Raw genomic sequence first — 72,089 nt, 5'->3', positions numbered from 1 at the left:
TCCATTCTCCTTTTATTCGAAATCTCTCTGCTTAATCCCACACAGCAGTTTCAGTGAAACCCAATAGGTCACTGGTGGGCTGCTTCCCACAGCTCCTGTTTTTTTCCTCTGCAGACAGTCTTGAACAGAGAAGCTAAAACAGGTTTAAGTGTCTGACACACAAATACCAGAAAAGAGCAGAGGTTTGTGTGGATATATTTATGGGCACATTGATTTCCATGACTGAATAGTGTTTTTTAGGGGGTAAACATGGAAATGGCTACAGCTATTGTTGCAGTTTGGTATTTTTGAAGGACATTCTGTTTTTAGAACTAGAGATTTTTATTTCTGAAAAAAATACATCTGTGGCTCTATTCTATATGATATTGCAGTTTTACACCCTCATATATGGTGCCTGGGGGGTGTCTTTATACTCTTGCACAATTTTAATGTACAAATCAAGAATATTTCACTTTATAAACACACACCCTAATGAGGCAAATTGAACTATTTCTGCTTCCAACCAGCTGCTCTGTCTCAGAGTCCTTACAAAGCAGTTACACAGCTGAATATAATGTATTTGATGCCTTTTCATTACAAAATCTTGGCTAAAATATTCTGAGATTGTATTTATCTTCATTATTGTTACAGACTTTGGCAGCAATACATGAGGAAATCAAATAAGGTCATTTTCATTATTTCATCCAAGTGATAAACATTTTCATCATGTGGCTTGGATAAAATACTGTAAGTACAAAGCTGTGGGGAGTTGATGAAATACTTATTAATCACCATATTGAAATAAAATGGTAGGTGAATACTAAAAAACCATTCAGGATTATGAAGCTGTGTAACTTCACAGTTGTTGAAAAAAAAACTAATAATATTTCCATTAAACTCAAACACTTTTTTTCTCAATTATATTTCAATTAATTTTAATTTCTCAATTATATTTCTCAATTATACTCAAATGCATAGTTAAAGAAAGTCAAGAAACACTACAAGTTCGTGTTTGTTTTTCTGTAAGTGAGAAAAAAAGCCAGTGTGTGTTCACCCCAATCTTTTGAGTTATGTTTTCAGACACCCTGTAAATGTGATGGATTTGTCTTCACTTCAAAAAAAATCTGAAGTATTGTTACTGCTGCAGAGCACCTTCTTAGAAGGTTGTTTTAGGAGAACTATCTCAGCTGTTCTGTAGCCTTTGTTAACTCAACTCCATCATATTTCTTGCTTTTCATATTAACTTAGGTGGACATGAACACAAGCTACAGGGTGCCTATTTTTTCTGCTGTGCTCCTGCATCATTGATATTACCAAAGGATCAGTTAGAGAAAAAACAGGCTTTAGAGGTCTGGAGCCTTGGATGGCAGGCTGAATTTGACCATTTAAGTGACCCCTAGCAAGTAATTTAATTTTGCACATCACTTTTCCCTTCTAACTGCCATTTGTAATATCCAAGACACTGAGATTTCTGGGTAAATGACACTTTTATTAATTGCTTGCATGACTCACATCTAAGAACACAGTAAACTCATCTGCATTGACCACAGTACAAAACTGATAAACACACATATACAGACTGTAAAACTGTGTGTAAGGGGCAGAGTAACAATAATCCATAATGGCAAGTAACATTAGCTGTCTTTTATGACTCTTGCCCATGATTCATAGAAAATCCTGAAGGAAGCAGAGCTTTGAAAATTACATAAATTTATGAAACATCCACTAAAAATTACTTAGTCACAACAAGTTCCCTACTCACCAGCAGATTGTTTTGACAAGCTGCTATCTGGAATATCTGAGGCAAGACAGCTGTTTCTAGTCCTCCCCCTCCACAGTGAACTGTGCATGGAAAGTGTACAGTGAGTATATGTGGAGGCAGTGATATCACCCTGAAGTGATCAAAACTCTGAGTTTTGTGCTATTTCATAAGCCTTTTTTCATTAACAAAGCCAAATGTCATATTCTGTTATCCTAGTCCTTCCCATAAAAGGATTAGAGCTGTCTAGTTTGTCAGGGTTCATTTTTTGCTAACAATGGGCAGATTTCCTTCTCTTTACAGTATAAGACATTAATCTTAATTTTTCTACTAATCAGTCCAAGGATTTTAACACTTAATACTTTATGCATGGAAAGCAAAAGAACTGTCAGCATAATATAATTAAATTTTCTCTCATTGACCCTTAACATATTTAACAGCACCTCTTCCAGTGACATAATTACAGCAAATTGGAAGGAAAGCTTCCAAATTCAGTTGGATCTTCTGAATAGTAATCACATTCTTTATTCTTGAATCCACAGCTGTCAACACTCCTGTTAAAATGTATTTAAAGAACCTTCAAAGAGTAACAACTACATAACCATAACAATATTAGGTAGAAAAATCCTACTTACATCATTGGTGATTTGTTAGATATCTAAGACCTTTCTGCAAAATGTCTGATTTTCCATTTAGATCACAGTATCCAGGATTTAATCAAAATAATTTAGTAGATGTCTCTCTGCTCTACATTCTCAATAACCAAAAGTACACAAACAGATAGTAATTACAAACGTTTCTGATTAGAGACACTTAGGGGAGTATCCATGTCCCAGGCCATGGGCTTCAGAAAAATTAATACCATCTCAGGTCATTTAGAGGTAAGATTGAGGAACAGATATAGAAAAAAAAATTGATGCAAGTTTTAAGCCTTTCTGCCATTCTCTTACACAGAAAAAGCCAGAGTACAGATTGCCTTGGTCCTGGGAGAGTCCACCCTTCAAATCTGAGAGAGAACCACCTGGACCCTAAATGATGACTTTTCTTGTTGCCATTTTCCTAATGTAACTCTCAGTTTTAATCCCTACATGTACAGGATTGCACAATTTCAAACTGAAGAAACCCAAGCTTTTTTATTTAGTCAAATGTTCTCTTTCACAATGCAAAACTTCTATGCAGTGACAGCTGGAATCATTGTATACACAAAAAAAAAAAAAAACACAAAAAAACCCCCAAAAACAAAACAAAACAAAACAAAAAAAAAAACAAAAAAACAAAACAAACAAAAAAAACCCAACCAACAAACCCTGCCAATATTGTCACTGAAAATAACTCTGAGAAGACATTGGATTGCCATCTGCATCCTCTGCAATCCATTTCCTGACTATTGATTTATCAGAATTTCCTTCCCTCCATGAGCAGCACTGACCACACACATCTTATTCACTGAGCAAGTGAAACAGAGGGCCTGCATTTCAAGGGACCTCACAGTTGAGCAAGAGCAGCCACTCTTCTGATCCACACCAGCAAACCTCTGTTCTCCACAGAGATCTTCCCTAGACTTTTTCTGCTGATCAAAGTATTGCCCAGTGATAATGTGGAGCAGAAATGGAGGTTTCTTGGCTGCTGGAGGCAAACATGATAGTAGTCAAGGTTAACATATGTTTTTGCTCTATCAGAAAATTATCTCAGCTTCCACCCCCTAAATTTCTTACGCTAGAGGAAAATCAGACAAAATCAATGTAGCAGATATTTGAGGAGTGGGAGGAGAGTTATGTTTCCTTTAGCTTAGGCACCATCAAGAGCTCCATGCAGCTCTGGCACATCCATCTCCATTTACTGCTGTGAGCTTTTTGGATGGGCAGAAGGCATTTTCCTCTCTATCTTACTCCACAGTGTGTTCAGGGCAGATTTCAAGGCTGTTATATGCTTCCCCAGGCAGACCTAGGAGCTGGGCCTGGGGCCAGGAGTCCGGCTCATTGTCCAGAAATGTGATTCTGATTTGGACTTTGTGATGGGTGAGGGAGTTGTGCTGAGTGTCCTTGGGGAAGAAAGGAGTTTGGCCAAAGCCTTTGTAACACAATACAAGTGTAAACCCCTGAGCTGGAGAATGCCTTGTGATAGAAGGGGCTTTGGCCATCTGTATCACTTGCAGCACTCCAGGAGCTGCAGATGTACCAGAACTGTGCTGCATGTAAGTGCTAATCATCACTGTGCTCACAGCCATCAAAGGGCACAGCAACTCTTGCAACATACAACCGAGCACAAATGATCCACACTTGCCTCACAGCGGTTTGCTCCTGCTTGGGGAGAGGATCAAAAATACATGGAGAGCAAGGAAATGGGATTTGTGCTGGTATCCTGCTTTTCCTTCCCTCTTGGAAACTGTTGAGTGTGGAAGAGCAGAGAGGCAAGCAAGCCCCCTTTCCATGAGCACTGTCTCCTTGCAAACTCAGCTGGATGGAGACAGTCAAACTCACTAAGACAGACTGCAAGGCTTGGCAACACAGTTGTAATTATTTGAGCTGTTTGCATTTTGTTTATTTACTTGATTGTTATATAATTTCAAAAATAGTCTGGTTCTCATTATTTATTCCTTGTCCTTTCAATTTCCTCAGGAAAGAAAGGAACAAAAGAAATTTAATAAGTAAAGACAGGGACCCACAGTATTTCCAAGGTCTTCTATCCTGCAGGCTTAGGAATAGAAATAGAGCAAATTCCTAAGTGTTCAGCTACAAATTATGACTACTACAAAAGTAGGTAGGATTTTGAGAAAGATGGGATGTATGCTTCCCAGATAAACTGGTTTACCTTGAACAGCAATAATCTCTGGTTCAGGGATGAAATGCAAGACTCCTCACCAGGCTGCAAAACCCCATCCATACTTGATCCTTACCCCTATAGCATCACCTAGCTTCAAGAAAAAGCATGGTCATGTATGAGAAAGTAAACAGTGGTCTTTGAACTTCTGTTTTCTTTTTATATTCTGGTTAAATAACCACTATTTTACAAAAAAAAAAAAAAAATTAATTGGCAGACTGTGTTTTCATAGTTGCCTTATCAATCTGTAAGAGAGGATTTAAGGCTTTCACTCAATCAGACTGAGGCATCTTGTGAGCACATCTGTCTGCCTACCCAAGCTCAAGAAAGGAAAGTTCCTCCACACTATTCCAGTTTAAAATCCATGCTATTTCATACAAAACTACACTAACAGATAAGTTTATTTAAATAACTCACTACATAATAGAAGAGTATTCACTAAAAGCAAAAAAAAAAATCAAACAAAGAAAGGACTGTGAGGAATGGACAAACAACTGTATATTTATATTTACAGCCTCCAAAGCAAAAGCCAGGGTTTCCCAGCAGGGCCATAAACTTTGCTGAAATGATGGCAGCAGCCCTCACGAGCAAGAGCCCTGCCTGTGCAGTGAACACAACTACAGCTCTGCAAAGCTGCTTGAGGTGAGCCAGGTCTGTTTTCTCTCCACAGTCCTCTCAGGAGAAGGGGATTTTTCTGCTGACTTACACAGGCTGTAAGAACAAGCTTAATCCTAGGGAGCAACATGCTAAAACCCTTAAATATTTTTACTTTTTAAAGAGGCTGCTTTTTCATCTGAGTGAAGGTGAATGCAAGGCAAATGAAATCTCTCCATTCAAGTTCTTTCAGCCTCATTCCTTTTTAAATTAATTTTGGCTGTGTGACAGCTTCCCTTTCCTGTCCCGTTGCTCTTTCAGATCTCACCTCTTCCCCCCACGAGCTGTCAGAGCTCTGTTTTCACTCTCTGGCTGTCACTTCTTAGTGCAAACCCCAGATCATAGTTTCTACCCCACAAGCTCTTTTTCCTTCCTTTCTTCCCCTTGGACTGTGCTCACAGACTCTCATGTTACTAAAACACAGTGGAAAAAGAGCCCTCCTCATTTTGACTCCTGTGTTTATGCTGCTGTTACAGAAAGTCTGTGGGGAGGCACAAGAGACGTGTGGCTGTTGGGATCTGCACGTTGCACTCCAGGATGCTTTGACGCTTCCACGACGCTCACAGAGACACAAGTATCAAAGAATTCGAAGTACTCATTGTACTAATTTAAGGACTAATTTGACCCCAGAAGGTCATTTACAATGACTGTAGTGGATAATCACCTGGAAGGTACAGAGCCTTGACCAGGCTGAAATAGGTGACTCAATGTGCCAGGCTCCCTGCACTTGTGTCTGACAACAATCAAAAATCCAGTGTACTGCAGGCCTTCAGAATTTCTCCCACTATTTGGATGTGTCTGTAGCATACTATGGAAAGATCATATTGGGACAAATCTGCAGAAGTTCTTTACTGGATCATGGCACACTTGTTATACGTGAAGATGACACATTTCCAGCCTCTTGAATCACACCTTTTAATGACTCCATATGGGACCTGGATCTGAAAATATTTTGGTGTATTACTAAAAGATTTTCTTGTCTGTGAAATCATGTGTTGAGGCATTCTCATTAATCAAATCACTTGAATTACTTTGTCCTTAACTTCTCTCCCAGCAAATTCTCTGTGAGACTATTTAAAACAAAAAAATAGAAATTTTGATCCAACTTTGTTATGGTTTTATTTTTTTCCTTCACATTCTCTGGTGCTAGCCCACATTCCATGCTTTTTTCCCCTCAAAATACCTGACTTATATATTCAATTTAATAATGACAGTTGCATTCAATTAAAACAGAAATATTATGATGTTAGCCCCCTATGACTGGCTTAAGGGAGACAGACTTGCAGACATACAAAAAAACCTGATTTTTTTAAAGTGTTTGGAAACTCCTAAACTATTACAGGAGAAATAATCTTTCCAATCTCATGACCATGTTCAGGCATTAGCCAAAATTCTAGACATTAATGTGATGACAAAACTATTTTTCAGTGAGTAAAGACAACCTAAAAGGATAGCAGAGCATAGCAACATCACAGCCTTCTTAAATCACAACAGAGCTACTTTTATGATCTTGGCCAACCTGAACAGGGAGTCTTTAATGGTTACTCAGTTCAACAGTTGCACAGCTTTCATCTGGATAAACCTACAAGTGTAGGTCTAGGCTAGAACTTCTTGGAAAATCCCAGAAAGATAAAAGAAAAAAAAAGGAAATAAAACCCCCAAAGAAAAAAATTACCCTTGTTTTATAAAATAGTCCTATGAGATGCCTCCCAGTTTAATTCACTGTGTTTTGTATTATTACCCTCACTGACCCAGTGATGCTGTATTTGCAGACATAAATATCATAAACTATATATTTCAATTCTGTGAAGTTTTCCAGACTCACAAGAACACAATGAAAAATCTTGGGATTGAAGTCTCAAAACTCTTGAGATCCTCTATACTCCAAGTCCACATTTAATGTCTTAAGTCTCCGATACCCCAAGCAAGCAGACACAGCCCCTCCAGAGATCTGTGGAATTTCCTTTTGTCTAAGGACATTTTGAAGCCCCCTGGCCTTTTACTTAAATTCTTGGGACAGAGTTTCTACCTCCTGATCCGGTTATATCCCTTCTTTTCAAATCAGGACCATTGGGAGGAACCAGAGCACTTGGTGTGTGTCAGCTGTTGCTCCTGTTATCTTGCTGTGATTTTGCTGCTGTGTATTACACTTCCAGCATGGTGATCAGCAGCATTAGAGGGCAATGTGCAACATGTTCAACACACTGAAGCTGGAAGTGCAATCACCTCAGTACCCTACAGTACAAAACCATGGAAATGTTTGTATAGTTCTGTTTTGAATAGGCTCATTTTTAAAGACAAAATAATTTACACACTGGATTACAAATTCACGCTTTGCTTGTGAGAAGAGGACATTCTGTGATCTGTGACTAGAGGGGTTCATGGGAGAGCAATGCATGCTAAATTAATTAAAGAGCCCAAATTCCCATCAATTCAAACAGGAAATGAGAGAGGAAGAGAGTTTTGTTTTCCTGCACATCTTTTTAAGATCAATTCTTTTAACTCCAAATTTAGAACTGCTTGGAACTAAGCCTAGTTGAAACAATTAAATGATTTACTATTGTTTAAAAATAAATATGACTCCAGAGTATCCTCTAAAAGTACTTCTGTGGTTATTTTATTCCTTTTTAATTTTTTTTTTATTTAGAGGGAGAACAATTCTTTCTCTATACTTCTGTCTCCAAAAGGACAAAGAACAACTCAGGCTCTGCAATTTAACAGTGGAAAAGTATTTATTGACTTTGAAATGATTTATTAAACTATTACATGGTATTTCAAAAGAGGAGGATTAAAAAATATATGGTGTTACTAATGTATGTACATAAACTGATGCTTAAGTAAATGAAGAGTATATCACAAGAAAGGCATGACTTGGAAAAGGCATCAGTTTCTCTCTGTTTTCAATTACATGTATTCCAGGCCAATTCCCATGGCACAGTTTTCAGGGGAGGAGAAAAGAAGATGTACTCTGTGCATTAGCAAAAGCCAAAATATTAAAGGGAATTCTTTTGTTGACATGAGGCCCCCTGCATGAGCAATATGGAAGTTATATATTTGGGGTGCTTGAATAAAACCAGGTGGGAGCAGGCAAGTCTGTGTCTTCAGGCGTATGGCACAGCTCTGTCACCGAGCCCCAGGAACAGACGTGAGGCTGCTCCAGCCTCCATCCTGAACAACTTCCCTGACCCAGCAAACGTCTTTTCCAAGAGGTCTTGCTGTGCTTCGTTCCCATCTGCCTGGATAAATGTTGGCTGGCAAGCCAAACAGGATCATGCTTGGGCTCGTGGTTCCTGCATGGGCTTTTTTGTGGAGACACATTCCCTTCCCACACTCCAGCCAGCCATGTAGGATCAGCATTTATTAATCAGACAGTGTCTGGTGAAAATGCAAGCACAATGCCACATGATGTGATTATTTGTCAGCTTGTCACACCACAATAAAAAAGGACTGGCTGCAAGCTAGTTTCTTGTGAAATTTCTCTGTGTGATAGAGGCGTGTTTTGCACAACAACCAGCTCTCTTTGGATTCAGTGCACACCTAGCACCTTGTGAGCACACCAGGTTTGTCCCTCAGTTTGCAAAGAACCGAGTCCTTCATTAAGTTCAACCTGCCTTTGCAATCCACAGAAAGGCCACACCAGCTTTCAGACTTGAGAGAATAGAGGTTGAATGGCATGGCCATTTAGAACACCTCTGAGGTAAAAAGATTTATTGACTACTGGAAGTTGTGGTTCTACACATGGAAGCCACAGAGGTATCAATTTTTTACCATTAACTTGCTGACCAATAAAATAATTTTTCTTCCAAATGAAAATTCAAAGCTGCCTATAGACAGCAAATCCAGCACCACCTTTAATCAGGACTTGCTTGTCATCAGTAACCAGCGTGCAGCAGCTGGCCCCAACACATGGTCCCTTTCACAACTTCAGACCTGAATTAAGTCCAGACACATTAAATAGTCCTGTAGCATTTGAGAACACAAAGAACTGAACAAAATTCATACTTTGTGATTTTAATTCCACTGAAGTTTAAGTTGTGAGAACAATGAATTATATTACTAATAAATAATAACTTGTTATTAGTGGCTGCTTAGAAAACTTTAAAATGGAAAAAATATTAATCTTAAAATAAATGCTTTATTTTTTAGTGAAATACAGAAAAAAGAAAAGCAACGTATATTTTATTTTCTCAGCTTTTGAAGACTGTTCTAAGAATGTCACTTAAGATGAGTACAAAATATTGTTTTGTTGCTTTGGCTCCAGATGGTTCTGCCTGAGCAGGGGCATTGGGCCAGCTGACCTCTGGAGAGCTTTTCCAACCTCAACCACCCTGTGCTTCTGTGAGACAGTCAAGTGAAAGTCAAAACTTTTCATAAGTATTTCCTTCCCCTGCTTCAAATTAATCCACCTAATTTGATCCTTGAAATTCTGAGCTCCTCTGGTGTAACATAAGGTACTTGCATGAGATTCTGACAGAAAACTTTAAAACCCAAGGATCTAACACTTCCTCTCCCATCCCCAAGACATTGCTGTTCTTTAGTTTCAAGTACTCTCTCCACCCCTAGAAACTGCATCTGCCTTAAATCAACTACTGCATGGGTGGTGGTTTTTTTTAGTTGGTTTTGGTTTTATTCTCATAGAAAGGGATACTGTATCAAAGGAAATAAGCACTGAAGATTTTTATTTCATGTAGTCTTTTTTCCAATTTGAAAACATTTAACCCCCAAGCAAAGAAAGGCACACTGCCTAAATGTGCTGCAGTGATACCAGGCAATAAATGCAATGCAGATATATTTTTCCCCCTTCTTGCCACAGGTAAACATTTGTTCTGCACTGTTACATTTCTATTAGAGCATTTTGTAGAAGGTAAGGTTTTCACATTACCCAGACACTCTGCTTTCCCAGACACTTACATATAGCCCTACTAATTTCCCACTATTCAAAACATGCAAACTGAGATAAATTTGGTACATGAAACTATTGACATTAAGAAGAGAAATCTTATTTATTATTTTATTTATTATTCCTTAAACTTTGCATCTGTAAGACCTTATTTGAAGGAATTTTAATTTAATCATACTACTGGAAATCCTTTTAAATACTCTACCATGATAGGATGTGTTTTCTCTCTTTTGTTTGTCTCCTTATTCATTGTCTTTCACAATAATTCATTGTTTCAATCTGTAATGTATTGCTGCTATCACTCATAACACCTTGAGAAAAAAAAAAAAACCAGGATGAGGGAATTTTTCAATAGAATAAACAGAAGTGAATTCCACTGAATGTCACCCTCGGGGCAACAGGGAAACAAGCTCGAACATGAAGCAAGCACTTGCAAAACACTGCAGAAAAATACAGCTATTGCTCCCTTTAAAAGGAACTACCTAAGAAAAGTAAATGCAAGAACTTGGCAATATATGAAACTAACTGTAACTCAAAGCTGTGTCTCAAGGTGGCTTTTGTTTTAGCTTCCAGTATATCATATGCATATGGCCCTATGCAGAGAGAAGAAACCAAAACCCAACAAAACCCTCACACTTTTGGACAACATATGTTCTAAATGTCATTGACTGTTTCTATATTCCTCTTGCAGATTTTCTTCTTTTAGTTGCTTGAAGTTATGCCAATCTCAGATCAACTAAAGAGATTTAGAGAGAGAGAAAGCTTATGGAATGAATTAATTCAAGTGGGATGACATCTCCACTCAATGTACAGAATACATTAGAAGCTTAAAGATGATACAAGGTAAATGACCCCTCATTTGCATTTTTTATTGTATTAATTACTATTCTTTTTGACAATTTGAAAACAGAAAATCCAGCACGCAGACCACAAAAAAATGAAGTAATTTTCAGTACTGCTCATGGTTTTAGCACTGGCATGATAAGAAAGTCGATTTAGTTTAAATTTTTAATTACATTGAGAAAAAGAAACACATCACTGTTTGATGATTCAATCTTCTTATTTTATACTTGGAAATATAAAAAATATTCACCAAATCTCGTCTGTCACCACAAGCCCAATGGAAGTTTGTTTCCTAGACTGATCCTTATCTTAGTGAAGGCTATTTCACTTCATGTATCAAAAGATTTTTTACTCCACAGCAAACTCAGACGCTGAGAACTGTCTTGTATTGGCAACTACCATGTGTCACATAAATAGAACAATATCAATAAAAAGAACAATATCGATTTTAAAGCTGCAAAGCCTCCTTTGCTTAAGAAATACGACATCATATGTGAAAATTCAAACCATTTAGTATTTCATGAAGATAGTGTAACAAAAAAAAACCAAACCAAACCAAAACAAAGAAAGATAGGGTTAATACTATTAACTCAGCTGCTTCCATTGAGGTGAAACTTGGATTTGGGGGTAATAAGCGAGATTTTATACTTCTATCAAAGTTACTTCAAGGTGATACAAAAGGCACTTAGAGTGACAACAAGAAAAAATCTGCTCTCAGGAGGTGACTCCCAATATGAAAGCACTCCAGTAAAACCTGATACAGAAGACAAACTGCTCAGCATCACCACAAGCCAGAGAGCAGTTTTGAGAAATACCCCGTACGTATCCCAGCTTCACTCCTGAATATTCTCCTGTAGTGCCATAGCTACACTTTTTCTACTACATAATTACTGACAGGTTGGAAGACAGGAACTGAAGAAAATTTCCTCTTTTTACTTCTCACGCAGTAGCTCCCAGTGTTAATCCCCAGCTGAAGAACTGAAATCAGTCCACCTTCATGATACTTGTTTATTCAAACAATACTACTCCATTTGCAAATTAAAATAGCTTGCACCCAAAGCTTTGGTATGGCTAAATATCTTATTCCTAAACTGAACACATAATCTTATTTGGTTGCCAGTTCAGTGTATTAATTAAAATTTTAAACAAATTAACATCATAATTTCAATTTTGCCATATTTCACATGTAAATAATCACCAGCTGCATAGGAAAAAATTAGAAAATTACTGGGAGAATCTAGTCCCTAAAACAGACTTCAGATGTTTTCAAAATCCAAAACCAAGGATCAGTAAAAAGCCTGACTCATACATAATGGTCACTCATGTTCTGATGGAATGCCTAGAAAATCTATTTTAAAATAATTATTAATTATTATAATTATTATGAATCTCCCTTTCTTCAATAGACAGATGGTGATATTAAATAAGAGATTCAGTCCCAAACAACACTTTCCTTTTTGCATCATCAAGATTCTGTTGGGGATTACATGAGTCATGAAAGCTTTATGTAAATATTTGAAGATAGGTTCAAAATGCACTGTTAGAATTTTGTTTTATTTTACACAACATTGCAATAGTCACATTCCCTGGTGCAAGTACCTGCAGAGAATAGAAAGACTTCAGTCACACTCAGCTTTTGAAAACTCCTTTTCAGATAAACTAGGTGGAAGCAGTGCTTTTGATCCAAAATTCAGGTGCCAGCAGGAAAACATTTCTGACAGATCAGCTGGGTTAGCAGGCTCACTTACAGCTGCTACATGGATAATGGCAGAGTGGCAGGAGGAGCACGTGCCACAGCACAGGACTGCAGGGCTGCTTTAATGCACAGCCCAGTAAGAATTCACAAAAAAATAAAATAAAAATAAAATAAAAAAAAAATGAAAACTCTAAATCTGAACACATTCAAAGCAGGAATTTATTAATCTGAAGAGGTTGCTGTTTCTTGGTAACACATTTTCATGAGATTGCATTTACATTATCAACTGGCAGCTCAAGCTTTATAAACTGGGGGAAAAAATTACCTACTTCTGTTTACTTACCTGCTTATTTTTTTGCAATACCTGCTAGTAGAATAGGTAAAAGCTTGACCAAAAACTAAGAACAGAATGTTAGGCCATCTCGTTAACATGCATCAAAGGAAACGGGTTATCATTACAAATGGAAGATATGCCACTTGTGAATGTTTTATTTACTACATTAACACAGCCTAGCAGCACTGCTTCACTTAAATGGTGCTTCACGAGCATTTTGATTTAGAAGAGAGCCTTAAATTCAACTACAATTTCTTTGTAACTGATAAAATAAAAGCAGGCTGAAGAAGCTACTAGATATTATATACAAAATTTGAAACACTCCATATTTTTGGCATTTGTTCACCAAACTTCAGAAGCACATAATAGCACAGAATCTTTTACTTTTTTATTCCAAATCAAAACCTGAGCTCTCTAATACTTAACTTCTGAAGAGTTGCCATTGTAAAGTGCAGAGTTTCTCTGTACCTCAGTCTTAGGTAAGTTGCTCAGTTATACTCTCACAAAGCTGCTCAAAGAAGAGACTTGGTCATTCGAGGTGAAAAGACTTAAGTTTAGGCTCTGCAGGCTCAAGCAAGCTGCTGTTTTCTTCATGTGAATTGCAACAGTATTGGCAATGAAAGCATGGCCACCTCCTCTGCACAGCTTAGAATTGGGCAGAAAATTAAGAGCATGATGATTGTAAAGACTGTCCTTCTCCAGCTAAGGGATTTTAGGATTCTCTAAACTGGACTGATTACTGACTTAAATTGAAATAAACTCTGACTCCCAAAACTACATTTTTGGATACAATATTAAGTAATACAGGAATTTTAGCTTAAAAGCAAGCATAGACCTAACCAGGCACCATTTTTTCTACAACATTTAGTGATGGAAAAAGTGCATTTGCAAGTATATATTGGTCAGGCATATCAAGTTTTTTCTTGGATTGAAGTCCAAATAAAGCTTTTTTTTTCCCCCAGAAATATTTTTTTCCCATTCATTTGCCCACTTTATTACAATAGTCCAGAATAGGGACAATATGTTGGAGAGAAATTTAAAAAACAAAACAAAAAACAACTAAAAAAAAATTGAAGTTGGTTAGTTGTTTAATCTGACACCAACTACACTTTTCAAGGTAACTATCTGTAATGTGGTTATGTACAAACCAGTACTGTAGAGACACACCTGCATGGCACTTTAGAATTCTGCATTCTAGAAGTAGGACAGACCTGCATTTTTGATGTTTAAGGTCGCATATCAATTTTGGGATGTGCCTCAGAGACTTCAGTGGACTGAACTACAGATGCAGTAAGAGCTGTTAGACTCTTAGCTGCCCCATCAACTCATTGAAACAAGCGCAGTGAATCAGATAAACCTACCTTAAATCAAAGCTGATACAACAGCTCCACTGACTTTTCACAGACTATTGTTCTAATAGTTTGAAATATGATTGCACAAAACTGGAAAAGTATTTGGATACATAGAAAATTGTACAATTCAGTTTACTAAAATTTTACAGTATTTCTGGTTTCAAGGATAAATACAAAGCTTGACACACATTCATATGTGGTGATTTTCAAAGGGTAGATGGAAAGGGGATATGGAAGACAAAATAGAGTTTTTTTACTACTGAGAACAGCAGAAGAGCCTTTTATTTCCCCTGTGAAAAGCTGCCTGAATTCTGAAGCTGAAATTGAAGCAGCTAGCAGGAGTTTGCATGTGGAAGGGCTCAATTTGTGAATTGTGTAAGAATTCACAAAGTACTGGGCAGGATCCAGATGTAACAATGTCAGCTGCTTTCTACCATTCCTTATAGTATCATACCTTTACTGGTTAACAGTGGGTCACGGAACAGTGGGCTACTATCACATGCTGTTTTAAGAGTGTTTTGCCCTGAAAAGGCCTAATGAAGCATGAAGTGAGAGATCTGGGGGTAGTGAACAAAACCTACCTGCCCTGAATGAGTGAAAAAGCACATTTTAAATGGCTTCTACTGGAAAAGATAAAGAGTTACATGTGCATTCAAAAGAGATGGAGCACCCTGGACAAATGAACAAAAACTCCACCACATGGCTGGGGTATGAACAAGATGCCAAACAAAATTCTTTCTTGTTACCATTCAAAAACTTCCTGTGTTTTAACTAAAAAGTCCTTTTGATTCACGTCAAAGACATGACTGAAAACTCACCACGGCTCATTGCAGTGCTCGTCCACTTTCCATTAGCAGTCTCTTGAAGCACACGACATAGTGGTTTATAAGAGAAAAACGTCAATGCACAAAATTTAGAATAAAGCCAGGTAGAAAAAAAATATTATGTCTAAAAAAAAATGAACCCTTAACTAGTCCAAACTGTATCCAGTAGGTTCCATGACTATGTCATTATCACCAGATTTCTGATCTAGGAGATCAGAAATAAAACACATTTGACCCAAGAGAAGGAATTTAAGACAAACAGCTCAACCAATTTTATTAAAAATGAACTTTTGAAGTTTTGATGGAAGATGAAATAAAGGGTAAGTTAGGTGTGCCTGACATTTTAAGAATATTTTTCATAACATCGTAAGAGTATTTCTCAATGTTTAAAGAACGATTGAACTGAGTGTTCTGAAAGTGTCAGGTCACCAAGTTGTGAAAATGACACAGCAATTAGGGTCATATAATCAAAGTTTAATGAGAAGTTCAAATTAACACTTATTATTGGTGCACTACCTGAAATGGTTTTGAAAATGTAATTTTTGGTGCTTCTCTGACACCATCTGAAATCTGTTTCAACACCTGTGTCTTGTTCTGAAAAGGCTTAAAACACGAAAAGAAGGAACAATTGTTTTTCTCCTTCTCTTATCTCCCCTTCACCATTTTCTTGGATGAAAAACCCTAATCTTCTTCCAGCATAAATGGAAGCAAACAAGGTTTAAACATTTGAAAAGATATAAAGGTTTATTAAATGAATCCAGATTTGACAGATATTACATTAAATTAAACAGCAATAAAGTTTTACTAGGGTTTATGTACAGATCACAGTGATTTTTCATTGTGCAATGAGGGCTGACTTTGTAACTTTGAACAGTACTGACACGTGAGCTACAACAAGCAACCAGCAACACACAACATTAGCCCAAGTGAACCTCGCAAATGGAGCAGTCCAAACTGATTATGCAGCACACAAATGCCTGCTACCACTATCACTACTTACTACACAACAGAATATTTATAAAGCAGTCAAGGTTTGCCATAGAAAAGTGCAAAACATGGGAAGTCTGTACACAGTACAGTACAAAAAGGAATCATGCTACAGTCATTGAAAGCTGAAAAATAATTCTATAGCATAGGAAGCACTGCATTACAACTCTTCTGAATGGCAAGCAGATGGGCTGAGGAACAGCCATATCTTCATTGCTTTCAAAACTGTAAAATCCCTGTTTATCCATTTAAACATAGTTTAGTACCTATATTTGATCCATAACAATGACTTTCTACAGTGGAAGATCACATTAGTTAAAGCTCAGTAGCACACATATTCATTGATCAAGCTCATTTACAGGAAAATCTACAGCATGTTCTTCATTGAAATCATGAAGCATTTATATCATTTGGTTACAAGGCAATTGAGTTTACAATTCATATTTATCACTTAAAACCTCAGATTGGGCAATTAAAAATATATATATATAAACTCAAAAATAAAGGTTGTTTTATTAACATTTAACATTCTTGTTCACTGATGTAGAATATCAAAGGCCTATGGGCTCTCTTGCAAGACAACAGTCCTTATGCAACAGTCTATATGCAAAAGTACACATTAACAGAAAGAACTAAAATAAAATGAACTTCAGGTAACACCCTACTTTAATAGGAACTAAAATAAGTCTTCTAGTCTTCTTAAAAAAAAATCCATAAATCCAGAATTCCTAGTGCAGTGTTTACCTGCATGACCACTCCGACAGAACTACATTAGTGGGCCATGAAGTCCCAGCAGAAGCACTTGTGCAAATAAATAAAACAGCCAGGTAATAACACCTCATTAAGTCCAGGACTGTAGAGAAAATAACTGATCACTTAAAATAATGCTTCAAAATGTTTTGGTTTTATTTTTTACTTCAGAATTTTAATTAAAAAAATTGAAAGCAGTTTTGTACTAGAAAGCATGCTGACGAGGTCAGTAGTTAGGTGTATGTACACATGGCTCGGAAACAATGTAAAGTCAAAGGACTATCATTATTAACAACATTGTATTCACTTCCTCAGTCTCCATCATGATGAGTGTCAGTGCATCCACTGCCAGCAATGGATAAGAGTCATAAAAAGAAATTTCACAATCTCCTGTTGTTCAAGCATTTAAAACTTCTAACTGCCACTGTGGCAAATTACTCAATTTCAACTTCACTTCCTCAGATCTGAAGAGGACGTTTGAAATTTGAAAAAAAAAATCCTATATTTAGCACACTTTCTTGCAGTACGTAAATTTGCAAATAAGAAATTGATGTATGTAGTATTCAGAATCCATAAAATACCATACACTTGCACATTAAGAAAACTCCCCAACTGTTTGCTCCCCCTTACACAAAATAAGCTGTGTTTTATGTGTTTCAGTTTTTCCAACTGATTTAGAATAACTAATTCAACACATACAAAGACAGTGGGCCAGGTTCATTTTTCCAAGAGAATAAGGTACTTACACTAGGTTAAAACTGTAATTTCCTATGGATTGTCTTGTATTTCATTACACATTCCTACACAATATTTACTGATTGGCAGCTGGGGCCACCAACTTGCACAACATCAAGACAGCGTTGTGATATTCCAGAATTATCATTTTGAAATGTCCTGATTTTGTTACACATTGTGCATTTTTGACACGAGTTATACAATCTCGTTTAGTAAGATTTGCTTTATGAAGAAATAATCTAATACCCTAGAAGTTACAGGTTCTCAATAGCACTTCTGTACGGTTTAAACAAAAAAAAATTGAGATCACTTTTCCACAAGGAGACTCTAGTAACAGATCTGCCATAAAATCATAAATATGATAATTTTAGTAGCAATTACTAGAATGCCTCCTCTTTCAGATCAAAAAGGTAGAGAGTAGTTTTTGGGAAAAACTGTCTGTATGATCTAATTAAACAGTATTACGTAGAGCCATAAGGCATAGTAGTAGAACTCCAGAGAGCTGATGTGTTTTGAGGAAAAAAAAAAAATGTCTAAATATGGTAATTTCACTAGAAGTTATCTAAACCAACATCTTAAAAAATGTCATTTTGTTTTTTGTAATTGAAGGACTTCAAAATCAACTCCCTTATATTAAGACAAGTATCGCAACATGTAACATGAAAAAAAAAATTAAAAAAGAGATTCTGCCTAGTATTCAATCTACCTTCATCCTTCTGTGCATCCATATATAGAGATACATACATATGCACATACTGGTATCTAGTGCTACTTAAAATGAATCAATATTGCAAGTACTTCCAAAAAAGTGTGCTCAAGCTGCTAGAAAGATGTTAACACAGGATGAAAAAAGAGACTCTGTGCATCTAAGGTTTGAACTCTGTACATATGAAATTGCTGGCAGCAGGGACTAGGACATTTTCAAAAAAGGAGCAGCAGAAAGATAAGGCTGTACTACATATTCAGTCTTCCCTCTGATATTATGAAGTGTTCAGCATTCTACAATAACTATTTCACTAACAAAAAAGTTCTGTTATGGCTCATGCTTTACATTTGGAGAAGACAACAAGCTTGTGAGGGAAGAATTCCTGTCAGAGCCAGTAAAAGCCCTTTTAGCAGGATGGACTGACTTGCATGTTTACAGTGAGTTTTCATGTGAGGAATTTCATTTCAGACAGTGTATAATCACTCAAAATTCTGGTTTTCAAAGAGACGTAATTGTAACAGAACTTCATAAATTAGCCAATAAGATACATCTTCAACAACAATAAAACATGCCCTGGTCTTTCTGCTTTCAAGTACTATGGTTGTAAGTGTGAGGCATTGGAAATTTTAGGTACAAATCTCTTTTAAAACGTAATTATTTCTGTTTTTTACAAAGAATTATAAAATGTATATAAGATGATGAAAAACTCATTTATCCTTTTTTAAGACTTTTATTCCTAAAGAACTTCTTGAAAAACATTATTTGAAAAATAAAAATCATAGACTCTGCAAAGTACAAAAATTTACATCTTTGCACAATTCCTGTGCTTTAGTTGTACTGTATCCATTATATACATATATACTAATTTGTGCTTTTAATTACACAACTTTAGTATAAACTTATAAAATTAAGTCTATGAGTTAACTATGCAAAAAGGATCTGGGAATAGCAGGAAACTTAATTCAACCATAAGTTAAAAAAAATAATCCTAAAAATATCATTTTACTTAGTCTACTTCAGAGTAGACTATCATTATTACAATTTAATAAACTAAAGTCAAATGTTTACAGCAAAAAATTATTCCTGCCTGCCTCCATTTTTTATGACATTGACTAATACACATATCTGAATGCAGTATCATTCTTAGCCACAAAGAAAATCTTCTTTTATATCTGAACTCCATCGTTCTTCAGACTTGCTCTTCACACTCCAGTTTCCTTCCAGACAAAAAAAGAGAACACAACTGAAGGTGGACTATTTGAACTTAGTAACAAGTATCAACCTATCACATTTATAAGAGAGAATATTCAGAGTACAGAATTAATCTGACAATCTTACCACTCTAGAACCTGCATTCTTAGTAGTAAAACCTTACAGTTAAGAACTATCACATTTCCTTATCTGTCAAATCAATCTTGGTATTTCTTTTTACACACTATTTTAAAAAATTCAAGGACAGAAGGACTTAAGTATTTGTATGCAAATAAACCTTCAAGAATGCAGACAACCAAATCCTGTGAGATGATTTTTGTCACTTCAACCCATTATGAATCAGAAAACGTAATTTCTGCATGTGCTTCTCACTCACAGGTCTGCAGTGTTTTCAAGGGAACTCTTGACATTTGGACATACCTTGTCCAGTGTAGATGTAACACTCAGAAGTTCTTGAAAATTTCTAGATCTTTAGGAGGTACCGGAGGTGTCTTGTTCCAGTCATCTTCAGGATAAGCTTCAAAATTGGAAGTATCCCCATCATTGGATACTTTGGGCACTATGGGAGGCTAGTAGAAGAAGCACAACAAAAATGTTATTCGTTTCCTCAATGAGCTCCTCTCCATCATACTATTCTGTAAAAGATCTATTAAACAAATGGAGTACAGATTTACAGTTCACCCTTTTCCCTAATAATGAATGGCATGAGAGAGAAGCTTGCAGCAACACATACACATTCCTACTTTTTGCAATTTTACACTAATGTGGTTAAAAACCACTTAATTAATACACTTAATATAGATACCTATTTTATTAAGCACTAGCTTCTTTTCAACTAAGAATCTTCATAGCAGCATGGGAAACTGCTACCATATTGAGGGAAAAAAGCCTCCTCTTCACTACTTTCAAATAGACTGCTTTTGAAGAAGTTGAAATTACCAATTTCTGTCTATCAACTGTGCTTTTTCCTAACCTAGCAATAAATTCAAGCAGATAAAGAAATTGCTTCGTTTGTTTTTACAGAGGATCCTTTCAGTTTCTAGTACAGCTCGTCAGCTTCACAGTACCTGTAGTTTTAACTTGTCTGAAGTCTAACATTGAGAATGCTCTGTGCTTCTGGCCACAGACTACGAGTTAAAGATCCCTTCAGGAACATTTCATTAATTGTAGGTATTAATGAAGGGACATTCATCTCTCTATCCTCTTCTCAGCAACTGAGAGCTTCACTATCATGCTTGACTCCAACAGAATGCTTTAGAATGAGAAAACCTTATGGATGATCAGTGAACTGGCTCAAAGTTATACCACAGACAAAACTATAAAGTATAGCAAGATGCTATTCTACATATCCCCAAAATGATAAAAAGTCTGGCTTTCACTAGCTCATGAGATCTGATCTTTTGGGCTTTTCAAAATCAGTAGGTTTGCAATGGGAAAGATGGGTCCCTGTATGATAGTACTTCTAACCTTCAGCCAAAACCAGAGTCCTAATTTTGTGTCTGGCAGTCACAGTAATACTGCCCAGATGCTGAGGAAAATGTGCAGAATCTGCTCTGCCCCTGAGAAATGTCTGCTTCACTGTGGGCAGCCCCTGGTACCCCTCCTCCCTGTAAGCAATTTGGCAGAAAAACCAGTTTTGTGAAGTGACACACAGAAAGAAAAGAACAAGAGAAAGGATGACTAATGAATGATGATCACAATAGTGATTGCTATTGTTTATATGGTATTGATATTCAAGACCTTATTTGGACCATGAATCAAAGCGTAATTTATACAATAGACAAATCAATGTTTTTTACAGGGAAAATGGAACATTGTTCCATGCATTATTTAATTTTTCCATCTCTTCATCAGTATGAAATTGTGGGAAAAAATTCTGAAGAATATAGCTGCCTCTATACATAACCAAGTAAAATTCTGATCTACGTCACATCCCTACTCAAGTTTAATTAAGCGCCATCTCATCTTCTAAGAGGTTAATGTAACCATCACAAAGATTAAGAAATAAGTTTTGTATTCATAATCTGAATGCCACAGTGACTCTTTTTTGATTAATTTTTTAAAATAAAAATGCCACATAAAGGATGTTTGGACCTGAGACATTTGATTGTACATCTAACAATCATTTTTAATACTATTTGTTTTTTATTGCTTTGATTGTCATAAACTTCAGAGTTCATATATTATTAAACAGGTTATCATCCAGTTTGTGTTCTTTGCAAGGTTTCAGTGAACAGAATTTAAAGTAAATACCTAAGTAATGATTAAAAATAAAACAAATCCACACATTTCAAACACTGTAAACTTATTTTTCTTAAAGAGAAAAGTCATCTACAGCTTTGTATTAGATATTGTTTACAAGAATACACCAAGAACATTTTAATATTGTCCTTTTTTTTCTTTTTTGCAAGAACTCAAGGTATCTACCTGGAATTTAAGTGCAAGAAACTTATGCAAAGAGAAAAACCCAAATGTTTAATTGGTACTTGATTGACTGCACGTGGTAACTCAACCTCTGCTACAGAAAACCACTGCTGTAAGGAACTGTACAAGTTAGAACTCTGAGGAAGGAAAGAAAGAAGGCAGTTTTACTTCCAAAGGCCTTTAAAAAGCATTTCGTAGTGCTGATAGCTTTTGCAAACATCTGCCATCATACAATACTAGAATTCAGTGCTATAAAAAAGTATGTTGGAATTACATTCATAAATACCTCTCTTTCACCTTCCCTATTCCTCCTACTCCCATGTGCTTCCCATTTTATTAAAACATCTACCTGAACTGAACTTGGCACAAAAATTTAAAGCCCAGAGTAAAATACTTCCATGTATGTAAGGACAATGAAAAAAAAAACAAACCCAAACAAAAAAAACCACCCCCCAAAAAAAAATCAAACCAACAAATTAGCAATCCCAAATAAAAAGCCACTTACAACAAGTAATCACTTACAAAACCCTAAACCTGCAAACTAAATTTTGTATTAACTAATTATCTTCAGCAAAATAAAGCAGGATTATTTTTTTAGACAGTTCGCATACAGACAAAAATGCAAACAGACACTCATATAATTAACTCCACATTGCAAAAAGGCAAATATGCATTTAATTACTAAGTGTGCATATAGACATGTGGTTATACACACACAAACACACAGATGCAACAGCCAACAAACCTTCAACAGATCAGCTTAAATGAACAATGATTTCTCCTTGTGATGTCCTATACAGTATTTGCAGAATGTACCTTTAGTCTCCTTTGAGGTACAGCATCCCAGTCTATAGACCTGAACCATCGATGTCTCTTCACATCATCTGCTCCATTCTTTAAGGAAAGAAATCAAAATAACTGTTTTTTAAGCTACATGTATGCCAAATCATGTATTTCATTACAAGAAGTGTGATACCTTTTTTCTTTTTTTCAGGTGATAATCATTAAAAGATTCTAAAGGATAAATGCACAGTGTTAATTCACTAGTAGGTCCTGAGTTCCAGCAATAAAACCCAAAAAATTTTGGTTTGGAGTTTCTTTGGGCTTTTTAGCATTCTTCTGACACAATGGAGATCAAGGACAGGCTTTAAAGTACCCACAAAACCATTCATTACAGTCCTATTTACTTTTGTTTTCACCAACATTTTAGAGAATGCCTTTTATTCAGATATACTTTCTAATTCTTGCACGATTAAAAAATAACTGAGGGTTGGTGGTGTTTTAAATAAAAATAATGTCTGAGAAGCACATAGTTTTTTTTAAATACTACAGACATTTAATGCTGACAGGAAGATGTTCTCAGTACTGTTACGAAAGTAAATACATTAAAACATTAGTTTTCACTTTAGATATACAGCTAAAGGTGTATTTGCCTTGTAATGATTATTTTCTCTGGGATGCCTTTTTTATTTATGTACATAAGAAACAAAAATGTCTCTTTTTTCATGATTAATCTTGTTTCAAGCACAGAGTTGCTCTCTAGGCATTAAGCACTGGGGAAAACCAGCTGGTTCTCTGTCTCAGGCCTGATCAAAGCACAGCACTCAAGACTATAACACATACAGCTCCACAAAACCAAGCACTATGACACATTTGGGCTTTTTCAGATTTATGTGGAGTGGAACTATCCATGCTCATATCCAATGAGGCTTCAAGAACAGGAGAACAGTATCACGCAGTTCCCTCAAAAGCAGATCTGAGTGACTGCTTCACCAGAAAATGCTTTGTGGGATTTATATCTTTTTAAAACAATTATGACAATGGAAAAGGATCAGACACAAGTCTGACCTAGTGCTCCCACCCTAAAATCTGCTCCTAATTATAACTGCTTCTGATTAAAGAATTTTAGTCAATTGTAGGGAAAACCCCAAAACAAACCTAAGCAACCAAGGTCTAAAAACATCCCCCAAAGCAACACAAAACCCAGCCAAACACATTTACCAAAGCCCATGTTTGAACAAGTCAAGATTTGCTTTTGTTCTTGTTTTCCTTCAAAATTGTCCAAAGATATAAAAGTTTTCACTGGTAAATGATTTTAAAAATTTTCAGCTTAAGAAATCCTCCTGAAAAAGACTACAAAGGATTCTGAAGGATAAGAAAAAAATTATTTCCTGTTTTCTCTTACCAGTTGAACTTTGTGTCATAAAAAGGCTCCAAATGGAAACATTGGACAGCTGGTTAAAGCATTTATATTTATATTAATATGTTAAGAAAACCCTGGATGATTGTGCACCTTTTACCATCTTCACCTGTTTTCACCATTCAATGTGCTTTTGGGCCAAAAAGCAAACCTCTAACATCCCTTGCCCAGAGAAATAAAAATTTTAGATGTCTCTAAAGAGAAAGATTATACAAGCTAACTTCAGTATATATTGTCTTCATAAATCTGTTTGGATTAGGGTAAATAATTCTTCCTGGTGGAAGAGTAATTGACTGTGTTTAATCAGACCCACCAAGACAATGACCAGGTATCACAGTACTACAACAATCCTTTTAATTTTAAAATAATTTTTAAACTTCAAGTTTGATTAGCGGTCCTTCTGGGATTAACACTGCCACAAAAAGAGAACCAATTGAGCTGGCACCCTGCTCTACAGGACTTAATACCACGTTTCTGGTCTCATCTAGGTTTTCACATTAATGAAAATGAAATGAAAAAACGAAAATGAAAAAAGGGTGGTGGTAGGGGTGGTGGTGAGGAGAGGAAAACCATGATGAAGAGTAGCATCAATCCAAATAGCGGAATGATTTTCAGAAATACAGAAATAAACAGGTTAAACTTTGCACTTAGGATTGCATAACCTAAGTAATGTACAGGGAAATGTATGTGTTTCATGCTTATAACTCCAAAAACTCTATGGAGAGCTGGTCTGTATCTTTGCTACAGAATTCTTTTAACCTTGTGCTGTGTTACACTAAAGATCTTACACTGACCTTCATATTTCCCAGTCGTCTTGTTCTGTCAACCACAAGCAGCTTCTTAATAAGGTCTCTGAAGTAGAGAAAACATGTTCTCTGTTAAACAGAAGTAATTTATATTTGACTACCGAGTGCAACAGAATATAGACATGGTTCCCCTTGACAATTAATTTCCTCATACTTTAGGACATTTAAGAGTAAGCAGTAAAAAATAACCTAACGGCATTCTTGCAGATTTCTTTAAGACCCTTCCAAGAAACAAAGGGAAAAAACCCTCCCTCTCTCCTCCCCCGCCCCTTGCCATTTTGTTCTTTGTATTTTTGCATTTTGCTCAGCATTCTGTATCTCAAATGCATCTCTAAGCTGTTGATCAGAACTCAACACTAATACATATTAAAAAAAGCAGACAGCTGCACCCTCATCTTTATGCTAAATATCCAGGGAAACCATGGAAGAGCTAGTCATCTGCTTAAAACTAGTAACATCTATAATTTAATTGAAAACAAAAAGCCTCACTGAGATACTGGCTCATTGAACAGTTCTACATAAAACTAAATCAACGTTTTAAGAGATTAAAAGAAGTTTAGAGACATAAAACTCTTCCATATTAATAGCAAAGTACTTCAAATACTAAGCTCTAAACAACCATGAACCAAAAGTATGAACTATGAACAACTAAAAACCAAAAGTATCATAATTTATGGAATTAGCTTGATTACCTGAGTTGAAAGAAAAATATGGCTTCATATTTCTATAAGCAGTTACATTTTATCTCAAAGATTATTGTACTATTTGATTTTAGAAAACTGGCATTCTGGACTAATTGCATCAAGTAACAATGACAAGAAAGAACAAAAGTTTAACCATCCTTATTTCTATAATCTCAAGTACTCCTGAGAGATGACGTACAGCATGAAATTATGGAGATTAAAGAGTATGGCTAGTTCAAATTTTTAACAATACCAAAGGTTAAAAAAGTTAACTTTTATTTACAGAAAAGAACACAAACATAACAATGACACACCTGCCTCTGTCCAACCCTACCAGTAAGTCTACTATGCCTCCCAAAAATAGCGTTGTGTCATCTGTCCTTGAAATCACAAGTGTGTGTCCAGAAAGAACATATGAACTGATTATGCTAGACTGTTTAAAAAACTGTTGCATTTGGCAGAAATACAACCCTAAAAGTCAACTGGAAAGAAATTTAAATTACCAGATAGACAAATAAAAAAGTCCACATAGAAAGCAGTTTTTAAAACTCTGGTGATTATTCCAGACAATCAATATTTCAATTAGATTAAATCATATGACCAACTCCTTTCAGTCACCTTTGCAGAAATATCCCTTTCTACTTCACAAAGAAGACCATTCATTACGGAAGAGGCCACAAGGAAGACTATAAACACACTTAAAACAGAAGTAGGACTGAAAAGAAATCCACAAACCCAGAAAGAGATTCACAGAGTTTATGACCAAAGATACTTTTCAGTTCCTATAAAACCAGAAAACATTTCATGGATCATTCTTGGCTTGCTTCAAAAATTCATCGTAAAACAGTTAAGGGATGAGCTTACTTGCTGATACAAGTGTTGTTACTAAATATGACATTTGCTGCATTGAACTGGGGAAATATCCATTGAACTGAAACAAATAGGTACCTCAGCAGTTCTTTATTACATTGGTTCTAAAAAATAATTTTTAAATTATGTTAGAATTATTTCAATAGATATGCTGGTGTATTTTTTTGAGAATCAAATTCTACATGAAGGTCTCTGCAGACCAATAATTAGTAAAATGCTGTAGCAGTGACATTTTGTTTGGAGGTTTCCAAAACTGGGTTTTGCAAAGAAAAGTTTAAAAAAGCAGTAAGAAAGAGCGACATTCATGCATCAGGAGGGAAAGCAGAAGTGGTATAAATTCAAACACTAAAGCATACAGGAGGGTGATAGGGATAGGTGAGTAAAAAATGTAAACACCCATAAGCTCGGGTAGTACATACCCCTAGGCAGAGAAGTGGTCTCAGAGTTCAGAAAGAGAAAGAAGTTTTGCTGCCTCAGAACAGAGAGTTAAAACATTGTATAGCACTAATACTTCAGACACAGTCCGGGTCTGACAGGACCCAAGACAGCTTCCTTTCTGGGTGAAATACTGACTTATTGGAAGAAGAGAGAGAAAGCAGATGGTTAGAAGGTCAGAAGCAGACTGCCTTCGTTGGACAAAATAACCTTGGCACTTGCTTTAAGCAGAGATGTTCAAGGACTATCCAGTTCTGCATATTGTGGTTTAAAAGCAAGAAGAGGGGCTGAGATCCAAGACACTGTGTTCACAACTCAGTGCAGAAAGCAAGAGAAGCCACAGAAGTAGCATGACAGAACAGTGATTGGCCCCCTCTACTTGTCAGTGGTGAGACCACATCTCATGTTCCTGTGTTCAGTTCTGGACCACTCACTTCAAGAAAGACATTGAGATGCTGGAGTGTGTCCAGAGAAGGGCAATGGAGCTGATGAAGGATCTGGAGGGTAAGTCCTACAAGGAGGGGCTGAGAGAGCTGGGATTGTTTAGCCTGGATAAAAGGAGGCTCAGGGGTGACATCATTAGTCTCTGTAACTGCTTTCACTATATTGGATGGGTTGTTAGTGATGATAACCTAATTCGAGGTGTTCCACCTTCTGATCATAATATTATAATTCAGTGCACAGAACACTGAGAGATAATCAGTTTTCTTTCCAAGACCAATTGGATTAGGAAGACCAGACAATGAGACTACACTAAACTGGTAACTGTGTGGAGCTACTAAGAGTAAACTGCTATAAAGACACAAAAATATGAGACACTAGTCAGCCTAAGGGGAAACAGACATGCTTCATTCAGTGCATCCAATGATTCAGTGGAGGTTAAAAAAAAAAACCAACCAAAAAAACCTCTCAAATGATTAGTTTTGCTTGTATCTGTTTAGCCAGTAGTAACAGTAAGCAAGTGTCCACCAAAACATCATGAGTGATTAACCTAGGAGTAACTTCCTGTAATCACTCCCTCACTCAATTCTCACTTAGGAGAAACTTCATGTTTATAATTGCATTTCCTCAGTTTCAATGTTTACTAAAAATTATTTCAGTTATGGAATTTTCAAATAGGAAAAAAACCCCCCTTATTTCATCTGGAATAAACTCTTAACAATTGCTAAATACTGAGAATTAAACCCACATTATAGGTGTATGTAATACTCCATATTGAACTGGGCCCCTGCTATCATAAATTTAAGTTCACTTTACACTAGAACTTCTGAATACCAGAGTTTGCTCAAGTAATTATGCTGACAGTGATTCAAGTGATGTCTCTTTAGATAGAAACAGTTTAATGTTCTCTTCCTGCTCTCCTAATTTTTGCTCAGATTATTTCCTCATATTTCTCCTCTTGACCTTCTTACAAGACATGCCAATGGGGTTTCCACAAGGTGGAAAAGCATTTAATAACCATAATACACAGAAAAGACAGTCAGATATTATACTACAACTGTATCACCACCTTGAAGTCTACCAAATATACAAGCTTATTTGGACTGAAAGTGTAAATGTAATATAAAATATTTTCCAACATGATGTTTCAGAAAATCAGAATCTGAAATCAGGTCTTCTAAAAAGATTTTAAAGAAACAGTGCTCAAGAGTTATTTAGAATAGAAAAGACAGTGTTGGAGTCATAGACTTACTTTACATATAAATCCAAATGCCTTGGGAAATCTATTTTGCCAGCAAGAATCTTCTGATATATACCAAATGGATTGTCATCAAAAAATGGAGGAAACCTATTTTAATGCAGAAAATTTTCAGATGTTAGAAAAAAATTCTAAAATTTTATAAGCAGTATTACATTATAGCAATTTCCCTCATAAATAACTGATTATGTTGTTCTTTTTGGCAGGACACTACCAATCAAGCACTATCTTGAAGAATAATTTAAGGCTACCATTGTAAAACAGAAAACATTTCTGTACACAACACACTGAATGCAGAATTAAAATTTAAATATAACAACAGAATAAAAAAAATATAAAATTGCTACATAATTGCAGTAAAAACATAATTTATGAAAAAAAAATTTCTGTGTTAAAAGTAAAAAATGCTTTACTTTTATGTCTAAAACCCAGGGATATACTCTCCAAAAGAGCATTACCATTTTTGATCTTGTCCTGTAACTGCTGGCACACCCTTTACCAGTTTTTTTCTAAAATGTTAAAGGACCTTCACATGAATACATTATCCAGTTCAGTTATTTGTTGTGCATCTTGAATTCAACTATGTTCTGCTAGATAAGGTTTTTGAAACAGTCAGACTGCTCACAACTCTCCAAGTGCAGCAGCCTGTGTGGGACAGATAAAGTTTTCATTGCACAATCTTCTCTATGATGAATAGTAAACTAACATGCAATTAAAATTCTACATTTATGTTTTCTATGAAGTTTTTCATGAAGTTATGAGCTAACAGAGAAACTACTTCTTGTTGTATAGCTACAGTAAGAATTGGAAGTTTTCTGCTGTGCTTCCTTTACTAGCACAGTACATCTCTGACTGCTGCAAGAGGTGCATCAGCACAGCCAGTACAGGCAGCTGAGCCCAAGCACTGGCAGCTTTCTGAGCATCATCCTCTTAAAAGTCACCACAGGAAATCCTGTAAGGGAATGGAGCAACTCATTCAGTAATCTCAGTCCTGCTTTGTCCTAAATAACATGACCAAAACAACCCTCTTATTATGCTTCTGCCTCAAAATCCCCACAGAATTAAAAAAACCTACAGTTTGAGTGTTGACCATATTAGAAACATCCAACCACTATTACAGGTTAATTAAAATATTTTCACATCTCCCTAACATAATTACTTTTTCAGCTTAACTGTGTACATACACAAATATGGTGCTTGTGGCTCTGGAAATCACTGATAACACAAAAACAAGGATGAAAACAATGTTTCTTCACTTCAGGCTCTTTTTTTATTTTATGGTAGTCAAAATAGCTTATTCTTTAACAAGTAATATACATTATTTCCATTATGTTTTCAGAAGTATTAATTTCCTCATTATTCAGCTGATGATCAAGTGGATTAGCATTCCCTTTGAAATACTGTAAATATCAGCCATGCTAATAATCAAATTCCATTAGAATAATTAGGTAAAGGTGTCTTAGGCTTATGGTAAAAAAAAACCAAAAACACTAATTCAAAGCACTGAAAAGCATGACTAAACTATCTGGTTAGGGAAAGACTAAAGGACATTTTTTGTTGGTGTTCAGAAAGTCAGAGTACTTTCTTTATGAAAAATTACTTCCCAGCTAACTGAAAAGTGGAAGAACCTCAGGAATAATTATTGTGCTATTAAAAATTCCTGCCCTGACACTAAAGAACAAGGAAAACATGATTGCTATTTAACATGCACAAGTTTTTTCCCATGCAAGGAAGACTATCATACAAAGTTTCTTTTTTTAGTCGAGCAACATAAATACCATTCACATTCTACACAGCAAGTTGAGAAACCAAATTTTCTATTTATTACCTATTATAAATACATAAAGCAATTAGAATGATATTTTTAAACTGTGTATTACAAAGCTACCAGCTGCAGGAAGCCAATTACTATACAGTATTGAGGTGTGAAATCAAGAAGACTAGAAGAACATATAATTTTCTTCATATTTACATTGCATTGTTTTAATTTGTTTTCCTACTTTGAAAATCCAAAATTACTATGTCTACAGTTCTTGTGAAAAATTTAAATCACAGTTGGCTATATAGTAATTTTATAGCAATTAAAGTACATTTGAACTCTATGCAAAATGACAACAGCTTTGAAAGATTGTAGTTTTCTCATGAACAAACCAAGTAACTTGATTTTGACGCTTTTTGTAAAAGTCAATCTTCAACACAGCACAGATTTTAGATAAAACAACACAAGTATTGTGCTGTAAGCTACCTAATAAATCAACAAAAATCCCCTTGAGTTTCAGACTTTCTTCACACCACAACACAAATACAAACAGCTGCCTTTTCACCAACTGAAAAGAAGCTACAAAAAATATCATCTCTGTAAACGGGAGAACAGCTGCAAACCATTCCTTTTGCTAACTGAAGCATAACAATGGCAGGGACTTTTTTTTTTCCCCAAAAGATTTTTTTTTCCCAAAACAATCTAAAGAACAGAAGTTGTAAAACCTCAAGGGTAAACACCCAGGTCTGAGAATATGAAATTGCAGACAGGAACAATTAACCTACCTAAAATGCCAGACCGGCACATCACATATGACAACCGAAGCAAAAAAAAAACCCACAAATCCCATATCAATACATAAAATTCATGTTAGCTGCATATCTGATAACAGTACAATTACAACCTAACTTATATAATGTTAAGTAACAAGTATATTTTCCTTTGAGTTACATTGTAACAGAACTCATTTACTCAAAATAAATAGATGCTTTTGTATTGACAGTTTGTTTAGCTTGTTTAGATTAACTCAATGAACTTGGTGTTATTCATCCGTTTTCTTCTTACCCTTGCTTCTCCCTGGTTCCTTGCCCTTTCTGTATCTCGGTATGTCAAGCCTAAACAGGACCTTGCCTTAAACCTAGCTTGTGCAGAATTAGAATTCAATAGGCCTCCAGAGATTGAGTTAGGGTAATAAGACACTGTGGAACAGGAAGGCGTGGGTTTGTTTGTTTGTTTTTAGAGAGGCCATTTCCTTACACACACACCTACCAATTCTTTTCAATTGCTTTTGGGCTTCAGAGAGACTAACATCAGGAAGTAACTATCAAATGTCTTACATTAATTTACTTGCAGACAATAACTTAGTCTTGAAGTCAGGTTTTATTCATCTTCAAAATATTTTCAGATTTCTTAAATCTTCTTTGAATTTCAATTGATAAAGTAAACTAGGACTGCTTCTCTGATAAAAGTCTTGATAGTAAATATCTAGCTAGACCTTGAGTTGGTGAGGAAAAGTGCTTCAAAAACTATTGCCAAGAACAGCAAAAAGCTTATAAAATGCTAAAAGCATACATTCATTGTGACAACCTTACCATCTAAAGGAAACACATACAAGCCATAATCCCACGCCCTTCTTTAATCCCCTTAAAACAAAATCCTAAGAAAGTAGTATCCCCCCATCTTAAAAAAGCTCAAATCAAACAAAAAAAAAAAAACCCCAGAAAACAAGCCTCAAAATGCAAACACCCCAAAAACCAAGCTTGTATGGAGTCCCTATTCCAGCTTTGAAAAATTACTGAATGCTGCTGTGTTTAACTTTTTATTGATGGATGCAGTCCCTATCCAAAGTAGCATTCAATCATTATGAAGAGCATGTCTATACAAGTACTGTAGTAAAAAAACCTTAGAAAATCACACACAGCAGACAGCTGCTCTGTCAATCAGCCTATATAAAACCTCTCTTGATTTTCAGGACAGCCTAAGCTATCTCTATTGGTTAAAAGTCTCTAAAAGCCAAAGTGTTCATATTAAGCCACCACCTTCCCATCCCCCCACTCTGAAATCCAGATCTCATCCCTTGAGCCAGACAGCGTCATGATGCAGAAGACCCTACACAGAAACAGCAGCTGCTCCCTTTGTTTATGAACAACATATACCAGTCATATTTCAGTAGAATATACAGAAGTCATACTTCAGCCTTGAGGTCTCAATGAGTCCAAATATCTTGCTCGATTGCCACCTGTAGTCAGTATGTTAACCTTGTAAACAATGTTTCTATTAGTGGTCTAGTGGAGAGAATCCTACCAACACCTCTGTAAGGCATGCAAATAAAAAAAGGTCCAGTATCCACTTACACTGGGATCACACAGACCTAACAGAGAGTGGTCCCACTAAAACCCATGGTAGAAAGGTAAATCACAGCACCTGCGTTGATATTACAGCCCAGACGCTTTTATCTACAGTCTTCCTGCTGTCTAGGACTAAGATTAGTGGCAACAAGCTTGCTGGGAATACCTTTTTTCTCTCTGAGAAGGACTCTTTTGAACAACTTGAGCTGCTCATCTTACAGGAAGCAATGGAAAAAAGGGTGAAGCCTGGTCTCTGTACAAATCAGCCTACATAAATAACAACTTCATATTAGACCGTATCAGCCAAGCCTGCTTGGGTCAGCCAGCAAATATTTTTATTGCTTTTCTATCTACAAACTGCCATGAGATTCAAAGTCAATGTATAAGCAAGCCCTCAGGACATTATGAAAGCAAGCAGTGGGTAGCTGTGTTACTATTGAGTGAACTTCACAGCAGTACAGCAATGGATTAGAGCTCTGAAGTGACCACCCATCCATCAGGGGAGCTGCTTGCTCAGGCAAACTTACATGCTTGTCCAAACAGAGGAAGAGTGTCACTTTGAAATGACAGAAATGCACAGAGAAAAGGATGACTAAATCCAAGCTAGGACACTTTGTTCTGATGATTCTACAAGGCTGCAGATTTATTAGGAAAGGCCACAGAGGACACCTGATGCACCTGGGGACCAAGAAGGTGCAGAGCACACTGAACCAGGTTCCAGGCATAAGGTATGAAACTATGCAGAAGGCAGAACTATGAAATCAAACTGATGAAATATACTATGTCTCTTCAGAAGCTATGAAAACCTAGCTTTCATCTGCATTTGTCCTATAGCACCCACTACAGGAAAGCCAATTGCTTTGAAAAATCCAAACCTTTTTTCAAGTACCCTCAAACACAGCCAAGACAAAAAAAAGTAAAAGGAAAACCATGCAGATGCCTTGTGTAGCATACAAGCACAGTTTCACATTCTACCTAAAATCAGTTATTGATTTTACTGAAAAAATACTTATTTTTTGAAATCAGAGCAAATTGAGACAATTACTTTTATTTAACTAATACTAATAAGTAACGAACAGTTAATTATATTAATGCCAGAAACAATTTCTTCAGTTTGAATGGGTATCTTCTGAAAATACTGCTTTATAAAAAAACTTCCAAAACAGCAAAAGCAGCATTTCAGGAAACTGATTTCAAAGAGACCTATAAAGCTTTTCACTGTTCTTCCTCTGGTTTAAAGAAAACCAGTGCTCAGTTGTAATACAAATTGTATTAATAAAAGTCTTCCTACTTGCCACTGCACATTTTTACAGACTAAAGCTCCCACCGTATTTAGGATTTCCTATGCTGGAAATTACAGAAGTAGTCCTGTTCTTTACCTTCCAAATATAAAGGACATTGTGAATAAAAATCTAAATTTCAGCAAAACTCGAATTTCCAAAACACATAGTGAAAAGAGAAGCTGTTAAAAAAAACCTTAAAAAAAAAAAAAAAGAAACCCAAACAAAAAAACCAAACCCAAAAGAAGAAACAAAACCAACAAACTCAAAACCTAAAACATTCTCATAACAACTGTAATATGTTGTTTTGTAAAGCTTCCCAAATCCTTTCTTCAAAGGCAGAAATTAAACAAGTAAATCAGAAATAAATTTAGCAATCCAAATATTGTAAACACAACTAGCAAATAATTCTGTATTACATAATATTGCTGTGATACAGTAATTATCACTTACCCTGACAACATCTCAAATATAAGAATTCCCAGGGCCCACCAATCCACAGCTCTTCCATGGCCTTTACTTTGTATAACTTCTGGTGCAAGGTACTCAGGAGTGCCACAGAGAGTCCACGTTCTGGTTGTAAAAGAAGGAAACAAACCCACAAAACAAACAACAAATGCAGATCAAAGTGGAACTGAAATAACAATAATAGGAAAAAACAAACATACACATAAGAACTAACCAACATATATCTATGTATTTACTGTACAAAGAAACAGAAATAAGAAAGCTCTCTACAAGATCTAAACAGACTACTTTGATGATGTTCTCCAATTCTCCTGGAACAGAGATACATGCAAAATAAGAAACCACCTATCTCAGAAAACATCTGTGCACAGTTTCCCAGCTGGAGCTGTGGTACTCTACCCATTAGACTATACATTGTTTTGAATTATTAACAGTGATTTTCACTCTCTAAGCTGCAGACCCTGGGAGTTCATGGACTACTTCTGACAGGCCCAGCAGAAGACAAGCGAAATGGCCTTTTCCAGGAAAACAAAGTTTCATTTAGGGAAAAAAGGGAAGGAGGGAATTTATAAAGCAGTAGTAGTTTAACTCAGTAAATAATATCACATACATGAACACTGGTTTTGCAATTTAAGTAAAGTTTTTCAAATAGTATTGAAATCTAACTTGCCATCACATCCACAATATTCATTAAAAGGGAAACATTTTGCATTCTTAGTTATTTAAAATATTTACAAGGTGTAGTTAAGCAAGTGTGAGATAAGCAGGCAATACTTTTTGTGATATATTTTAAAGTAATTTTTAGTCATAGCTTTCTATGGTAACGTCAGAATAAAACTGTAAACATTGCTAAATAAATGACGCTCAAGTTCTACAAAGACATGAAACAAACCCAAGCTAAGCAGTTATGTTTACAAAGACCAAATTACATTTTAAAAGAAGAATATTCTGAAATAAGTTTACATTTCTGGAAGAAATTTTCTTTGTAAAAATGCCCATGTAGAATTTGCCTGGCTTCACTCCCTTGACTTAGGTTTAAATGTACACTTGAGAAAATAAGGTGCTCTCATTTTGAATAAATTAGCCTTTCCCAGCAGCAAGTCAGAAGATGAAACTTTGAAAATGTGCTCACCAATTCAAGAGAAATTGAAACCCGAGCACAGAATAAGAAAGAAAACTGTATCACATTGCAAAAGGAGCTCTATTAAAATATGACAAGGAATATAATCACTGCACATGATTTCTAACTTGCACCAAAAAAACCTGAGTGTTTGTGAGAGGAAGAACTTTCTCCAATCAAAACGGTAACACACTCCTGAACAAATACATTAAGATGAACAGCAATCACCTTTAGAACTAATACTAATTCAACTTCTTTTTTTTTAGAGAATGCAGGGAAAATGATTGTTTCACCCTACTCTGCGCTGACATGGCCTCACTTTGAGCCCTGCAATGTAAAAAAGACATTAAGCTACAAGGAAGATGGTGAAAGGTCTGGAGAAGAAGCCTCATGAGGAGGGGCTGAGGGCACTTGGTCTATTCAGACTGGAGGAGACTGAGGGGAGACCTCTCTGTGATCTTCAACATCCCCACAAAGGGAAGCAGAGGGAGAGGCACTGATCTCTTCACTCTTGTGATCAGTGAGAGGATGCAAAGAAACATCATGAAGCTGAGTCAGGGGAGGTTTAGGTTGGATACCAGGAAAAGGTTCTTCATCCAGAGGGTGGCTGAGCTCTAGAACAGGCTCCCCAGGAAGTGATCACAGCACTAAACCTGAGAAAGTTCAAAAAGTGCTTGGAAAATGCTCTCAGGCACATGGTGTGACTCCTGGGGATGTCCTGGGCCCGGCCAGGAGTTGGATTTGAGGATTCTAATGGGTCCCTTCCAACTCAGCACATTCTATGACTCCTTGCAATATTTAGTAAGAGCTTTTGGGATTTTTTTTTCCGGTTGGTTGGCTTTTTATAAGTTTTAGCCTTGACTCATAAATAAGATAAATGAAGGGAAGCTGTACAGTCAGTTAAGGCTTTAGATGAAGAATTATAACTTGAATTTCTTTAAGCTTCAGTTTGCTATGGCAAAGGCCAAATTACTCCAGCTAAACTGTCAGATGTGTTAGACACACTTTGCATCCAGTGTGCTTCAAGGCTCTTGAAACTACATTTCTAAGTGTAAAGAATACATTTTTAATTTTTATAATTTAATTTATCTAAAAAATATAAACTCTTGTTTTCCAAATCAAGCATACTGAATTTTTACATACAGTGCTGCTGTACACTACTGCCATCTAGCAGTTACCTAGATCAGGACTACGGAATTAAGAACAACAGCAAAGCTCTGTCATCTTTTAAAATTACGTACTTCTCCCTCTCTCAAATTTAAAAAGCTGTATCCATTGTGTGACTTAATCATACTGATTTTGGGCAGCTATGCAAATGAAACAGCTTTACCATGTTTTACCATGTTTTTATTCAAGTAAGAGAATTGTGAATATAACTTGCCAATGTAACTTGAAGTTTCCTAGCTGCATTAGAAAATAAAATTTATTACCACCACATTAACTACTTCCTTAATTTCAATCAAGAAACGTATGTTTATGAACTACACAAACTTGGAAGAAGCTCATGCTCTTTTTTAAGATGTGCATTTGTGCTGTAAGATCATGACTTATGTTTCCTCTTTTGTTGGTCATGAAACAGACTATGTAGTATTTTGGAAAACACATCAAGTAGATTATACAAAAGGTAATATTTTAAATTATTTTTTATCATTACTATATTATGGCTACTGCATATTTATCTGAAATTCCAGACAACTTTTTTTGAAGATAAATTACAATGAAAAAAGGTAAAGAATAGACTGTTCCCTTCGAACTGCTACAAAATATTCACTCTTCTGAGATTTCAAGATAAAAGCTGAAATACAAGAAAGTGCTAATTGATAAGCTTGAATATGTAAATTTAAAACACGAAATATAGAATCTACTCTGGTTAAAGAGGTAAGCTACAAAATAGTTTTGTGAAACTTTTGAAGAGGACTGTGTGAAGAAGTTCAGTCTCAATGTTAACGTGTTTCAGCATCCATCTCTGTGTACCTGACAAACATTTTGCATATGAGACAGATTACAATTTTTGTTTTGGTATTCTGGCAGTTTCTCCATAATTATATTTAACAAAGATTCCTTTGCATCCAGCTGACAAAAATTTGTTGACAAGACATTCTTCCTTGCTTCTACAGTGACAAGGGGTACACTTTGCAAACCAGACTTACTGTGTCTTACATAGTCTTTCTCTCTCCAGTCCACTGTGTGGAACAGCCATGAGGCACATCCAGCCTATGCAACAATGCAGAACTACCCCCAATAGGTTTAAGATTAATCACTTCTCAAGTTTCTAGAAAGACTCACAGGTAAATTTATTTTTTAGGAACGTTACCTGAATAAACTAAAATTAACAGTGAATAACATTCTGGGGAAAAAAAAAAAAGATCACTCAAGTCTTAATTTTAACTAAAATGTTTATAACTTTCTGAGTGAAATATCTCCATTAAAAAAACCCATAAAACTCCATGCAGGTTAGTTTTGTACTTCTCTGAAGGAACATGGGAATTAAACGCCAACACCCCAAAAAATCCCCAAAAACCCCAAATACCCAAACAAAAAAAAAACCAAAAAAACCCAACCAAAACCCACATAAAAAAAGGAAATCAGAACAGAAAAAAAATTTCAATAAAAATACTAGACTGAAAAAGTAGCATATGCATTTCAAAAAGAGAAAGCTCTACAAATGTAACAGTTGTGAAGTTCAAAGGAAATCCTTTTTATAGCCTTCAGGTAAAAGTAATTTATAAAAACCTGTCCCCAAATTTCTTCCTGACATTGCCCTTTTTCAGAAATAGTGGCCCATCTATTTTATATGAATGTACTTACAAGAAACTGAAAAGGTTATTAAGTCTTCAGTTAAGCAACATCAGGGTGGAAAAGAGAAGAAATAAACAGCAGCTGAGGCAAAGACACACTGTTTTGGAGAAAAATTTAGAATTTTTAAACGTACACTATGAGAGAAAAGGGAGGAAAAAGGATAAACAGAAGGACATACCAACAAGGAATAGAAGGAGCAAAGAAAACCTCCTCTCTTTCCACTGTTTCAAAAAGAAAACATTAAGAGTCAAGCCCTCCAGAAATTGTACTAATAAGAAGGTACAGGTGCAGGCTGCTTTCCACAGTGAGAACATGAGCTACGAGCCAGACACTCTTTCTGAAGAGCAGCTTAACTATAGAGGGACATGGTGGATATTTCATCCCTTCACAAATGGCAGTGGGAAGAAAGGAAAATGTCTACAGAAAAACCTCTATTAGGCAGCTACAGAATAATTCATGTGAAGTGTTATGTATATGGAACGTGGGATCATATCCAAAGTCTTCTGCAGACCATGTTTTCATTTATGTATTTTGTCTTCTTTTTAGGAATGTCTCTGCTGATCCTGAGAGCAGGTTACCTCACAATGTTTGAAGAACATAAATCCTTCATGTCTTCTTTTTGCCATTCATGTATGCTGCATATGTTCACATCTATACACTCACTGACACCCATACACATAAGATACATATGTACAGACATTTGCTATGCATAAAAATGACAATACCGCCTATATTTTTGATCAAATAGGCTATGCCATAAACAAAAGCACCTGTTGGAGTGCACTAGTGAATAAAGGGCTGATAACCATGTATTTTTACAGTGAAAAAAACCAACATTGTGAAGGTGACTTCAGCTAGTGGGGAGAATACTATGTAGTTTCAAAAAACAAAAAAACCCCAACAAACTAGTAACACAAAAAACTAAACCAGATTTGCATAGGTGCAACCTGTGCAACCTTTGCCACTTGTGCTCTAATTGATAATGTTTTTGCTAATTTCAATGTTATGTTCTGCATTTATGTTACCTGCTGTACATTTGAAGGAAAATCAGCTATGAATATAAAAGTACTATAACCTTCTATGATTCAACACAAACTGATCAACTCCACTGCCCCCCAAGCAATATGGAAAACACAAACCTAATTAAAACCAGTAATGATAAGAAAGCTTGATATCCTAAAATATATTTGAACTGATTTGCTCTTAGAGATTCATCTACCATGTTGAAAAATATACACTGATATGAACTATCACCTTATTTAATGAAAGGTTACTTCTCTTGTTCCTTAAACCCACAGAAACACAAAATGAGAATTTCCACTAAGTGGCAGTATTTACATATAAAGAGCAAGTCATAAGTACTTGTAAGAAAATGTCTTATAAAGAGATTGTGCTACTTTCTTACATGGAAGCATGTTAGCTCTTCCTGCAAGAAATCTTTTTGCTTTAAAAACAAAGTATTAAAATGAAAAGCCAGCATTTGTAGGCCTTTTTGCTTGCTCAGTGGAAACAGAATTCATATACTCGTAATAAAATTCTATGGTTTTAAAACAAATTTTCAGACTTTAAAGGTGAATAAAACATTTGATTCCATTTTGTGATTTCATTGGTTTCATCTGACTTTTACTTCCTAAGGGATGCATTCAGCAGCTTCCTCAGATCCACTCTTGTTACCTATAAGTAAAATCTTACAAAAGAAAGGCGTTGAAAAATCATGGCTCAGGCCTGTTACTTTGGTTAACTAGAAAAGGACTGTGGGAAAGAGACTCAGCTGAATTAGGGGTAGAAAACAAGTTACATAACCATGGCGTGTTCACATCGTAGTGTATGGTGGTTAATTATGTTTGTTGTGATTTAAAAGTATGTAGCTGATAATGGGCTAACTGCTCAAAAAGGCCTGGGTTTTGCAATAAAGCAGCTCTCCTTTGCACCTGCCTGGGGACTCTGTCACTACGGACCCTCCACTCACATGTTCTCCTTCCAAACTGACTTTGCAGAAATCTTCTCATACACAGACCTATTTGTTGCTAAAGCAGCATCAAACAGGTTGATGACTGAAGAGGGTGAGCACATATGTAACACCTAACTCAGCACTGTGCTGCCTCAATCAGAACCATCAAATACAATCTCCCTGAAGAGATGACTCAAAGGCATAACATCAAGCCTTGCCACACCCCTCTTCTGATAACAGGCTGGTTTTTACTTCCCTTTTCTTGAATCCCAATGCTCTTGCTTACTCTTAAAAACATGGATTATGGTCTTGGAAGAGTAGTCCAAACAGAGAGAAAGAAATCATGGTGGGGGGAGCTGCTGCATTACCAAAACTTACATATGTAACTAATGCTGACAGTAATACAGAAGCTAGATTTAAATAATCAGTTCTGCTGAAGCTGGCCTTATGCTTTTTGTCTAGATTTTCGCAGTTTCATTTTCACCACAGGCTAGTGAAAACACTGTATCCAGTTTTAAAATCAAATTCAGAAATCTCTAAAAGGAAACTAGAAGGAAACATGAGTTATAAAACATAGTATGTATGTAGGATTAATTTATGTATCTAAGTATTTCTTCATATTATTTCCCTGAACTCTCTTTTTACAACATGACTGCTGAAAACTTAAATATATAAAACCAGCCATGTAAAAATATTTTTTCTGTCATAGCTCATGTGTGATATTGCTCCTGGTTATACCTAAGGGGTAATACTGCTTTCCATACAGCCATTTTAAGATTGTAATTTCCTTCAGATTAAGGGATTTGGTATGTGTGAACCACTTGGAGTATTAAATCAAATGCTGAGCACCTGAAATCAAACATTTTTTCTAATTTTTTAGCATGCAAAATGTAATTACCAGAACAAAACCCAACTTACCTGTCCACCAGTTTTTTTGCAAATCCGAAGTCAGTAAGCTTGATATGTCCTTCTTTGTCTAGTAATATATTTTCAGGTTTTAAGTCTCTGTAAACTATTTCTTTGGAGTGCAGGTATTCTATTGCACAAATAATTTCCGTTGAGTAAAACAGTCCTGTGCTGTTGTTGAAACGCCCCATGTTGCGCAGGTAACTAAAAAGTTCCCCTCCTGGCACATACTCCATTAACATATATAAAAAACGTTCATCGTGGTTGGTCCAAAATCTGTAACAAAAGTATTGTTTTACTGGATAAAGAAATTATGTCTTTGATTTGCTTTACAAGTCAATGTCTGTAAAAGGCCTCTGCCACCCCAACCGTGTACATAACCAATTTCTGATTCCTTGTCTGCAAATATTAAAATCCCCAAAAATCCAGCAGGATTATGTAAGACATTCAAGTAACCACCTTAACCTACAATATAAAACCATATAGTTGAGGATAAGTACAGCACAGGCCAAGAAAAAACTAATTGACAGATTCTGTTTCATCATGCCAAACAGGTCTCTTCTAAGCACCAAATAACTGACCCTGACATAATGACCAGACATTTTTTTTACACACTTTACATTTTACATTATCAAGCATTACCAAAGTGATGAGGGTAAACAGAATCTGCTTTTGTAAAGACTTTCATGACAATATCCTTACAACTTGACATCAGAGAGTTATCCTTCTGCTCTCCTATGCCTTCTTCCCTGAAGATACACAATCCCAACTAAAGCACCAGCTGACAATGCTTGCTCTTCTATGGCATCTTTCACAAAAGCAATAGAAAAGCAAAAATGATAGCAAAACAAGATTCATTTCTGTACCTCAGAATTCATCTATGGATTGGTACCTTCCATTCTTCAGACTACCACCTTTAATTTAACTGTCACATACAAAACATAGCTTTAAAATGCTTCATTACAGAATACTGGAATCTTCTCTTCCACATTCTCCTAAATTATGTTGTATTGAATTCTATCTACATTAAACAACTCACCACACCCCTATATGTATCTCAACAGTCAAGAAGAAAACAAATATTGTTGAACAATTTAAGAACACTACCATTTAAAACAAAGAACTAACCCTAATTCCATTATAAAAGATAGAGAGCACTGTATTCTCACCTACATTATTGATACAGTGATACAAGAACAGAAGCTACTTCAGCTTCTAGTCAGTGCTTCTGCAGTATCACAGGTACCTCATGGTTACCTCAAGGCATAGAGCCTTGAGAAAGATAAGCAGAAACTGAGCTCCCCAAGACACGAGTAATTTTTACTCCAGAAGATTTTATTTTTGACAGTGGCACTGATGCAACCAAGGAAATAAGACCAAGTAACAGACATCAGCTACAGCTCTTTGATTCCCTCAATGATGGAGAAAGCAGAGTCCAAGCTTGTCTTCTGCTTTTATGGAACTTCTTCTCTATCATAGTCATCGACATCATTAATTGGCTATTGATCATGTTCACAGACTACACAAAAACACTCTGAAAATGTATTTTAGGTAATTAGGCAAAGCTATACCTACAATAAACAATGAAAGAAGAGCAGAAGTGCGTGAAACAAAGCAAACCAAATACATATGGCAGAGGAAGACCAAAATCTGACAACACAGGAGAAAAAATGGAGCATCTATATTATTAAGCACAGGATTTTTACTGGAATTAATTTCTTTAAAAATTGACTCTTAAAGGTTTGTCTATGCACTAAAAAATGGATACATTATTTAGTATACATGAAAAAGAGCAAAATTAAGAACTTCTGTACTTGCAAGTCAGACTGCTTTAAATGGTAACATAATACAAAAAGAAGAGAAAAAAATCACAGAAGCTGTGGTCAGAATAACGTGGTGTCATTAACTCTACAATTCAGCTCACCACATAAACTTTAGATGCCATTGTGACTTTCTACAGACAAACAACCCATTTTAGCTTATACAACTACAAGACATAGTTGATTTTTATTAATTCTTCCTCTTTTCAAAAACATGTCAACATTACATCTCACTATGAAGAGCTGCACCACAGTGAGTATGACACATCACTCAATTGTCAGCAAACACTGCCTAGGAATCTCCAGTGATCAGTTGTTGCAAAAGCACCTTAAAGGCGTTTAGAAAAAAATTGTTTAAATAAAATACACAGATGAATAACTCCACTGCCTACAGAAAAATTGTACCTCCCTATATTTAGAATAGGTACTTCTCAAAAGCAACAGGAAAAGGGAAAAAAAACCTCCATTCTTCACATATATGAAAACATATGGAATTTCCAAACATCAGAAAACAATTATGTGCAGCAATACTTTATAATTTTTCATCATAAAATCCTGAAATATTATGCTGCCCTGACACCTATTCCCTGTTTTGCAACCAAAGGAGAATACTATCTGTGTTAAAGATGGTGAAGCTAACTAAAAACATAAAAACCAGACCGTGTAGACAACACACTTTAAAGCTGAACTATATGATTTTTCCCTGGTTTTGTTAACACTTACAGTAAAACAATAAACAGAAAAAACCCACACATCTACTGGGCAGGAGGTGGCTGAAAAAACCTTTTAGTCATACAAACAGCTGCAGAAAGTGTTATTTGCCATACAATCTAGCAATTATCATCTGCAAAGGCTTGTTTAACCTAAAGCACATAAACATCCTTGTGACCTAAATTTTAACTACTTCACTTCAGCTATGTTGCTTGGAGTCTCCTCTGACAAGGGAAAAAGGCATCACATGGACAATTACATGAGCATAGCTGATGCAACATCCCATTGGACATTTCAACAGAAAAAGCAGAGCTCTAGAAGACATGAAAATTGTTGGCTTTGCATGCATACAAAGAGAGCTATTTGAATTGTGTCCTTTGGCAACCTGAAAAATTTGATATTTTGTAAATAAGGTGTGAATGAAATCCAGGAAAACTCCCGTTTGGATTTTTGATTACTTCTGCATGAACATGAATCCTCCCTGTCTCTGACATGTCACTCAAATCTCTCTACTCCTGCTGTCCCTGACACACAGACCTACTGGGATGGGGTTTGTTTGGGAGTTTGCCTGTTGTTTTTGGCAGGGCTTTCTTTTAAAGAATTTCCAGACGTACATAGATACATATACAAAATCTGGTTCCCCCTATTCCATCCATACTTCAACCAGTCTAACCAGATGTACTCAGCTTCTCCATCTTGCTTTATTCCATGAATCTCAACCTCTACATATTCTAGAACTTGTCTTGCTGATGTTATGCCACACACAGGATTTCTGAACACTAGCTGGAAACTAATAACATCATGATGCTGGAAAAAGCCAACATCACAGCAGGGGAAAAGCCTCATCCTGCAGGGCTCATTCCATCTTCTGAATGACTTCCATTCTGTTCCCTTCTTCTTTTTCCTCTGATACTTGCCTAACCCTGGCAGGAAGCTGCACTCCCTGCAGCTAGATTAACTAATGCTGATTTTGTCTAATTTTATGTAAAACTGATTAAGGCAGGTAAATGGAAACAAATCTTAGTTAATAGATGGCCGTATATCCATGCATAAGAAAAGATAAATGCAAATTAACCTGCAATTACCACAGGTTTAGTTATGCCATTAATAGATACAGACTCAGATACACAAGAAGCACTGTGTGGCTGTGAACAGAAAAGTATGATACTTTCTTTAACAATGGGACCACTGGGATCATTAGTTACCTCAATTCCATTAAAAAAAGAAATATTCTTCATGAACTGTGTTTAAATAATGCTTCTCAATAGGTTCCATCACTTAACAACCTCAAATACAGGAATACCAAGTCCAAGTAGTGCAGTTATTTAAACTTTTTAAAACTAAAGTCCACAAAAGTTCACTTAAGTTTTTAAAAACTAGCTGGTTAAGTCCAAAAATATCTTTAGCTATTTACCAATATCTACAGCACATACATGTAGAAATATTTTCATCACAATTGTAACATCAAGAATCATTCTAGAAGTCATTTTCATGAGCCAATCCTAACAATTTGTCATTAGCGTTTTCCTGTCACTTCAGGAAATGTCTCTTCTGCAGTGTGAAGATAAAGAAAACACTTTATAATAAATTAGTGTTTGAATGTTTAAATAATGCCTCTTTATTTTAAATTATTGATTCTTCTAAAATACATACTTCATTCCAAAGTCTATTTTCATCCAGATTTCATATGAGAAATTAAGCGCTCAATGTTGGTTAAGTATGTAAGAACTTGCAATGAGACTCTGGAGTACTTTAACTGCAATTTCTGCATGAGAGAAATTAATTAAAAAAATAAAAACTTACAATCTGATCAAAAAAGGGTGGTTGACTTCTTTCAAGACAGACTTTTCATTGTGCACATGTTGCTCTTGCTTCAGCCGAATGACGTCAGGAATGCTCATTACTTTCAGTGCAAAGTAACGCTTGCCCATTTTTTCCTTCACCAGATGAACACGTCCAAAGGTACCTGTGCCTGAAAAGTTGGAGAAGAAACATCAACTCAGCATAAGGGAAAAAGAACAAAGATAATTTGCTAAATTAAAACCTTCAGGAACTCCAGTTTTTCAGGTGAGATTATAACTTAAATGTGCACAGAGAGGCAAAGTGATTCAGTAGGATAAGGAAGTGATGGAAAAAAATACATAGTATTTGCTGATCCTTCTAAAAATTAATACATTTTTAAAATCTGCTTATAGAGCTCAGTGTTATATCACTTGGAAACAGCAGCTATCTGGGACCCTTTTTTTTTACAGTTAATGAACTCCTTTTCGAACTCACTCTAAAAATAATGAAGGAAAATTAAAATGTATTGACTTTTAAAAAGCAGTAGGCATTTCTCTATTCAACAGGCATTAAAGTTCTTTTTAAGTGCATTGCACTCAAGACAATCATATATGACTGAACTGAGTATGTCTTTCAGTTTGAAACCGAAGTTAAAACTGCCACATTTAGCCAGACTGCCATTTGTTGTGCAGCACAGTTTTACACATTTGAAGACCAACACAAATTTCAGCTCATGAGGTGATTGTTTATTGTTTTTCTGCTCATTAAACAATGACACGCAGGTTACATTACAACAATGCACCTGATATTTTTAATCCCATTCTCAGACAGAAAGATGTACCACTGTAAAGGACACCTGGCATTGAAACCAAGCACCTAACTTGTGAAAGGTCACTCTCTCCAGAAAAGTCAAAAGCTTATATTTCAGCTCACTTCCACCCTCTTCTTTGCACATACCCTAGAAAAGGCAGCACACAGACCTGCAACAGTATTATTAACTGGTTTGTTACTTGATTTCAGATTGTGTTGATCAGTTATGACCAATTTATAGTAAATACAATTTCCTAAGATGTGCAACAGGTATGGGGAAGGGAAATACTTTTTTGAGAGATAGGTAGAAGTAAGAAACCAACAAATGAACTTCTAAAATTGCATTATGGGGGAGATGAGGAAAAAAACAAGGGAATTTTTGCCTCTGGTAGCTTCAATTAATGTTTGAAGTATTTGTTTTCTGTATATGCATTCTCAGCTAAAAATGTTTATGTTATTTACCAGTTTTTCTTTCCAATCACTTAAAATGTTGTTTAAGACACAGTATTTACTAAAAAACACCAAAAACTACTAACTTCAGCAATCCAGTTTTATGGAATTTGCAGCTCCACTACCAATACAAATTTCAAAGCCAGTTTTCAAGATAAAAGTTCTCACTGCACAAACACATCAAGGATTACCATTGTACAAGCACTAAAGATTCCATCAAAGAAGTTTTACATTCCCACCTGTCCTGAGTTACAGTTCTTTAACCATGAAAACTATACACAGGTCTCAGAAAAAGCCTGCTGTTATAGCAAAGTAAACCATCAGGTTACCCTGGAAAATTTATCATGCTATGAAATCCTTTAACAATGTAGTTACATTACATGACTATACCTGCAAACAACTTTATTTGCTCAGGGATAGGCTTCTGCAGTAAACCCCCCCCCCCCCCAAAAAACAACATAAAAAAACCCAACAAACACCAAAAAAAGGTCCAAAAGCTTCCAAGCAGAGACATCTGTCAAAGCTACTTTAAATACTGATTATTTACATTTACACTGCATGCACAGACAAAAAAATTACCTCTGTTATTTCTGAATTAGGAGCTGAAATTTAAATTCTGAGTAAAAATACTGTGAAGAATAATGATAGTCATACGGCACACAAGAACTAGAAACCATCTTTCATTTTTGTGGACTCAGGGAAATTAACAATACTAACTCCATAAGCAAATGTGGTTTTGCATGCATTTTGATACTTGTACAAATGAAGTGCTTCCATAGACATATCCAACAGGAAAGTCAAAAGTGAACACATATATAATTGTTCCTAGATGTCTAGTGATTACATGTTTCAGAACTTGTTCTACTTGTTTAAGAAATTTTTATTTTAGAATGCTCTACTTTTCCTTATGCTATTAGTTTATCTTTAAAAACCACTTGTCAGAAATACCAGCAATAATAATAGAAATCACAAGTTCCACCTAATTTCAAAGAAGAAATTGTCAGAAACTTATTTAGCAATAGTTCTAACTTTGGAAACACTTCCTCCCTAAAAACATTTCTGCCAGGAACAGCAAAACCTGGCAGGCTATTCCAGAATAGTGGCAAGGCTCTAATCTACAAAGCCTCTGGGAAAACCAGACGACCACACAGACAGGCGAGAACAGAGAACCTCCCTAACCAGTTTTATTGCTGAACTGATCCCAGGCAGTCTATTTTCAAACATCTTTAGTACACTTGCAAGCAACTATGAAAATCAAGACAATACAGACTGAGAAGCCATCTAACACTTGTTTTCACACATCTCCTCTCAAAATACGCATTTTCTCCCCATCAAGTCTTCTCAGAAAATCCATTAGGCCTGCATTAGCCGGCAGTACCTACACACCCACCACTCTTCCATGGGACTAACTGCTATGCCTTTTTATTGTTGTTGGGTTTTTTTTATGCTTAGCCAGTCTTCAAATAACCAGATAAAATTTGCATAAATAAACTACTGCAATTAAAAATCTCACTTTAGTCCCACTTATGTTTATTTCATATTTGGCTCAAACCATGAGAGCTCGAGGGACATCGTACCATTCTGGATTAGGCCTGGGATCTATCAAGTACTATCCTGCTGAAGGAAGAGCAATGGCTTCATACACTCCCTACATACCCCTACCTGTTTAATTTAGTACATGTTATCAGAGTTTCAGTGTAAAACAAAGCACCTCTATGATAAAATCACACCTCAAGAAAACAGTTGTTCTTTCCAAGTCTGAAGGCAGAGTTGTATTTTATTTGCACAGGCCCTTTCTCCCTGCTAAGGCATATGTAAGCAAAGGTCTCTGGCCATCAGTAACAACAGCAACAAGAAGAGTGCCTGCATTCAGGATTTTCAGGACTAAATGGGCAAACAGAATAAAATATGCAAAATGCTAACCACTAATCCAGTATAATCTGTTTACAACAGAAACAATAAAATTCTTGGGTCCCATTGCAAATTCTATGTGGTTGCAGAGCTTGAAGGAATGCCTGCAATCTTCTCCATTAGGTAACCTTCTCAGGTTAAACACAAAGACATGAAGCCAGAATCTGCAGAGGACCAACTTGGCCTGTGTATAAAATATATACAAGTAGGGTATTTTCAGTCTTAAAAAACAAGCTGGATTCCCTAATACCATTCAAAAACACCATAGCCAGTTTCCATTCTGCTCTCTTTGAAGCCTGTCATAAAAGAATAAAGAATGTGGGAACATTTCTGATGCAATTTCTTATACTTTTGATGCTAGGTAAACCAATCCTGCAACTTTTGATCAGCTAAAACAATTTAGTGAGTAGTCATGTAGTGACTATTTTGCTGTTTATGGAGATGGCTAATTTAACACTTAGATTGCCTTTTTATTTGTCCCCATTAATTAGACACAGCTGTTTCAGCTTCCCATCCTTTTAATCCCCAGCTCTTTCTTAAAACCAAGTTTGCCTTGCTCAGATAGATACCATCTGTTTTAATGAAGAATAAACTAGGTCATGTGAGCTCTGTGACCCCAGGGGCTGCTTTCTGAATCCCAGAAGGATTGGCCCTGACTTCAACAGATGCCCTCAAAAATCATCAGATGCATTCACTTTTATTTACAATTAGAAGAAACATTTCCTACTGTGACACATATTAGTCTGATAGCCACAAGCACAACAGACATTATTCTGTTTAATATCAGAGATTAACTAAGTGATATGTATCAGACTGCAAACGAACTATTGAATGCCAAATTTTGTCTGCCATTTAATCACTGTCTTATTTTGGGATGGAACTTCAACAGCCTAGACTAGGAGATGGGGGCTGTCAACAGTTCTTGACAAAGTGGAAAAGTGGCACAGCAAAGAAAAACCAGCCTGCTGAAACAGACTGGTAATCAGAAGATTAACAGCTGGGAGAATGATTTAAGGAAACCACAAGGCACAAGCAACTGTGGGCTTCTACAACAAAATATGTGGTTGGCACACAAATAGGGCAACTCAAAATGAGGATGATGATGATCATTTTGGACATCACAGCAGCCAAGTTTAGATTTTTATTAATGTGTCAACCCATAAACCAATGTCACTGAAAATGCCAAATTCAGTGTCTTCACTGTTCTGCAAGCCAGCTGTGGATTGTTCACTGTAAATCTCGGATCACTGCATTTACAGATCTGCATTACTCTAGAGGGGTCCAATCTTACACTGAAAAACATATCAGAGAAATAACAAGAGGTTAGAGGAGGTTTTATAGGGTGCCATTTTATGTCATATTGCTAAATCAACAAAAGAAATGCCAGATAAAAATTTTTGTAAAGCTTTTTTTGTATCCTTCAAAGATATACACTGAAATCAGACAGTCTGATTAAGACCTTAACAGCATAGAAAACAGGAATGCATGTGTAGTGTTCACCATGGACAGTCCAGCCAGACGAGCTTGTTTCTACGCTTTTTATTCATCCATTGTGCTATGATTCCATTTCCACTCAGCACCCCTTGAAGAGAGAAAATTACTTTCTGTTTAGCAATAACGTGAGAGAGTACACAGCAAGAACTATGCCCATCATACTCCAGGCAAGATCACTGGATTACCTGCTCCACAAATTTTATTGGCACTAGCATACCACTGGTTTTCTCTTCTGTTTTGTATGATAGCCACACCCATTGTCAAACCAACTGAAAGCTCAATATCATTAATTCTTTATCCCAGCTCAGTTGAACTTAAAAAGAAAATAGTAATGCATGTTCAAAGTACAGCCTACCTTTTGACTCAAAGAGGATGCTACAAAAAACTTCCAAAGATCCCAAAGACCTGGCAATTTTTAGGCTCCTTCTTACTTGGTATACAAGGAGCCTGTAACAATACACCACTAAAACTACATTTAGCCACATTTTACATTCAGTATAGTCTCTTTTCAATTTCACACAAGATTCAGTATGCCAGAGAATACCAATAAGTTGGGTCAACTACTCTTGTTGTTGACCACTCATTTAAATCTTACTGAACTACCATCCTTAAGAACGAAGGACATGGGAATCATCACGCTAATTAACACCCATCAGTTAAGTTTCCTGTTTTTCCACATACTTCAGGGACATATTTCTGATTTCCAGAAAGTGCCAATCAACTGAACATCAATGACGCAAGTTACTCTGTAATTTCAGGTTTTTGATTTTTTTTTGCTTACAAATTATTATCTCTCTACAAAAATATTGTAAATATCAGGGTGCCCTTAAGCAAAACATGCAGAATTCTTGAACGTTTCCTCTGTCTCTTTATTCTTCCTTTTTTAATTTATTTTGAAATACAGGAGACCAATAAATAAATGAAACCAGAAAGTAACCAGATTGCTGGTTATGACAGCCATAAATCCTCTCAATTTCTAAACAGCTTTTAGAACACTGATTATAAATGCATCTCCCTTCTCAAAACTTTTAATAGCCACAATCTTCAGAACAATTATAATAAAATTAATATTTCCCTACTTGGTTCTTCAATTGTATTTTCGCACCTTGTTCTATAAAGACTTCCACAGCCCGCAATTCGTGACATTGACCAAAACCAAAAAGAACATTGACAAAAAGAAGATGAACAGATGAGAGGATGATAAAGCTTTTCTTCCATAGTGAAAGTAGGACATTGCAAAATCATTCTTTCTCCTACTTTTACCTATTTAAATATTACACTTGAAGTACAGATAGATCACAACTTCAAAAGCGGGTTTTTTAATAAAAATTGCTCAAATAGAAACCTTTAATGATGAACTCCTTTTTCACCTAGAAACTAAGTTTTATACTACTTCCTCAACTAAATTAGGAGGCCTCTTCAGACAGCTTATTTTAAATGATACCAAACACTTGCTAGTAGTGAAGCTTATCTGGAATGTAAAAAGTTGTAACATTCAAATCCTATTGACAGAATTGATTCTTTCAGGTAGGGAGAGGTTAAAATAAGCACATAAACTACTTCCTGGAAGGTAAATATAAAAGGGAAGAATTTTTAACCTACTGGTTCCTTTCCAAAGAATTTCTCAAGCAACAAAAGCCAGGTATGCAAACCCGACACCTAGCCTCCTGTACATTAACTAATGCTCAAAATTCTCATCAAGTTTTGAGTAATTCAGGACTCTTTCTAAATAAATGTGTTCAAAGTGGATCTTTTTGACTGGTGTTAATTATCTTCAAGTGTTTAAACCCACTATGAAACAGCTTCTTTAAAATGAAAGCTAACACAAACAGAAATTTAGCACAAAAGTTACTATATTTAATTCAAGTGTGTTACACTTCTAGTTACCACAAACAATGAGATACAAAATAACCAAGATTCAAGCAAAAAGAAGGAAAACCAACAAGATGAGTAAAGTACTACGCCAGGTATCATAAAACCCCAAATTCCAGTCTAAAAGATTTGTCTTGATTGTTTAAAAGAAGAAATACAAAATGTTATGACAAACATTTTCCAATACAATCCAAAGTAATGAATCCTGATCTTTCTTCAGATACTCTTTGATTTTGTGTCTGTGAATAGACGTGAGTTGTGAATACACAGCTCTTGCTTCTTGAGCTGGGATTAAGTAGTACACTCAGTATTTTGAAGTGGATGTCCCAGAACCAGCCTAAACCAAAGGGCTTCAAATTTTATACAAGGATGCATGACTTTCAGTTTACCTCTGGTAGTACATAAAGAATCAATTCAAGCAAATCATTAACACACCACTTCCATGTATTCTGTCCAGTTAATGAGAAGTGTTTCTCAGTGATTTTTTTTTCCCCTCCCAAAAAAGTAGGAAAAAAAACCAACCACCAAACCTAAGCAGGGACATCTCATATTGGGGAAAAAAAAAAAAAGCCACTCTGTTTCGAAGTTTTATTCTCATAATCAAAATTTTACCCACAGGACAGTAAAGCTCTCTCTCATCATTTATCAGCACTTCTATCTTCACCTTCAATTTCCCTGGTGACAGGAAGTATTTACACAACTGTTTTGGCTGGTTGCTTTACTCAAATTCAGACTGAAGAAATTTAGTTCCTTATCCACAAAAAACACCAAAAAACAAACACCAAAAAAACCAAACCTGCAAAACAAAAAAATCAACCAAAGCTAAACAAATTGCCATGTCACAGCAATGACAAGTTTTAGTAGACCAAAATCCTTTTCAGGTAACATCCATTAAGGTCTTCCAAGTTTAAAACAGCACCTCTGTAGGACATACATGACTTGGTACTTGAAATATTGTTCCAACGTTTTTTTGCTCTTTCAGTTGCTACAGCTGAACTTATGAGGTCACATATATCACCACCAAACAATTAGACACATCATCATTGTAAGCTTACAATTACACCCAAAGAAAAAAGAAAACCTTAAAATAAAACTGGCCAGCCAAACAACTACAACACACAGCTCAAAGCTCATGTTTTCATCCCAGAAAAATAAGTAAAAAATAAAATTTTGATGACTAAGAAGCAAATGTAATAATGTAATGTTAACCAATTAACCAATGTTAACCAATGTAATAATCCCTAAAGGATTTAAAAGCACTTAGTTGCAAAGAAGTTCATGCTACATAGTCTAATAAAAACCAAATCATGCAACAGCAGATCAAAACTTTAACAGCAGCCCCAATAGGGGTACTGGATATCTGATCAGCAACCTTTGTTTCCAACACAGAAATTTGTCTCTACATACTTGTATGATTTTACATCATCATCATCTGTTGGTTTGTCCTGTAACTCATCTTTTCCTAAACAGTTACTTGCTGCAAGTCAGTCCCATGTTAATGCAAAGAAAGCATGAGCTTAATACCCTTGACAGTGTCCTTTTAAAAAGCAAACAATAAAGTCTTGTGAAGTACAAAGGTTTATTATTGCTGACCCAAGGTAATAAAAGCCACATTGTTTGTACTTGACCGATTTCCTCCTTCACCAGTGCTGGACAGAAGCCTTTGAGGAACTAGTACCTCTTAATACATTCCTTTCAATTACATTTCACTTGCATCTTCACTGAAAGCAGCACTAAATCAGACAGAAATTAAGAGGAGGTATTCCACACAGTGCACAAAACCAGTATTTTTAAACACTTTTCAAACAGATTGTCTATTACTTAGTATGCACTACAGTGATTGTAAAGTAGAAGACTCAAATTATGTTGAAAGATTCTGGTTGAAGACAGGTAAGACTTACACTTAGAAATTAATTTAAATGCACTCAAGACATTTTAGTTCTCTCACATGTTTCAGGAAATGAGTAAATAGGCAATTAATAGAAAAGTGTTCCCAGATTACCTATTCCCTGCTATTTTCTGTGTTACCACACAATTAAACACAGAAGGCCCTAGTCCAGAAGCACACGTGAGCACACATATACCAGCACAACTGAGAAAGCTGGCAAGGCCACGCTGAATACTTGATACACTAATATTCAGAAAGCAAATGAAATCAAAGCTCAGCAGTGGCCAACAGATACTTTTCATTATTTTTTTCCAATCAAACTTTTCACATTCATTTTTAAATTTTAAACTGACCTAGAGCTAACTCAGGATATGGAAAAACAAAGCAAGCAAAACCTCTGGGCATTCCCACAGAAGACAAAGCCTGACCACTGAGTAGTAGTTAAAGACTTCAAGGCATCAGAAAGTTCAGTCTTCACATTATATGTTAAAACCTTAGGACTCGTATTTTTGAAAACTAGAGTAAAACTTCCACTTTCAAAGATAGATTACCACAAAGCACCATGTAGCTCATACCATCTTCATGGCTGGACATTAAAAGACACAGTAAGTGTATGCTTTGAAAGAAATACCATTATTCTTGGCCTGTTCCGATTTATGGTAGGAACTTACAAAAACCCTGTACAACACAATAAAATTAAAGTAGCAAAGTTGCAGGCTAAGAGTATGCAAGCTGTTATTATACCCAAATACAAGGTGAGAGACACAATTTCTCCCATCTTTTAGGCCAAGAATCAACAGTATCCACAGACACCCAGAAGTCTTCACTTCCTGCAACAGCTTAACTTTGGACCAGCCAAGTGGAATTCCCTGCAAATTAACAGAGGAGAAAAAAGGCACTTCTGTATTCAAAAGAGTGGTTTTGCACATCAAATTTATGAACACAGAAGTACCTCTGTTGACTCTACACACATAAGTTTGATAGTTGTTTACAGTGCATAGGTCTACCCTCAGACAGAAGAGACCACTGCAAAGTTATATGGCCTGACAAGTGCATGACACTTATCAGGGCATAGAAACTACTGGAACAGAAGATGCTAATGTGTGTAAGGAAGTATATAAATTTGTGAGGCTTGAAAGAATTGTTGGCAATCCACTGAATTCTTCAGGCTCCATGTCATGAAACCTACGCCAAATGATATCACAGCATACACCACATCTTATGTTGAGACAGCCACAACACACAGAGTATCATCATGGCATTTCAGAAGGCTCCAACACATACAGAGCAACACCACACCACTTCAGAAGGCTTCAAGAATCTGCCCTTCTTTTTCTTTAGCCCAACCTTTTATACCCTCATTGTTCATGCATTGCACCTGTGTGCCCTCTGTTCCCTTTGGTGGTTGTCAGTGCCCCTGGGCACTCCATGGCTCATTGCTGTCAATGTTTCCATGTTTCATTGCTGTCAATGCTGCTCACAGCTGTGCCCACTGGGGATGAGGCTCGGCCACAGCCCCACTGCCAGTCACCACAAACTGTGTGCCTACAAAATGATACTGCTTTATTATCCTCAGCACCCTCACCTAACTTACTGACCCAGTGTCACAAATGTGGTGACATGATGTCAGCTCATTCATCTGACATTTTTTTTCAAAATATTGATATAGTTTAACACTGCACACAGGAAAGGATACTGTGTGTACAAATAATCATGGCTCAAACCACATCAATTTGCAAGCTGAAATTTATCTCTGTAGTCTGTAATTTTACAAGTTATTCAAGTTTATATAGCACAATAGTCTTAGAAGGTATTTAAAACCTTACTCACACTTGAGCTATTATACTGACAGAGAAAAATATTTCTGATATAACTATGACATTTTCTAAAAAATCTATTTTGTTAGATCTTTGTTTTGAATGGATTGTAGTGAGTACTAGAGATTTTATTATAATATGCACAAATGACTCAGCATTGTAACCACAGCAAAAGGAAAGCCTTTACAAAAGACTCAAATAATTCCTTTGCATCTACAAGTTATGAACAGCTGCAGTACCATTACAACCCTGCACTCTATCTTCTGAAATTTTACAAAACAAACTACAAGCCCACAAAAATTTTCTCCTAAAACACTATCTCTGCTGGAAGAAGCACTGCAAATATATTTTTATTTGGTTAAAGGTTAATACACTGAGAACTCATGAGTGGAACAAAATATTCTTCAAAGGGAATGCTTTGTTTATATTCAGAAGGCAGTATCAACTGATATTCCTAAGAGACTACAGAATAACAATACCTTAGGTATCTGGAATTTACCTCATGTGTTCCATTACCTTTCCAAATTCTCACATAGTATACCTTACAAAAATTAGTGTAACTCTGTACAAGATAAGGTGATGAAATCACTATTGTGTGACACTAGAATGAATATCACCATATTCTCCACATAAAGACCCATTATCTAAAAAAGAGGAAGCAAGTCTAGAATATCCAAATAAAGTTGTATTTGATATGGAACTGGAACAAAAGCCTTAACACAAAGATTACGTTTCAAAATCCCAGTCTCCAAACTGCGTTCTCAAATATCAATTTAACATATTGGAAAAAATCTTGATAGTACCCAAGAATTACACTACTAATGGAATTAAAGACTGAAAATATCACTTGCATTAATACCTAATGTTACTGAAGACATGGCAATGTCAATTTAACATTTAAATACTCTATCAGAAAACGACCATGATCTGAATTTTTCATGGTATTCAGGGTTGTATGGACCAGTCACTATTTTTTCTTTACAGTGCAGAAAAATAAGGCTATACTTAAATTCTGTTCTAACTTCATATCAGCCAGCTATGTGACTGAAACACAGAATGGATGTAGTAGTTTTTTTTGCTTTTACTACGCAGCTCCTTAATAGGAAAGAAAAGCCACTCTACCAAGCTCTCACAGTTTCATCTTCCCCCGAGTTTTATGCACACACTTTCCATTCCTTCCCGTATCAAAACTGGGATCCAATCTCTCTCAGTTATTATACCTCTCAATATCATGCCCAAGGAAACTCATCCAAATCAACAAATAAGACTTTAAATAGAATACTGTACGTAATTGACATTATTTAAATGGACCAGGAAGAGAACTTTTGAGAATTTATGAAAAAGTACACTGACACAAACTACAAGTGAATTCCTTTCATAAAACAACCCTGACTTTCCAAATGGCTCTTAAGAAACTAACTCTAAAAGAAAAAGGAAATCAAGTCAATATCAGAGTAAGTTTTAGAGGCTATGGCATATATTGTAACAATATCATTAATTTTGGAGCAATAAAGAAAGATATTTTGGCTGATAACCTGATGCCATTTCTGTGCTGGACACTGTTTCTGTACAATCCTTCCTTTTGTATTTCTTTAAGCATGACATCATCTGAGATCCAATATTTATTTTTTATAAAATTGTATTAAACACAGTTTGCAAATTTCATACATCTGAAGGGACAGGTGGAAAGATGTAATATGTCACAAACAGGCAAGGAGAGAAGTGAACTCCCTACAGAATACATTTTTTTTCCATGCAAAAGGATGACATACAAGATTATAGAATAAAGCCCATATGCAATGACTAGCTGCCCTGAACAAATACATTTAAGGAATAAATATATGTGATTAATAAAGAATTTACCAGATTTGAAATTATTAACAAAAAATGCATGCTTGCAACCCTGAACATCAACCACATCTTGGGTTTGCATCACAAACAGTGTGGGTGAGCAGGTCAAGGGAGGGGATTCTGCCTCTCTAGTCTGCTCTGCTAAGAGCCCACTTGAGTAGCATACCCAGGTCTGGGGTTCTCAGCAAAAGGAAGACACAGACCTGTTACAATGGTTCCAAAGGAGGGACACAAAGGTCAGGAGAGGGCTGGAGCACCTCTCCTGTGAAGACAGACTGAGACAGCTGGGTTGCTCAGCCTGGAGAAAGCAAGGATCAGGGGACAACTTATTGAGCCTTTCTGGCAGTTAAAGAGGGCTTAAAACCCCCAAAATAAAACACTACTTTTTACCTGGGCAGACAGTGACAGGACAAGGGAGAATGACTTCAAACTGAAAGAGAGTAGGTCTAGGCCAGATGTTAGGTTAGATTACTCAGGCTGCCCAGAGAAGATCTGGATGCCTCATCCCTGGAAGTGTTTGAGGCCAGCTCGTATGGGGCTTTCAGCAACCTAGAGGAAGAAACCTGCTCAGAGCAGAGAAGCTGGAACTAGATGGTCTTTAAGGTCCCTTTCAACCATTTCAAAGCATTCTCTGATTTTATGACTACTCAAACCTTGAAAATAAAACCAAGTTCACTTTTTCCCTAAGAATCAACATTTCCTTTCAGATTTTTTGTTATTTCACTCTGCTATTTCACTCTTCATCCTATGTATGTCTTCATCATACATCGAATTTCTCATGTAACAGACATACACACATGCACCCATTAACCAAAACTCAGGTTAATTTATTCTGCTGTTTACCACCGTAGTTGCTTCTTACTTCTACCCTCTAAAATTCTCTCACTCCATAAAACCTCAGAATTACCTGCACCTAGTCTGATACACTTAAAAACAAGACCACAGTCAGTAGTAAAGGAAGTAATAAATAGCAAATCCAACACCACTTTGATAGGATAGATTAAATTACAGCTAACTGAATTAATGAGCTACAGTTCACACGCCAGGAGTACTTGATGTGCCCTTTGTACACTGTGTTTCTCCAAAATAGAAACATCATTGCTGAGGGTCACTCACTACTATAGCTGACACAGTACACAGCTCAACAGAAATGTATTTGTTTTCAATTTAAAGAACAAACAGTTCAATAATTTGCAATTCAGAATCCACATTTAAGGAAACAGTACACAAGCTCAAAGCTGCTAAACTTAGAAGGCAGGGACAAATTTAAGATCAGAAATAACCACGAAACCAATCTGTCTGGGCCTGCTCATCAGCTCACTTAAATCAACAGTAACTGAAAGCTACTGGTAATCTAATGGTTATTATATTATTATACATTAGCACTTTTTACAAAAGGTGAAGCATGTTAAGTTTTCAGTAGCAAAGCTAAAAGGCATATTTCTTCCCTGAAGACAGATGAAATAGCCAAACAAGAAAAATTATTGGGCATATTAGGTATTTACTATTACTGAAACTTGTTTCAGATGCTCGCAGATTTCTGAGGAACAAGTCTCAGAAGACAAAACAGACTGCTGAAATTATTGTGTCATATATATGAGGTCCTCATACATCACTAATGGAAGAAGAAAGTAGCACTGCACTGTATAAAATCCACCTCCTCACAAGGTAGCAGAAGAAAGCTCTGACAATGACTAATAAAATTTCATACTTCTTGACATAAAACCTAAATGTTATCTGTTGTAGGGCAGTACACAAGCTAAGTATAATCAATGCTTAAAGAGTCCCTAAGCACCTGTTTTCACTATAGTGCCATTTTGAGTCAAGTTTATTTTCAGTCTTTAAAATGAGGTCTGTGTACAAGACACAAAATTCCTTAGAGATGACTGTACTTTATGGCAAATTATTCAAGTTTCCACACTTCCCCTCCCCCCCCCAAAAAAAAATTGTCTCCTTATAAAACTATGCTGTGAAAGGCTCTCCAAAGCAAAGTGATCAAACACAGCATGGCTTTTCTCCTTCTCTTTGCTCCTCCTTCCCTCATGTGGCCTTGCATTTCTACGTGGCTTTTTTTTTCTTGTCCTATTATTAGAACAATTGTTTAATTCTATGTCATCATTCATATTTCAGAGAAGCAAAGGAGGCTAAGCAACAAAGTTGTGCTTGTTCTCAAACAATGTAACTCTTAACATTTCTATCAAAAATGAAAGCCCAGTATTACCAAATGAATCGGACTAGAAATCTCAACTACCATGGGAGGACCTGGAGTTCTGAATCTCTCCATAGGTATTACACCCAGCTGCCAACAGGAGATTTTCCCCCCTTGTACAAATATTTTAAATGCCAAAACATACAAAGATTAGAGAGAGGTTTATCAATATGTTTTATTACAGGACATAAACTGTCCATATTTCATGCAGGAGTGCCCAACTTGACCATATCAGATAATCCATAAAAAAAGCACCATAGCTCATTTCCACATGAATAGATGACACTGCACGCCCAGTATTACCAAGCAAAAAACTACACATTTAGACACACTTATCAAATCAAGAACTAGTGACATCATTTTCTTCACTTACAATCATATAGAACACCCAGCTGTATTCCTAGTTACACTTGCACTCAGTTCTACTGGTTTTGTTCTGAAAAGAAGACATTATCCAAGAAATACAAACCTAAACAAAATATAAGTGTCTCAAAACAGCATTTAGGCCCCTTATCCCTTCTTTTTTCAACTTCATTTTTAGTAGGAACTCCAACACTCTACGTACCAAAGGTATAGGCTCAGATATGCATTCATCTCCACAGCCTGCCAACCTTCTCTTATTATTAATTTATTTTGTTAAGTCCCCATTTCACCAAGAACCCTCTTTTTAAAAATACAACTAGCAACCACACAAAGTCAGTAAAATTCTAAAAGAATATTTAATACAGAAGTGTAAACCCTTGTCTTCAAATACTATGCCAAAGCATTTCAACTGCAATTCAAAGACAAAATTATCTATATTGCACGCTTTTATCACCCAGGTACACTCATGGGAAACTCTTAAAGCTGAGTGAAAGAGACAGACACTAAGCTATGAAATTGATAACTACGAAACCAACTCCAGCCTTATCCTTAAGTTAGCTGAGTTTACCTGCAAACCTGTCAGGATAAAAAAAAAGACAAAAAAAAGACCACTTGCTGAGACACTGGTTAATTAGTCACAAAACCAGTTGTCTTCCTCATTTATCATTTCACAGCATGGCCTCTCTACTTACAATTACCGTGTATTGCAAGCTCTTCTCGAAAAATCAAGAATTCACTGATAAGAAACATCACTTGCAGACAGCAAAATCATACGTATTTCATGTTCAAAAGTATTTTTAAAAAACTGTTTTCACATAATTATGCCAAATAAAACAAACCAGGCTGTACTCTGTATAGTCCTCAACCAAGAGTAGTCTAGGAACACTGAAAAATTTAGTTCTGCCTAAGAATGAAGGCAGCAAAAAAATTATCACCATTGCCACCAAAATAAATCTTTTGCCTTACAGTAAGTCAAGTGTTGCAGATAAAGAGTTAAGATAAATCTAGAAACTCTTCATTTATCAGAACAAAGAATACAATTTATTAAAATACTTAAAATTCATATATGCAATAAGCTTTACAGCATCAGGACTGGATGTGTCCCAATTTATATCTACTTTTCAACTGATGAATGTATAAATCCAGAATGAATGTGTAAAACTGAAATGAAAAAAAAATAATTTAAAAACTCTTTCCCCTCCCCAGCTCGTAAGAAATATATCTTGCACCAACTTTTATGGGTTTTCTTCATATTCTTTCCAATTCTCTTCCCAGTTACTTTTGTTTTTCCTTCTAATGGCTCTGTCTTGTAGGACACACTCTTTCTCACAGGTTCTCCCTAGCTGGCATTTGCAGCAGAAAAACAACCAGAACAAAACAAACCCAAATTTAATCAAGAAAAACTTTCCATAAACAAATCCAAGGACCATAGCTACTCACTGTAAAAAAATACTAGAAGAGATGTAGGAAAGCTTTCAAGCAAAATAATTTGAATAAAGGTGCAATACTGGGAAAATTTTAGAAATGCTTTTTAAATTTATTATAACCCACATTCCAATATTTCCAAATATATGAAAAAATTGACAATTTCTACAAATATGGGAATTAAACTGTGTTGGTTACTAAAAAGGGAGGAAGAAAAATGTTGCTACTTCATCACAAATTCTAAATTCACCACTTCTGAGTGTGAAAACTGGGTGGCTTAAATAAAGACATACCACCAGTCTTTAAAGGCCTTTGAAAGTCACAGAAGTGAGGGAGAATTTAATGGCCTCAGAACACAAACTCAACATAGTGACATGCAACCTGAAAAATTTTCATGAAAGAACAACAAGAATCCCAGTTTAGAAACAGACTGACCACCATGGTCCTCACTGTTTGTTCTCCAGGGACAGACAAGTTACCTACTAATTTTCCTGAAAACAAACAAAAACTTTACAATGCATACTCTGAAGTTACTTTTGGCAGGCCACACAAATTAAAACTGTACAGGCTATCATCTCCTGCACCCAAGAGCTGTAGGAAGCCTCTCCAAGCTAGGAGGGAAGAGCTCTGAGGCTAGAAGTCTGTCATCAGTTTGGGGCAGGTGGCACAGAGTGTCTGCTATTATAGCACCCAGAAGTTCAATATGAACACAGTCAGTCACCAGCCCCTCCATTTTTATATCTGCCATACACAGAGCTATTACAGTGCATCCTCATTAGCAGACCAGCAAAGTAAAAATCTTACACCCAGTTTAGCCTGTTTTTGGAAGAGTCAGTGGAGGGACAGTTCCCTTAACATCTACCTAAAGCATTTCAGAGCATTTAATTTACTGACTGGCGTAATACCTGAGGGGCATAAAAAGCAGTACTAACTAGACATTTTGTTTCCATGCAGAGAACACCCTGCACCTTCAACAATAATGGCAGAGTCATTACTATTAATATTTCAAATTGCTCTGAGTCACCATATTCCCCTAAACAAACATAATACTTTAACAAATACCAAGAACGCTCTGTAAGAAGCTACATTTTAGCAAAGAACAATTCCAAAACTCTCAAAAAACACAGCATAATGGACAACTCAAACTGTCATTTTACACGATTTTGGTAATCAGCCCTTACCACCCTGGAAGGAATCATGAAATGAAGAAAGAGACAAACAAGATATCAACCAAACAGAAAACAAAACAAAAAAATCCCAAACCTTGGCACCTTGACCTCTTGTATTAGACAATGTCAGAGGTTCTATAATCACATTTTCCAGGTAAAATAATTTACTGCATTTTAGATTTAATGCTTTTAAAAATATGCCTTAGACAACATCAAGATTACATACAAAAAACACACACAGGTTACAACTGCTGATAATTGTTTATAATATATAGCTCTTCTGCTTTGAGTTCCTTTTCTCCAGCACTCCGATAAATACAAAATATAAATAATTACACCTGAATATACAAATTGCATACTAGAATCAAATTAACAAATAATAGGTACATGATCTTTCATGCAAAATCAGCTCAGAACAATCACTTGAGGAAGTACAAAATATACCAGCTTAAAAATTAAATAAAAAACACACTCCTGCATACTGTAGGTACTGTATGAATAGTTTCTAGAAACAAAGATCTGGTGTGATAGCCATTAAGAAGCCCAAATATGCTGACAGAAGATGAGCAGAATAATTACATATTCTCACTCTATCAAGATGCAGGATAGTAGAACTTAAAATTTATGAGTTTGTGTAAAGTTAAATATATATACATATTTACATATACATATATCCAATATAGAAATCTGTAGGTGATACTCAAACCAAATATCCAGGAAAGAAACAAGAGCAAAGATTTCACATAAAAATTCATCTCTTGATATACAGACAAGATAGCTGGTTGGCATAAGGACTATAAAATACTCTCCCTAACAAATAAAGAGTCACAAGAGTAGAAAATCAGATACTTTGGGAATGGTTCCACTGACCAGATCAACCCAGCAGAAAAGTCTCACATTGCATTCTCTCATCATCATCAGTAGCATACAGAAATAGGTTGTACCATACAGTTCAGTGACATGAAAAAGATGTTTCCTTCACTTGTATTTAATGTGCCTCAGTTATCAATAAATAAAACACACACACGTGATTTGTCTGATTTGAAACAGATCGAAGTAGACCAATTGATTGCCTGAAGAAAAAAGACAACACATTTACACAGAAGTTACAATCAATCAACAGACCAGCTAGCAACTGCTTCAAGCTGGGATGTGAGTGAAGAAACTGGCCAGAAGAATAAGAGCAGCCAAGTGGAAAGCTTTCGTGACCAAATTCTATAGATCACCATCTTTGATCCACTCCAGTATTAAAAATAAGGATTAAAAAAATCTGTATTTCATACAAGAAACTGAACTAGTGCCCTAATGTGAAGTGCAAACGGTGCAGTTGACAAACTGAATATTATTATCAAAGAATGTTGTATCATATATTTCTCCCTTCTTTATTTTTAAAAAAAAAAGAAATCAACACTTGTTCAGTCATTTAAAAGTCAGTCTTTCTATGGGAAAGCAGAAATAGTCTAATTTAGAGAACTGTTCTACCCTAAATATCCCAGGCACACACTAACACACAGTACTCAGCAAAATTTTACGTACCAGTTTGAAGCTGGTAAAAAACCCTCTAAAATATTGCAGAGTTAAAAGGATGATTTCCCAAGTAAACAAAACATGTCAAATTACTGCTGAGCAGTACAAGCTAATACTGAAAATGTTTTACACTGGTAAGAGTTAACAGTAGGGGAATTACACTGAGCTAAATAATTTGGTTAAAAACAGCTTATGCCCAGACAAGACCTTGGAAGGTAAAAACAGTTTCTTATCTTTACTTTATAAAAAAATCACTCTTCATTGCTGTATCCACCTCTATGTCTGTCATAATAAACAAAATCATATATAAATTTCACCACACTTGACTTTTTTTTTTTTCTAGTTACACTATCACCCTTAAAAGTGGACCAAACCAGGATTAAACACACTTTGGGAAGGGATTTGTTTTGCTAAGTTTTCAATACAAAATGTCAACACAGTCAACTCCAAAAGGCTGCTCTCTTTGTCCTCTACAAACAGTCCAGACATGCATGCTCAAGAAACTAAACATAGAAAAAACTGAGTCAAGCCCTAAGAGCCTACATGCTTTCAACCCCTAGTACTTTAAAAGTTTCTGTTTCTTCCCACTGAAAAAGGGAAAAGAAAAAAAACAGTTAAAATCTCCATTTCTCTGCAGGTTTCTTATCTCCTTCAGTTTGGGCTAAGAAAATGCTTAACAGAGAAATTTTTCCAAAGTATTTTCACCTGGCACATCAGGGTTTTTTTAAGTGTAAACTTGGCAGAGGAAAAGTATGGTGTTAGGTGCTTTTTTGTGGTCAAGTTCTGCATGCTTATTTCTGATATATTAATACTAGTCGGGTTCCAGATTATTTGATTATTTGCATTGCAAAAAGCACTTCTGGGCATCTCTGGGCTATTTATAGGACTTTACAAATTACTTATCTTTAAGAAGCATACTTGAGTGTCGAAGCCTATTCTATAACACACTGTCAAATTCACAACATCAGAAAAAGAATACTGAATTTCTTTCTGAAATCAATTAAATATCTAAACTAGATTCAGACAAAAGAAACAGGTGACAGGCAAACACTAACAATTTACCTCAAGACTGACTTTAAACACTGAAGATAGAAAAGCAGAAATGTGAACTTTCAATTTTCACATGTTCAGACTTCTTCCATACACTCTCACTTTTCTGACCTCTCTGAAAGATAAAAGAGAATACTTGTTTCAATCCATTTTTTTCCATCCTAAAGAGAACAAGAAACTTATGGGAAAGAACCTGTTGCTGCCTAATCTACAATAAACATTATGGTATTGGAATTCACCTCAGCAGTGGGTAACAGGAAAAGCAAGGGAAGAAAGCTGAGTCACACACCTGGTCATTTCTCTCTACAACAGCAGCTATAATAATAATGATTTATTTTGGGACAAGTGTCATTTTGTGGGAGGGAAAAATGAAGTAAGAAATACAGAGAGTGAAAACAAAATCCAAGTCATTTAGCTTTATGACTAAAGCCTCAAAGATGTACAAACGTAATGGTGAATTCAGGTCACCATTACAGTCACAACATTCAGACCATGTTTTCTTTCAAAACTTGTGGTATTCAAGAACATTGCCAAGTAAAATCATGGATTATTATTTATCATCTCAGTATCAAGAAAATGTGACAAAACAGGGAAAAAATGCTCATACATGCCTTAGAAAATTTAAAATAGGTGACAACCTTGGTAGTGAAATCAAAAATAACACTTGGTAAGAAAGTGAACTAATTTAAGCCTCCAAGAAAAGGAAAAAAAGCCACCAGCATTCTTTTCATGTAAAGACCTTAGCCACTCTGGGGCACAAAAACCTTAGCCAATTCCCTGGCATTAGACTACAGCTGTGTACCTACTGTCATGCTGATACAATGCCACTTGAAATATATTTGGCTAGCATATTTTGTGTGTGAACATAGAGAAGTTAAGTATTTGAAAATATGTAGCACCTCATTTTTCCCATGAACTTTTTAAAATTTTCCCATGTGCATAAAAATGAAAATACTGGTATGCCCAATTTTTTATTCTGCATTTATTTAGTGCAAAGCACTTCATGGGAACAGTAGTTTAAAAGAATCTTTTTGCATAAAAATACTTCAATCAATTGAACAGATTCACAACTCTAAATTTACATTTACATAGAGTCTGCTATTGAATTGCACTTTGAAAAATGGATAAGAAACAGATCTCAAAGGAGAGAGGCAAGAAAAAAATTGTCATCTTTCTCCTCCTGGTGTTGTCTTCCTTCTCCCTTTCCCATCATCATGCATTTCAACTAGGAATGTAAAACTTTTTCTAACTTTACGTACCCAAAACTGGAAAAGTACCTTCTGATTTTCCTGCATTACTTATTCCAGTTTACCTGAATTACTTTTTCATTATGGCATAATGAAAAATTTAGCATCTCTATTTCAAGATACGTGTCAGGTGTCCAACTGCAGGCACTCTGGCTACTGGAAGTTTGCCCATATTAAATGCCCATCACAACAAAGGATGATTCAGAAACTATGCCATTAGTGTTCAGTCTCCCTCTTTCACTGACCAGACTTATAAGAAGTTTGAAATGGGTTCAGAAAAGCACAGGCCACGAACTTTGAATGAACATGGTGGCCAAAGCATATAAATTTTTTGTTTCTGTACAGCACAGAACTAAATCTTGGCACAATTGAGTACATAAATTCACTGAGATTCACAGAATATTTCAGCCTGGCCTGAACAGCAGTTTCTAAGTATGCTGAGCAAACATTTGTATTCCAACCTCCTTTGAAAGGAAAATTAATTCAAAACAAGATGAGGACAGCCAGGCACCTTCAATGGCTCCAGAGCAAGAGTGTTCAACTTTCATGCAAGGAGACTAGTTAAAAAACCCATATACTTCAAAGGTTCAAAGCCACATGTTCAACCCCTCAGGAAGTACCTTCAAAGAAATATTTTTCCTGTTTAACTTCTCTTAGTGCCAGAAACCAGTATGCACCCCAATCCTGTGCCATAATTTCACTTTATCAACTAAATATTAAAGCACTTCCCTCCAAAGCAAACCTGTAGCCCAGACTCAGCTCCAATTGCCTTTTAACAAAGAGCCCACAAACACCCAAACAAAGGTTGGGTCCTGGGATGTTTGGGGGAGACAAATGTCCTCTGAATCATTACACTAAATTGTACTTCCCTTTTGCTCTTCCCACCTTTACATGAAGTTCTTTGCCAAACCAGGCACAGCATCCCAACAGAAATCACAGAAACACAGATCACAGAAAATCCAGCCTGCATTATGGTGGTCAGGTTAGCAGAGAGATTTCAATCTTCTGAGACTACGGAGGAAACTTGAAACAGTAGTTGTTATATTCAAAGCAGGTATTGCGTTCAATTTTTTTTTTTACATGGATTTTATTCCACCCTGAGAGAGAAGCTGTATAAAGTCATGGATGACTGCAATCTAACAGACACCAACACAGCTCTGTTACCTTAAATATTAATCATAAACAGCTACAACAGCATGGAACTCACCTCCCTATTTTGACTTTCAACTTTCTCAAGTTGATAGTTTCCAACACCATAACTATTTCTAAGCCTGGGTATATCTATAAGCAACGATTCTAATAAAGGAGATACCAGAACTTCCTGTCATTTTTGGGTATTTCCCCTCCCATCCCCAAACATCTCCAATTATCTCAGACAGAGCACACAGCTTCCAAGAACATCAGCAGAAAGAAAATGGTTATCTTTATCAGAGCAGTCAAACAGCAGACTACTCTAAATTGCTGTAGTGAAACTGATGACATTAATGCCATTTATTTGTGCAGGGAGATCAAAATGGAGGATAAGGTAAAACTGACTTAAACCACTGCTAAAAAGAACTGTAATATACTCTTTCATTACACGTGATATAAAACTACAGAGTACTTAACTAACTGAATTTAAAAAGGTCTAAGCCAAGCAAAAAAGTTTCTCAAGCTAAAATACAAATCTACTCTACTACCCTGCAGTATTTTGCACTGATTTAACTTGCAGCCCATTTAAATCAGCTCTCCAAGCTTCATGTTAACAGGTGCACACAGAGCTGCCCAGCCTCAGGCAGACTTAGACCTGACTCAGATCCCCAACTAACGCGCTACAGAAGCATTAGTGGGGCACTGCATCTTTTATAAACTTGGCCACCCAGAGCAGGTATTCACGGGCTCAGTTTCAGTATCACTTTGAGGCTGCAACATTGCTTCCTAGTCAGGAGCAAGATGCACAGGCACGTCATAAGTTCATTTTTCAACCAACTTAAAATAAGACAGCTCAGTTTCTTTGACAAGGTAAGGCCTTATATATTTATCTGTGCACACTTTTACACCTTTCCAGTTTTATCTTTTTTATTTTCCCTACTAAATGCCTAATGACACAGTTCAAAAGAGATGCAGAGAATGGTCATCTTTTGAGACAGAGTTATTTGAGAAAAAAAGCTGGGGAAGACAGAGAATAAAAGGAGACTATGTATTCTGTCAGTGCTTTGACAGGCAGCTACCTACTCCTTTTACCTTTTATTTCTTTCTCTAAAACAAAAGTCAACAGGCAGTGTCTCACTTTTTTTAGGTCTCTCTTTAAATCCTGTGGAATCACAATTTTCCCTTTCCTTAGCCTCTGAAGAGCAGCTTAATGAACACTCTCAAAGGTTGACACCAGGATTATTTCCACATTTCTTCATTGGCCGCAGGGATATTTCCATGACTACTCTGTCTTCGTTAGAAATTACTATTTCTCTGCAATCTGTGTTTCACCCGAAATCTTAATCCTCAGTGATGACTACTGTATCCACATGGTCATGATGTAATGAAGAAAAGCAAGCACTTCTGGAGGGAAAGAAAACATTACAAACCTTTCAAGAAGTCTCTTAATAATCTCAAATAATTTATCAGTAAAATGTCTGCCCACATTTCAAACTGGAACATTATCTCAAAACACAATGCACTTCAAGAGAAGATAATGCTTTCTTCACTGACAACACTCCTGGGCCTTTCCAATTCCATGTTTAAAGCCATTAACTTCACTAAGAAAGGGTTTTTGGCTGAAGAGTTCAGGGGAAATTAAGATTTACATTACATTATTTACTGGAATAAATCTATCTAAAATAATTTCACAGTCCTATAATGAAAAAGTGAATAAAACTTTCATGTACTTGAACATACAAGCTTTCAAACCAGGTGCAAAAACATATGCAACTATCAGTATGTATACTCAAATGCAAAAGCACACATGAACACTATGAACATCACGGATGTCTGAAATGCCTATTTACCAGGCACATGCATTTACTCCGCAATGTCACCAATTACAGGCAGTTTTAGTAAGCGTGGTACTTGTGAGATGAGACCTTACCTTCTACCAAAATTCTACACACGCAAAGCATCTTTGCATCAATATTCAGGGCAACAGCGTGTCGGGGTTTGACATACACTCAGCTGCATTCGGTTAACCTGTTTGATCTCTTCCCTGGCCCGACAGCTAATTTAAATGATGAATTTTTTATCATGATGCAGGTAAATGAAGTTAAACCAGATAAACCAGGTTTTATACTAAAAGGTCTTTCAGCTTCAGCAGTGGCAGTACTCATCCCAGAGACAAGCCAAACCCAGGGCCGGGTGCAGGATTGCTCTGCAGCAGATGCCGCAGCCGGAGCCGGTGACACGGCAGCACGGGGGCCGTACAGTGCCCACAGCCTCCCGCAGCGCGTCCCCGTCAGCCGCCCACAGGCACCCAGAGCCACCGCAGGCACCCCAGCTGCCCTCACACCGGCCAGCGGCGGCGCGGCGGGAGAAAAGGGAGCGGAGCGGGAAGGGAGAGGCGGAAAGAACACAAAAAAGAGGGCGCTGGAGAAGGGGGCAGCCAGCTGTTCGGTGTTCGGGCACCTCCTCTCGCCGGCCGCGGTCGCAGACAGTCACCTCGGCAGCTCCTTTGTTCCCCTCCTCCCCGCACTCACCCACGGTGGCCAGGGTCTCCAGGTCCTCCAGCTTGTAGGCAGCGGGCTCGAGCGCGGCGGGCGAGCCGGGACCGGCGGGGCTGGGGGCCGGCACGGCAGGCTGAGGCGCGGCCACTCCCGCCGCCGCCGCCTCGCCGCCGCTCTTCGCCCCCATCTTGGCCTTGGCAGCGCTGAAGGCGTCCATGGGGCCGAGCGGGCGCCCCGCGGCCGCTCAGCGCATGGAGAAGGGCAGAAGGAAGAGGGAGGAGAGGGAGCGGCAGGGACGCAAAGTTTCAGTCTTCAGCAGGCGGGGTGGCTGCTCCCCAGGGCTGGAGCCCGCTGCCGCGTCTGAGGGGGCGCGCAGCCCTTCAGCATCGCGGCCACAAGCGCCGCGCCGCCCGCCGGTGCCCGCAGCAGGCAAGGACCGCCGCGCAGACAATGGCGAGGGTGCGCCCAGCCGCGCCACACGCGGGGCGGAGGGCGGGGTTTGCCGCTGCCGCTGCGGCACCGTCCCGCTGAGGGCTGGCGGGGCGGGGCCGGGCCGGGCCGGGGGAAGCGCGGCCCCGCCGCACGGCGGGAGCGCGGCTCTCGCCCCTCGCCGCGGGCACGGCCCGGAACCGTGTGACAGCCCTGGTGCTCTCCGCTTGTCCTTCCCCACCCTGCGTCCCGCCCGAGGGGCAGCGCGGCTCGGCGGCGGAAAACGGGGTGGAGGGAACTGCCGGCGGCTGCCGCGCCTGCCCCGCGCTCCCTCAGCGTTGCAGGGACACCTGGAACGGTCCCGTCCGCTCCCCGCAGAAAGTTAAAAATGAGCGGTGGAGCTCTTGGGAAGCGGCAGCCGGGGCCCCCTCGGCTGCACAGTAACAGCCCTGGGAGGAGCCGGTCTTTCCCCACGCGTGGGAGCGCGTTCGAGTGGCTCCCCCCGCACGTCCCAAAGGGGTTGTCACGCCTTATTTTACTCCACGTTTCCAAGCAGGTGTGGATTCCGCACCGGTCACAGCCCGTCCGCCTCCCCTGCTCCAGCCTGCAGGATGTTCGTGTGGCTGGGGATGGCTGGGGTTAGCCGACACCCGCCTCATACAGCAGCAGCAGCAGAGTACCGAATATAGCTCCTTCCAGAGCTGCCAAGAAGCTGTTGACGATTATGCTGAGAGACAAGGCAAATTGGTGTGTGAATCAAGTCACTGTAAAGCGCACACATCAAAACTGGGATTGAAATCCTCATTTTTTCCATGCCTTGTTGTGGCCCAGTTTTACCCTATTCACAGCTACTGCCCTATGCTCCCGTGAGCTGAATATCTGCAAAGCTGATGTGTAAATCAAGTCACACGGGTGGCATTTGGCATCTCCTTTTTATTAAATGTGACATCATGAGAATTTAAGGCTTATTAGTTTCTGTGTGGAGTAGGTTCAATAATAATGACAAATAATTGTGTGTATAAAAAAAAAAGGGTACAGATAGATAAATTATTTATAAGACTTACAAATATATGTACATTTATCCTCAATTTTAAAGTATCCTTGGAGTTAAATTAATAGTTGTAATATCAGAGGATATAAAATATATTTTTATCTTTTAGCTTGTTGACATGAAGGGTTATGACTAATTCAGAAAATCATTAGGTCATCTCTGCTTCCTGTCAGCCTTTGAAAAGTCACCGGTCAAGGAGGATGACATCACTTTTGCTCCAAAATTTCAGATTTCATCTGTTAACTCTTTGGAATGCAAGTTTTGCCCTTCTATTTTGCTTTACTA

At 36.7% G+C, this 72,089-nt stretch overlaps 1 protein-coding gene across 2 annotated transcripts; it reads right to left on the bottom strand.

Annotated features, from left to right (window-relative positions):
* Positions 1-15,886: 15,886 nt before the first annotated feature.
* Positions 15,887-70,849, bottom strand: PRKX (protein kinase cAMP-dependent X-linked catalytic subunit). 2 transcript variants are annotated; one of them, XM_064407765.1, is made up of 9 exons: positions 70,358-70,833; positions 45,634-45,802; positions 41,312-41,575; positions 34,509-34,628; positions 28,663-28,758; positions 24,970-25,027; positions 22,792-22,869; positions 19,972-20,120; positions 15,887-19,556 (listed from the first exon to the last, which is right to left on the bottom strand). In XM_064407765.1, exons 1-8 carry the CDS (start codon positions 70,539-70,541, stop codon positions 19,995-19,997), a joined length of 1,095 nt encoding a protein of 364 aa, XP_064263835.1. In that variant the 5' UTR covers positions 70,542-70,833; the 3' UTR covers positions 15,887-19,556; positions 19,972-19,994. The 2 variants fall into 2 exon arrangements, with proteins under 2 accessions (XP_064263835.1, XP_064263836.1); XM_064407766.1 differs by lacking the exon at positions 15,887-19,556 and having other exon boundaries at positions 19,995-20,120; positions 22,721-22,869; positions 70,358-70,849.
* Between the last annotated feature and the right edge of the window lie 1,240 nt (positions 70,850-72,089).

Source organism: Passer domesticus, chromosome 2 (genome assembly GCF_036417665.1).
Source record: "Passer domesticus isolate bPasDom1 chromosome 2, bPasDom1.hap1, whole genome shotgun sequence".
NCBI classification, from domain to species: domain Eukaryota; kingdom Metazoa; phylum Chordata; class Aves; order Passeriformes; family Passeridae; genus Passer; species Passer domesticus.
The sequence above is the reverse complement of the archived record's forward strand: the minus strand, read 5'-3'. Positions and strand labels throughout refer to the sequence as shown.

Excerpts from the sequence above, each read along its gene's own strand:
- PRKX (XM_064407765.1), bottom strand. The coding sequence starts at position 70,541 with ATGGACGCCTTCAGCGCTGCCAAGGCCAAGATGGGGGCGAAGAGCGGC. Across the intron at positions 28,759-34,508 it reads ATATTTGAGATGTTGTCAGG|GTTTCCTCCATTTTTTGATG; the intron begins GTAAGTGATAAT and ends GCATTAAAATAG. Across the intron at positions 25,028-28,662 it reads CATTTGGATTTATATGTAAA|AGACCTTATTAAGAAGCTGC; the intron begins GTAAGTCTATGA and ends TCTCTACTTCAG.